The 72,089-nt window shown below is 37.1% G+C and overlaps 4 protein-coding genes and 2 long non-coding RNA genes across 7 annotated transcripts; 4 read left to right on the top strand and 2 right to left on the bottom strand.

Moving 5' to 3' along the window:
- The first annotated feature begins 14,310 nt into the window (after window positions 1-14,310).
- LOC113836342 (olfactory receptor 5D13-like) lies at window positions 14,311-15,255 on the top strand. Its single transcript, XM_027420923.1, has one exon. It carries the CDS (start codon window positions 14,311-14,313, stop codon window positions 15,253-15,255), a length of 945 nt encoding a protein of 314 aa, XP_027276724.1.
- Window positions 15,256-18,457: 3,202 nt separating this feature from the next.
- Window positions 18,458-24,171, bottom strand: LOC113836359 (olfactory receptor 5D13-like). Its single transcript, XM_027421125.1, has 2 exons — window positions 24,132-24,171; window positions 18,458-19,362 (listed from the first exon to the last, which is right to left on the bottom strand). Exons 1-2 carry the CDS (start codon window positions 24,169-24,171, stop codon window positions 18,458-18,460), a joined length of 945 nt encoding a protein of 314 aa, XP_027276926.1.
- A 10,393-nt stretch (window positions 24,172-34,564) lies between these two features.
- On the top strand, window positions 34,565-40,783 carry LOC113836428. The gene is made up of 2 exons (XR_003486622.2): window positions 34,565-38,342; window positions 39,219-40,783. It is a non-coding gene; the product is annotated as an uncharacterized LOC113836428 (long non-coding RNA).
- Window positions 40,784-44,455: 3,672 nt separating this feature from the next.
- LOC113836429 lies at window positions 44,456-46,876 on the top strand. Its single transcript, XR_003486623.2, has 2 exons — window positions 44,456-46,095; window positions 46,498-46,876. It is a non-coding gene; the product is annotated as an uncharacterized LOC113836429 (long non-coding RNA).
- Window positions 46,877-48,033: 1,157 nt separating this feature from the next.
- LOC100761756 (olfactory receptor 4P4) lies at window positions 48,034-55,629 on the top strand. 2 transcript variants are annotated; one of them, XM_027422619.2, is made up of 2 exons: window positions 48,034-49,576; window positions 53,492-55,629. In XM_027422619.2, exon 2 carries the CDS (start codon window positions 53,515-53,517, stop codon window positions 54,484-54,486), a length of 972 nt encoding a protein of 323 aa, XP_027278420.1. In that variant the 5' UTR covers window positions 48,034-49,576; window positions 53,492-53,514; the 3' UTR covers window positions 54,487-55,629. The 2 variants fall into 2 exon arrangements, with proteins under 2 accessions (XP_027278420.1, XP_027278419.1); XM_027422618.2 differs by having other exon boundaries at window positions 48,036-49,440.
- A 12,077-nt stretch (window positions 55,630-67,706) lies between these two features.
- LOC100761468 (olfactory receptor 4P4) lies at window positions 67,707-68,612 on the bottom strand. The gene has a single exon (XM_027421124.2). The coding sequence runs from the start codon at window positions 68,610-68,612 to the stop codon at window positions 67,707-67,709; it is 906 nt and encodes a 301-aa protein (XP_027276925.1).
- Between the last annotated feature and the right edge of the window lie 3,477 nt (window positions 68,613-72,089).

The following is a 72,089-nucleotide window of genomic DNA, read 5'->3' as shown; positions in this document are numbered from 1 at the left end:
ACCTCAGTCCCTGATCCCAACTCCGGTCTTAGAGTTTCTATTGCTATGAAGAGACACCATGACCAACACACAATAATAAAGGAAAACATTTAATTGAGGTCTTAACTTACAGTTTCAGAGGTTTAGTCTGTTATCTTCATGGAAAGAAAACTGGAGTATGGTGGTGTATAGGCAGACATGGTGCTGGAAAATTTTACATCTTGATCTTGAAGCAACAGGAAATGAATTGTCTCCCTGGGAATGGCTTGAGTATACAGAAGACCTACCTCAAAGCCCACGTCCATAGTGACATACTTCCTCCAACAAGGCCACACCTACTCTAGCAAGGCCACACCTCCTAAGAGTGCCACTCCATATGGAGGACATTTTCTTTCAAATCTCCATACACCTTATTTCCATTTTAAAAACAAAAGTAAAAGTTTGAGATTTATTGGGAAATGGGTACTCTATTGTGCAGACTCACTATCCATTTACAAAAATCGAATAAGGCCATATGTAAAGAGATTCCACAAATATATTGAATTTCTCTCATTTCAGTGAGTAAGTCAGTTAGACCACAAAAACACAAACTGTGTAATTTTAACATCAATTTACTAAAACAGAGTTTCCCCTGGTCAGCTGTAAAAGTTTCAAACTCTCCTCATTTACTCTAAAATGGATTCAACTGGGAAACCTGAATTTGACAGAAACAACCTCAATGAAAAAAAGACAACAGTGGTATTTCCTTTCTCCTTAGGGAACTGAGTCATTGTGTAGTGCATGAGATACAGCAGTGGCCACCTAATACAGGGAGTTCAAAACAGAAGATAGAAATCATTAAAAAAATTCAAGTCACTCCACAGATTTAAGATGAGGATGAGAATATTATTTATAAAATAAACCAAACAGACAAACTCCAATCATATATTTTAAAAAGCCACACGATTTGTTGCATTTATTTAAAATCATTATGCTCTAAGCAAGGAAAACAAAATGTTAATAACACCTGGATGGTTTTTCTTGACAAAGTTTATTTTCCTAAGGCCAGATTATCAGTGGGTTGAATTTCCTCATATGACTTAATATTTTACAAGTAATTATTATCTAAATTAGGATGATGAGACTTGGTTTAATTTTCTTCTTTTCAGTTCACATGTAAACCTCAAATACCCAGAAGTTTCATTCCCTCTTGATAAGGCAGTTAGTTGTAAAAGACACAACATAGCACGCAAATATGTCCTCTGAGTCTGGCTTCCCTTCAGAGACACTTTGTACAGCCCAAGGCTTTCTTTTATCATGGGAAGCAATCAAATTTCCTAGCTTCCTTAGAGAATACCAATTTGCAAGAAGCTTTCACTAGCAAGTTAAAAAAGCTATCAGTAAGTAATCCTTTGAGTTTAAGTTTGCCTAGTTCTTGATTAATTGTTAGTAAAAGGTTATATATTACTGAATTTTTATTTTATGTGGAAGTTGAAAATATTACATTTTTTTCATGGAAATATTGTTATGAGAGTAGTATCTGCTATATATATCTAACCAAATAGGAAATAAAGCAAGGTATTAAAAATTATTTCTTACTAGCATAAAATATTTGACTGAGTTTTTACTCTAATCTGATTTATTACTTTTATAGTATCTAATAGTTACATAGGAAAGTAATAAATTTTCAATTCTGAATTTTTTAATATATTTAGGAAATACTTTGTTAATGTCTCCAGCAATAAAGAAATTTAATGGGGTTTTTGTAATTGGATTTTTCAAACATATATTAGAAGCAACTGATTGCAGTTTATTATTCACATCTACCTTAATCCCAGATGTTTCCAAGAATATTGCTCTGGGATTGGATATAAACCTGACCGTGTTCATATTTGATAGAAAACAAACACATTACTACAGGTGTGAGAGACAGAGAGTTGACAGGCAATGCTTGTTGCCTGGGAGACTACTGTGTCACTTGAGACAGATGGACAGTGGAGTGGATGCACACACACAGTAACTAGAGTGATCAGGCAGAAAGCCTTAAAGTACAGGTGTTTTATTTAAAAAGTCATAGGAGGATTTGAAGGGAGAAAGAGACAAATGTTGTAATTAAATTATACTCTCAATTATTCTTAAAGTAATGTTATAATGGGCATATGTTTGCACTGTGCCAAGATACCGTTAAAGGCAGTTGATGAATCTTGAGGAAGTGCACAAAACAAGCACATTTGGTATCTACTGTTCCTGGCTGAGAAGTGTTGTAAAGCAGGAAAAAAGGGAGGGGTGCATTTTGAAATCTTTTATTTGACTCTAATCTGTGTTTCTTGGAGTCAGAATTGTGTGTGTGTGTGTGTGTGTGTGTGTGTGTGTGTGTGTGTGTGTGTGTGTTTATGTACACTAATACATAAACACAACTTACTCAGTCTCATTTTTGTGTGTCTGCATGTTTTCAGGGCTGACCACTCTGCAATGGACAGCCAATAATGAAATAATAGTCATAATGTCAGTTTGAAAAACAACAAATAAGGCACATAGAAGAAATCAAAACAAAATAAAATAAATTCAAGGGTCATAGTCTATCTGTTCAACTGCTGGAGATATGCTACATTCTACTATATCCTCAATTTTAATGAAAGTCAAGGTGAACTTATCTGTTGTGACAGATTGTTTCAGCTGTCTGTGTTTTATAAATCATAATCTAGGACACTTCCCAATTGAATCCTTTTTAAATTTTGCTGTTTATCTCTGGGATGGCGGCAGATATTTGCACATGAGTTCCAACCATTGACTTTGCCATTAGTCTGAAACAATTCCCCGGGAAGATCCTCAGAAATGTGCTCTGTTACATAATTTTTTTACATATAGAGAATTTCTACAGTGTTAATTACCCCTCTGCTCTACACAACTTCCATGTCTCCTTAAACTCTGCTTTCCTGGTAAGTGGAAGTTATGTATGGGGTGGACTTTGTTCCTCCAGGCTCACACATTTTCTTTCACAACACTCTTACTATGTGCCTAACATTCTAAATCACTTCTGCTGTGAGCACTCTGCCATTCTCTCTATATCCTGTTCCAATACCACAATTAGCCAGTTGGCATGCCTAATCAATGCATATTCAATGAGGCTTTTAGCCTCCTGATCATCATTGTCTCCTATGTCATCATCCTTCTCACTATCATCAAGAATCCTACTAAAGGAGCACTCCAAATAACCTTGTCCACCTGTGCCCCCCACTTGATTGCTATCTCGTTCTGCCATAGTGTCATTCTCCTTCTGTACTGTTTGCTCAAGTCTAAAAGATCCCTGCTCCTGGTTAAGACAGCTCACTGTGTTTTTCAGCATGGTCATCCCCATGCTCAATCCTCTTATTTACAGCCTAAGAAATTAAGGACACCATCAAGGAATTGATTCACATGAAACTGGTATCTGATTTAGTCTAGACACATATGTGCATGCACACACACACAAAAACACACACACATTTTCTAATTATATCTATAAATACATCTATCGCATTGAAACAGCAGCACAGATTTTTAATTTTCATTCTAAATATCTTATGAAATATTCAGACAACTGAGAATGATTTTGATAATATCTACACATTGACATTTATTAAGCAGCAATTTTTCTTCAAAGTGTTTGATGATGCATAAATGTTTTGAGACTTTTTTTGATGTCCATGGCAATGTATAATCTTAATACTTAAATGTATCAGAAAAGATTGAAGTGTTATTTTGGACATAAATTTAACGTTTGGTAGATAAATAAATTGATTATTTTAGTATTTTTTAAATATATTGTAATCATCAATTCCCTCCCCCAACTCCTCTCAGGTCCTCCTTACCTCTACCCTTTCAACTTTAATGCCTCCAATTTTACTATGGCTATGACTAAAGTATCGTGCCTATACTCACTTTGAGATATTTTTATCAGTTTGGTGCAACAATGTCGTTCAAGGCCATGTCATTACTTAAGTATTTTGTTTTGTTTAAGATATTCTAGAGGAAGTTTGGCTACAATTTTTTTTTTAAACCAAGACATTGGAATGACTCTTCACATGCTATTTGATATTTTGTTATTCTGTATTGATTAGCACTGTTACAGGATATTTGCCCACTTCTCTGCTGGATTTTACTTGGTATTATACATTTAGAAATTTGCCTTTAGTTATCAATAAATTGTTTATCTGATGTGTTTTGTAAGTATCTTTTCCTTTGGTATCATTTCCTTTATACTTGATTGAACAATGTCTTTGATGAAAAAATTAACACTAGCTGTCTAAATTATAATTTATTTACATAATCTTTCTGAAAAATAAAGAAAACCCACATACAAGCCACACAGCAAGCCAATTGCTTTTCAGTGATATTGTAATGGTTCAGATAAGCACAACAATACTCTGCAGAGACACTCCTGACCCTTCCTCTATTAGAATATTAAAAGAAAGCACCCCAATGAATAGGAATCTCCTCCATAGTCTCATGCAGGCAGGAGCTAAAGGCTGAGACTTTAGCTTGCAGGTTTGGGGGAGAATTTATCTTCTAGAAAGAGATTTAGCACTTGTTACACCTGCTCCCTGGGGATTCTGGAGACAAGAAAATGGCTAGTCAATGATGGGTGGGACCACACCTAAACATGTCTTTTAATTTGGTATACTATTGAAATCTACACCTCATGATAGTACTCTGAAGGTGGACTTGGGGCTGAGTCATTCGACCTCTTCTCACTCTTCCAATATAACCATATTTAATAAATCTCCTTTTAATGTCACCAGTTAATGTGTTTTCTTGGCTCATTATGGTAGGATGTTTGAAACTTATTTATTGGGGCTTTCATGACCAAGTTCTGACCCTTAGAAAACTCAGTCACAGTGTTGACATTTGTCTAAGGAATATATGCATATAACAGTTTAAAAAATACTTTCCCATATGTTTTACACTTGCTCTCTGAATGTTTTGTACTTCCCCTTGTCTCTTTGCTCTCCTCTCCTTTCCTCCTTCTCCTCTGCCACTTCCTCCTCTCAATTTTTCTTTCACCAACCAGGAAAACTTAAACATTATTATATTTTCAAATTTCTCACTTTTACACAGCACAACAGCCCTTTTAGAGAGAATGTGTCTGCACATAATGAACTCCAAGGCAAAAATATCTCTTCACGGATAGAAGAGCCTGACCATTAATGTTCAAGAAGCTAATTCAACTCTTAAGACTTAGGCATCCTGTTGTGATCTTGCTTAAATTAAAGATTCATGCTATGGAACATGAACCAGGAGATACATTAACCATGGAGTTTATTAAAGGTGGGGGGAGACTGAGAGAGAGCAAGCAAAGAGAGTAAGAGAAGAAAGAGATGGCAAGAGATCAAGAGAGAGCAAAGAGAAGAGAGCATAAGTGTCCAAGGGTCTGTCCTTTAAAGGGGTCCTTTACAACTGCATGCAGACTTAGTTCCAATGGAACTCTGGGCTGACCAAGGTAATACCTGAGTGGATTCTGCCAGGTAACAGGGGCAGGCCAGCATAATGCCTGAACCTTTCATTCCAACCTTTATTTATTATTAAAAAGTTAGGGTGTTAGATGAGGCAGATTTGGGAATAAGGATGTCAAGTTCTTAAGACTGCTTCCTGCTGACCTGGGGGGTGTTGACCATCTTTGGGGGACCTGAGAAAGCTGGGGTGTTGCCATGTCCTGGGATGGCTGATTATTTCATCTCAGTTCAGGCTGTTTGGAACTCTGGCACCATTTTAGACCTGGCAAGATGTTGGCAGAGCAGAGGACAGAGTTACGTTTAGAAAAAATATGTTTTCTTAGGTCCTGGTATTTGGGGAAAAGATTGTAAGATGAGGGAGGGGTTCTAGAGGGGTCCAATGATGTGGGAAGGAAGTTCTGGGACCAGGAAAAGATTAAATAATATTTATTTGGAGTGAATCTGACCTGTTTGGATAGGTCCAATTTGGCTCCCTGGAACTTACAAGAATCCTTTCAGTTTGTGAAAACATAAATTTTAGACACATTAGCAGCATATTTATGATAGAAGTGACTTGGCTGAAAGCATTAACATTTTAAAATTGAGACAGATATTTTTAGGACAATGAAAAGCACTTTAATCTTGACCTTGTAGTTATGATCATATAGTGGTATTGAAGAACTTTATTGACTATGAACAGTGGCATAATTAAAGACAGAAATCTGGAACATATTTCATTCTTTTTTTAGGGGGGATGTTCAAGACACGGTTTCTCTGTGTAGCTTTAGAGCCTATCCTGGCACTTACTCTCTCGAGACCAGGCTGGCCTTGAACTCACAGAGATCCACCTGCCTCTGCCTCCCCAGTGCTAGGATTAAAGGTGTGAGCCAACAACACCCAGCCCATATTTCATTCTTTTAATGTCTCAACTCACTTTATTTGTCATCACTTAAGTCTTTTTATCCTCAGACCTTCATAACTTTAATTATGTAACATTTAATGTAACATATATGTTACATTGCCATCTTTATATAGATAAACCTTAAAATACCTGTTCCTGAAATTTGTTTTGCTTTAAGCTGGCAAGACTACCAGTCATCAAAAACATAAAGAGTTCTTGAGAGGGATAAAATTTTACCTGAGTCAATGATTAAAGAATAACAGAGACTTGCCAGCAGGCTTCATGGACAGCCACCCGTAAGGTCCTCCATGGTTGTGGGAAGTAGGACACCTGTCTTCTTGCTGATAGCATGGGACCTGTGGATTAGGGACTGTAGGAAGGCTTGCCTACCATGATCCAAGCAACGTGGGGATAGTCAATTCATTTTCCTGTTGTCCACAGTCTGAAGAATCCTTTACAGCAGTTGAGGTGAAGGGCAGGGTTGCTCAGTGACTAGAGTTGCCATTTTTGTGGCTGGAGTTTCTTCCGTGCCCACCAGTCTTCTTGGACGAAATGGGGTGGGACCAGCAGCTGGCTTGTCTCTCTGATATAAAAAGCTTTTTAATAAAACACTTTAAATGCCATGTTCTCTAGATCTCTGAGCATTTGAGGGCTGTCGGTCTATCAAAGAAGTAGAGGAAAGTCCCCTTTGTAATAAAAAGCTTTACCTTTGTAAACAGCTTACAGGATGGACTGAGTGGTATAAATATTTTGTTAATTTGAAATAGACCTTTATAATTTTAAATGTTCATCATCATTTAAATATACATTAGTTATATTTAAGATGTATAGAGTTATCTTATATTTTAAATATAAGGTTAAATTTAACCTTTATTACTAAATGTTACCATCATTTAAAGATATGTAACAATTTAGATATATGAGACTTGGAACAGTTGAATTTAAGTTGCATATAGAGTTAGCTAAGTATAAAGTTAAATTTAAATCGCAAGTACAGAGACAAGCAGATATATGGAACAGGACTAGATAAGAGTAAAAGAGGGAACCAGAGTGTAATCTCTGATCTGTACATTGTAGCAAACAGACAGCAGATTTAAAAGGATAGAGAAGACTTAAACAGGGGACCCTGGAAAGGCATAGTATTCCATAAATGAGCCATGCACAACACGGCCAGTGAAAGAAGAAATCAGAGACAAAAAATAAATAAAAAAAACAAGAAGTAAATATCTGGCAGCAGGAGTGGGCATGCCTAGAGCTAGGTCACATGGACAAGATAGCGGCTGCCATAAGTACATTCCTGTCTGCTGACAGAAGTGGCCTTTTATTTCCCCCAAGAGTGAGAAAGAAAGATGTAACAAATAGGAGAGTGAGAGACATCTGAGTCACTACACCAAATGTTTTGATCTTGCAGTTAAAGACACCTGCTATGGAACATGAACCAGGAGATACATTAACCATGGAGTTTATTAAAGGGGGAGAGTGAGAGAGCAAGGAAAGAGACTAAAAGAAGAGAAAGAGGGCAAGGGAGAAAGAGAGAACAAAGAGAAGAGAGCATAAGTGGGCAGGGGTCTGTCCTTTAAAGGGGTCCTTTACACCTACATGCAGACTTATTTCCCATGGAACCCTGGCTGACCAGGGTACTGCCAGAGTGGTTTCTACCAGGTAACAGGGACAAGCCAGCATAATGTCTGAATCTTTCATATCCCACTTAGAAGGACACTGAGGAAGACAATGGAACCTAAGAGGCTTAATCATGTCAGGAAGTTTGATGAGCTCCTTTCCAAGGTTGTATAACTAATAGAAAGTCCTGGAAGAGAAAAGACTCTTCAAGGGTAGCTGTGTAGAAGTTCATCAGGTAGCACCAAGGAAGGAGCTTTGTGAACTATAATCAGTTTTCATGTGAGGCTTCTGTTCATGATTTCAACCTAATAATTCCCCATAACCTCTTTCCTTTAAGCCAGGACAGTAAATTCTTTGGCCCTCCAACCTATACATGAATGGAATTGTTTCTTTATAATTTCTATTGTCAAGGACAAATAAACACTATTGGTCTCTTCCCAGGAAATTTTACTTATCATCTACATATTTTAAAAAATCCTTAATGCCACAAATAATATCATATATTAGAAATAAATCACAATACTAAAATCTTTCATAAACATATGTCATAAAGACCTTAGGAACTTGAAAATTATAGATGAGTACTGTATTCTATTGTTGAAGAATTCAGTTCAAACAATTAAATACAAAGCTATTGAATGTGATGTTTTGTTTGTATATAATCATTGCAAAACCCTAAAGAATTTTGTTAGTATCCTTATTGAATCTTGAAAATGAATATATCATGTTTTCAAAAATATGTAATATATAGATATTCAATAGGAAAATCAATTTTTAGACAAGAAATAATGTCCAATGGACTTCCAGTTTGGTTAGATATATTGAGTGCATCTGAAAAACTTTCATTTCATTTCTCTGAATAACATAGATATTGTAGAGAATAATTAAATGGGGAAAAATAAAATGCAAAGAGTCAATGAAAATTGTTTTTAATCATGAACATGGTTGACAAATCCTTAACAAAACTAGTTAAAAGAAAGAAAGAGGCCAACAAAATTATTAAAATTAGAGAAGAAAATTGAAATATTATAACATGTAAATGAAATTCAGAGGTAGGAAATAATTGGAAGCTTATGGTTAAATAAAATGAATATAATTGATACATTTCTTAATGCTTATAATCTTCCAAATGTAAAACAAGATGAATCCAACCTCAATATGAGAGCTGTTTTGCCCTATCTTATTTATCTCATTTTGTACTATTTGGCTGTTGTTCTCATGGAGTCCTTCTGTTTTCTGAAGAAGAAAGGAGATGGAGTGGATCTTGGAGAGAAAGAATGTTGGAGGTAACTGGGAGGGGTGGAGGGATTAGAAAATGTCATCATAATGTATTATATGAGAGAAGAAACTATTTCCAATAAAAGTAAAATAATTCAACTGCTAGCAGATAGAGGGTGAGGTAGCTATAAATACACACACAGAGAGATGGAAAAAATAAGAAATCAAATATCTCTATTTGCAAATTATATGATCCTATATAAGAGACTAATAAGACTCATCAGAAATTTTTTCCACTTCCTCTTCCCCTGGAGATTCAAGTGTCTCCCTGTGACCCTCCTTGTTACCTAGCCTCTCTAAGTCTGTGGAGTACAACATGAATGTTCTTTACTTTAGTGCCAATGTCTACTTATAAGTAAGTGTATATCAATGACTATCCTTCACCTTAGAGCTAATATCCACTTGTAAGTGAGTACATACCGATGAATACCATACATGTTAGAGCTAGAGCTACTGTCCATTTATAAGTAAGTATACACCATATTTGTTTTTCTAGGTCTATGTTACCTCCCTCAGGATAATTTTTTCTCTTTCTATCCATTTGCCTTTAAATTTCATGATGTCATTTTTAACAGCTGAGTAATACTCCATTGTGTAAACATACCATATTTTCTTTATCCATTCCTTGTAGAGAGAAATTTAGGTTGCTTTTAAGTTCTGGCTATTACCAATAAAGCTGCTATGAACATAAATGAGTAAGTGTTCTTGTGGAATGATTGAGCATCCTTTAGGAATATGCCATGTTTCATGTGTATTAGGCCCTCTGCATATATATGACTATTATAGATTTTGGTTTTTCTGTTGGGCTCCTAACAATAGGAGCAGAGGCTGTCTCTAATTTATTTACTAGCTTTTGGAACACAATTCCTCATACTGGGTTGCCTTTCACAGCCTTAATACATAGAGAAGTGCTTAGTCTTACTACAAATTGATATGCCATGTTTTGGGTATAGCTGGGTCTTGAGGTAGATATATTCAAAATTTTCTGAGAAATTGCCATATTGATTACCAAAGTGACAGGAAAAGTTTGCACTCCCACCAGCAATAGAGGAGTGTTGCCTTTGCTCTACATCTTATGTAGCATGAGTTGTCAATTGTGTTTCTGATCTTATCCCATTCTGTCATGTGTAAGGTAGAATCCAAGAGTCATTTTGATTTGCATTTCCATGATGGTTTTCATGGGTAGACAGGGTGTGGATTTGGATAGAAACATGAGGGATTGGGTGGAGGAGACGTGGTAGAGTACTGAAAGTACTAACTGGAAAGGGGTCATTGAGGGTTACGTTGAAACCTGGTACAAAAGAAACTCCCAGGAATCAATAAAATGACCCTAGCTAAGACTCCTAGCAATTGCAGATATGTAGCCTGAACTGGCCATCTCCTGTGACCTGACAAGAGTTCAAGTGGAAGGCCTGGAACACCAACCCAGCCACATAACTTTTGTTTTATAGTCTGTGCTGCCTATGGGATGTGCTGGTATGAGGGTGCCACAGTGATTGTGGGAGTGGCCAATCAATGACTAGTCCAGCTTGAGACCCATGCCAAACAACCTAGTATAAATCCAAAAATAATTGGAGGGAAAAATATCAATGTAATGATGCCTAACAGTATTCTGCTACATTCATAGATTGATGTCTAGGCCAATAATCATCACAGAACCTTTATCTAGCAACTAGTGGAAACAGATGCAGAGACCCTCTCTCAAACATTAGACTGATGTTGGGGAATCTTGCTGAAGAGATGGAAAAAGGATTGTAGGAACCAGAGGGATCAAGGACACCACAAGAAAACCCATAGCATCAACTAACTTGGGCTCATTGAGGCTCATGGAGACTGACAGACAACCAGGGAGTTTGCACTGGACTAACCTAGGTCCTCTGATTATATATAACCATTATGGAAATTGATATTCTTGTGGGACTCCTAACAGCAGGAGCAGGGGCTCTCTCTTTAGTCCCTTTACTAGCTTTTGGGACACTGCCCTTGCTTATCCTTAGTATATGGGGAGGTGTTTAGTCTTACTACAACCCAATATTCCATGTTTTGCTGATACCCAAGGGAGACCCACCCTTTTCTGAACAGAAATGGAGCAGAAATAAATGTGGAGCGAGGCAAAGGAGAGGTGGGAAGAACTGGTAGGAGAAGAGGGAGGGGAAAATGTGGTCAAGATGTTAAATAAATTAATAAATAAATAAGAAAATAGAAAAAAGAAAGACTCCAGCAGAAATCTCATATAACTAAATGCCATATTAAAGGGAGTCAATGATAATTCGACACAATTGTCTCTCTTTTGGCAAAATTAGTAGGTAGGTGGCAAAACTTTACTTTCAGACTGCTGAAATGCATTAACTTCAAGTTATAAGTCTGGTAAGAGTGCAATACAAAACACACAGTATGGCAATATTTTAATAAAATAAGATTTGGGATATTATGCACAAAATATAAATAAGAACAAACTTTAAGGATATACCCTTAATTTTTCTTCTAGTGATTCTGTAACCTAACTCAGAATAACCTACAAATATTATTTTTTATCAATTGTCAATATATATGTATATTCATAATCAGCTTTCTTATAAGATGAACAATTAACTTAAAATGACAAACTAAAAGACAAATACTACTACAAATAAAAGCTTTCTACTAATGTATTTAAGAAAATAAAACAAGCTGATAGACAAGATATAATTTTTAGGTGATGTCATATTTTCGACAATAAATTTATATTATTTTGAACTACACATTGGTTGCTGTAAGTTGCTTGTATTTTCCTGCTAACGATTATCAACCTATTTAAGTGTCCCATATGATTTGGTGATTTGGATTAATTGTACTTGTAATTGGGAAGCAGTTTTCTTAATCATCCTGTTTCTACTTCATGCTAAATATTTGCTTAAGATTGTGGCTTGATTCCCTGGTGTCATGCTTTATGACTTAAAGACACTCTTTGATCTCCATATTTGGCTTCTGAGTCTTACTCACATTGTGAGAGTTTTTATGCTGAACATTACCCTCTTAATAATCAATAAAATTTTCTTGGTTCTTCTAGTGACTTATTTTGAAAATTAAAGTCTTATGGCTTAATTGCAAGCTAGATTAGCGTCTATCATCAAATTTTGTAATGTTTTAAATTTATTGATCAAAGAAACCTTTGGTAAATGATCTTACAGAGGGTACCTGTTTGGGGGTGGCTGGTTAATCAACATGTCATATAATTCAGACGTGAATGACTCTAAGTTGAAAGTATTTTTATTAGGGAAGGAGCTCTGTGACAACATATGATTGACCCAAGATTCATAATACAAGGTACTGAATTACTTGTTACATTAGTAAAAATCTTGTCTTGATTTTGTCTTTGAGGTTCACTGGAATATCAAATGTATAATAGACCTGGTACGATTAAAATAATACTATTAAATACTTTCAATTTTAAAAATAATTTGACAGCATGTACATATAAAGGTTTCTCACTTAGTGTTTATTTGATACGTTTAAATGCTGTGAAGTCAGAATCCATACACAATTGTATTTTGAGTAATTCTTGTATTTCACCTTAACTGGAACAAAAAGAGAAGATGCAAATACTGTGTAATAGTTTGAGATACTGCAATAACCTATAGCTGAAATCGTAGGAGTAATCATAATAAGAGCAAGGAAGAAGCTTGCATCTAGTGTATCTCTGCCAGAGTGTTTCCATTTATGGTTTCTTCTTTATACCAGACATAATTTATAAAATAATACATGCTGATAAATCTCTATTTGTTTCTTGTGTATTATAAATTCTAAGTAAATTCAAGAATCTGTGAAATAGAAGAAAAAAACAGCTCAGTCTTGTGGACATTCACTGAAATGTGTAAAATAGTATTAGCTTATTTAAGATATATGATAACATAATAACTCTGACACCAATACTATTAGTTAATAATTACTCATTATATTTATGTGCAAGGAAATGGGAAACAGATCTTATACAACTTGTTGGAGCCACATATGAATATTTTACTTAAGCAGAATTTCAACCTATGTTGATTCATTCCAGTCAACATTCTTTCCAAAGTCTCATCTGTACATTCAAAAAGACACAGTAAGTAGCCTATTATTAATTCTTGAGTAGTAAGACATGCTGTGTACAGACTGGGACAAGTTAATTGGATGGGAGGACGTTAAATCTGGATCAAGTCAATTAAATGTCAAATTAAGGCAAAGAGAAAGGAGAGATTGTTCAGAAATTTGTCAATTCAAAAATGTATTATATAGCCATGGTGTAGTAGCACATGCCTATAATCCCAGCACTCGGGAGGCAGAGGCAGGCAGATCTCTGTGAGTTCAAGACCAGCCTGGTCTATGAGAGCTAGTTCCAGGACAGCCTCCAAAGCCACAAATAAACTCTCGAAAAACCAAAAATAAATAAATACTGCATTATATCTCAAATAGGAATGAGGGTAAAGCACAAATTGAAAGAGTATATTGTACACTATTGAAAATATAGTGTTCATCTACCAAATTTCAATTACATTGATATTTTTTCCTCCAGTTATTTTTGGATCTATACTAGGTACAGAGACAAGAAAACAAAAGCATAGAAATAGACATTAAACTTAATCACTATACAACCTAATAAGAGCACATTTAAATTTTTTTGTTAAAACTACCAAACATTTTTTATAAGAGTTATTTGGGTCTCTAAAGTCATTACACCTATCTATAACAGCCTTGTTTAAAGCTCTATCCTGTACCAGCATTATCAGAAAAGGTGGCTTGAAGACTTAGATGATTAAATGGTATTTCTATCCAGTTTGGAGTGTTCCCTATGCCTGAACAATAACATTAATGTATTTGCACAGGGTTGTTTATGACTTCTCAGTGTATAAGTGACAGGATATTTTCCCCAACTGATCTAAGAAACATATGTGTAGAAACGATCTGTGATTGAAATCCACCCTATGCTCTTTTGAAATACCTGTTGGTATATGCCATACCATGAATTAAGATATATTTTTCTGTTTCCCTTCATACTATGCACATCCTCCACTGCATTCTGCTGCCTGGGATGGATTCTATCATTTTCTCCAACAAGATCAAATGCAGCATCCTGGGAATCAGAGTACTGGAGTCTTATTTGTCTTCTTGGGATTCTCAGAGTATCCAAACTTACAGGTGCCTTTGTTCCTAATTTTTTTGATTATTTACACAATCAGTGTTCTGGAAAATCTAGGTATGATTTTGGTCATCAGGATCAACACCAAACTCCACACTCCAATGTACTTTTTCCTCAGCCATTTATCATTCATTGACCTTTGTTACACAACTGTGATTGCACCAAAACTGTTGGACCTTCTGATAAGGGAAGACAGATCTATGTCTGTAAAAGGATGCATAATCCAGTTCTACTTTGGCTGTGCTTGTGTGGTTGCCCAAACCTTCATGTTAGCTGTGATGGCTTATGATCGCTTTGTAGCAATTTGTAACCCTCTGCTCTATACTGTGGCTATGTCTCCTCGGCTCTGTGCTCTCCTAGTAACTGTAACTTATCTATGGGGTGGGCTCTGTGCCACCATACTCACCTATTTTCTTTTGGCACTGTCCTACTGTAGATCTACCATCATTAACCACTTTTGCTGTGAGTACTCTGCCATCATCTCTGCAGCCTGTTCTGATTCTTCCTTCAGCCAGTTGGCATGCTTGTTTGTTTGTATGTTCAATGAGATTTGCAGTCTCATGATCATCATTGTCTCCTATGTTGTCATCTTTGTGACTGTCATCAGGATTCCTACTAAAGGAGCACTCCAAAAAGCCTTGTCCACCTGTGCCCCCCACCTTACTGCTATCTCTTTCTGTCATGGAATCATTCTCCTTCTGTACTGTGTGTTCAAGTCAAAGAGCTCACTGCTCCTTGTTAAGATAGTCACTGTGTTTTACAGCATGGTCATCCCTATGCTCAATCCTCTTATTTACAGCCTAAGAAATAAGGATGTAAAGGAGACCATGAGGAAGCTAATCCACATAAAAGTCCTTTCTCCCTCATAGCCACACACACACAAACACATACATACACCTATGAGTGCATACGCACCCCCACCCCACTCCCATACATACCCTTAAAGTGTTTTTTATTAATCCTTTTACTCGTTTAATTACTTATATTCAAATTGTGAAACAAAATAAAATATTCTGAGAAACTGTGATGATAGTTACAATGTGTGTAATAGTTACATAAATAACTTTACAGAGTCAATTTTCTTGCCTTCCCTCTTATAATGTTTATAACTTACTTTCCAGCCATAATATCTAACTTCTTGCCTACACATCTGAAACTTATACATGTGAAATTTTAATGATTAGAACCTACAAAGTGTAGATAAAATTGTAAAAATTTTGTTCAGAACAGTATTTATATTATTATTTGAAATATCGATAACTTTTTTTTTTTTGGTTTTTTGAGACAGGGTTTCTCTGTGTAGCTTTGGAGCCCATCCTGGCACTCTCTCTGGAGACCAGGCTGGCCTCGAACTCACAGAAATCTGCCTGCTTCTGCCTCCCAAGTGCTGGGATTAAAGGCATAAGCCACGAAAACCCGGCCTATCTCTAACTTTTATATGGCCTTTTAATATCTGCTTATCTGCCTATGGAAGGCCTCACCCTCCCTAGGGAGCAGAAAGGCTATGTGACAGGTAGGGTGTTAGTTGGGCGGGGTGGTAGGGGAGGAGTGGAGTGAGAGGGAACTGGGATTGACATGTAAAACAATCTTGTTTCTAATTCAAATAATAAAAAAATCTGGTTATCTGAACTACCCATGGCTTCTTGCTCTATTTCCTTCTACCAGTCCCACAACAGCATGCAACAGTCCTCTCCTCATTAATTTCCTCTGCTGTTTTAATTCACAAACTGTAAGGAAATGAACTTTGAGGAGAGAGCCATTCCCTTCACAGGATGCTTCAGCATTTGTTCTTTGAAGAAACTTGTCTTTAATTAATATGTGAATATTGGAGTGTGGTGCTAGCATGGTGCTCAGGAAAGCCACAAAAGGGTCTTGGGTCCACTGGAACTGGAGTTACAGTCAGTTGTGGGCTGCCCAATGTGGGTGGTGGGACATGAATTCACATCCCAAGTATACCCTGCTATTAGGTGCACCAATGTTGGCAGGAGTTAGACTATGGGTATTTTGTTTTCTATAATTATGTTTTCTAAAAAGCTATAATCCTCAGGAGGCTTCATCCTTGTCAGTGTCTATGTCACACTTGACATTGATTGATTGTCCTTAATTGATTCCTTAATATCAATATGCTATTTGCTGACATAAGTTTTCACAGGACTAAGTTCACAAACAAACTACCTGTGAGCTTGTTGGTACTGTTGCAGTTCTGAATGAGGCATCAGCTAGAAGACTTTCTTTTGTCCCTCTCTGTTTTTGGATTAAATACATAGCCTGAATTTTTCTCACTTTTTATGTTTTCATTTTAATCACCATCATCATGATTTCAAAGGTGGGATGATACACTGTTGCCCATATGTAGCTTCCCATGTGTCTTCCATCTAACTGTCACTGAGCTTTTCATGGTATCCGTGTTCTTTGTCCTGTTTTTCCTCTAAAATATCAAGGCTTGCAGTAGGTATCCTTTGTTTTTATTTGACAGATCATCATGATCCTCACTGACTACAGCCTAAGCAATAAAGATATGTTGGAGATAGATAATAAATAACAACTGATGTATTATAGCATATAATTTTAGAAATTTTATTCGCTTTTGAAAGTAACTGTGCTATTGCTCAGTGTCAAATCAGCTCATGAATATAAGATTACTCACTGATAAACATTATCATTATCACATTATTTTACATTATAGAAATTATCAAGACTAAAATCCCAGATGACTTAAATAGAATGACTGAATTAGGTATTCTAGCATGAAGACTTGAGTAGACTCTTCCACCTCTCCCCAGGTCAATATTCATTTCAACTTATGTCTCAGGAAATGCAATTATTTTGAGTTATTCTCAAGGGCTGAGTACTCAACCATCTCTTATTTCAGCACTTTGTATACCTGTGAGATGACCTTCACTGAAGTTGGCTAGAGGAATTTTCTGATTAAGAGTGATAGTGATAAATACAAATATAAAAATTTAGATGGTGGTTTCATGATAAAGCATGAAAACTAAGTCTGCGCCTAGGTCCAATATCCTACATTGTCATAGGCTTTGGAATAGATTTACACATCCAGGTATTGATTCCTTTCTTATACCTGATAGAGGACCCCAGTTCTAATTCTAGAGTGATTACCCCTAATAGAGTTATTTTATATTTTTTCTTCTACAAATCAGGAAAGTCAATTACATTGTCAAAATTATAATTTAATATACATCTGTCATCTATGGTTTCTAAAATAATTGGTATTCAAAGTACAAGTTCTTATATGACAATTGATTTTTATCGTGATTTTATTCAGCCAATACATTACTTCTTGTTTGCAATATTATTTCTAAGTGTATACAGTACTTGGCCAAGTATTGGCCTAAATGCAAATCATATCTTATTTAAAGACTACCAGATATTAAGTAAATGAAGTATCCCTATAGCTAAACTACATGACTTAGGAATATGTAATTTAACTAAGAAAATTGGTTGCATAGAATTGTTAAAAACCATTATTTATAAAATAAACTACAATATTTCTTTGAGAAATGAGAAGCAAAAGTTGAAAAAAGACTGTAGTTTGCAATTAATATTACAATTGGCATTGCACTTCATTGAATTTAACCAAGATTTTGATATTCAAAAAGATATCAAACATGGTTAGCAAGTGAGAGTAGCAAAGATATAATCATTTAATTAAAGCAATTAAGCAGCCTACTAATTACAAAGTTTTTTTCAATCAATTCCATGTATCTAAATTTCCATTCTCCAATGACTGCAAAAGGAAAAATTGTTTCATCATGAATGTGTGCTAACTTAAAAATTGTGCACATTGAATTTCAAGTATGAAATTCATTTAAATTCTATTTAAATAAATCTTCATTTAAATAGAAAAGTCATTGCTGCTTTCCTTATTATTTCATAGCTGAATACTCAACCTCAAGTTAAACAGATTTTGAATAACCAGCTAATGTAGAGTTAAACTCACTGGTATTTTTTGTTCATTTGTTTGTTTGGTTGGTTGGTTTTAGTTTTCTCAATAATAACAGAAATCTTGGGAAATTCTGCACAATATTTCTGAAATGAATGAATATGTTATTATAGATTTTTAGTGATCAACTTCCTGACTGTCTCTTTGACATCTTTGTTCCTGAGACTATAGATCAGGGGATTTAACATGGGGATGAAGACTGTGTAGAACACTGAGGCCACCTTTACCATGAGCCATGAGCTCTTGGTATTTGGTACACAGTAAAGAAAAAGAATTGTTGCATGGAAAATAATAATGGCAGTCAGGTGGGAGGCACATGTAGAAAAGGCTTTCCTACGTCCCCCTATGGATGTCATCTTCATGACAGTGATGAAGATGAAAACATAGGAAGTGAGAATGATGACCAGGCTGCTAACTTCATTAAATGTAGCAGAAACAAAAATAATTTCCTGGCTAATGTAAGGGTCAGAGCAGGATACAGCCACAATAGCAGCATGTTCACATACAAAGTTATTTATAATATTAACTCCTTGAAAGGATAATCTTAGCAAAAAGTAAGTAAGTGTCAGAGAACACATTATACCCCAGGAGTATGATGCACCCACTAAAAAGGAACATAGCTTTGGGGACATGGCAAGTGTGTAGTGCAAAGGATTACACACTGCAACAAAACGGTCATAAGCCATCACTGCCAACATGTAGGTTTCTGTCACCACAAATGTGCATGCAAAGAAAAACTGCATGATGCAGCCTGAGAAGGAAATGGTTCTGTCTTCCACAATCAAGTTTTCTAACAGTTTGGGAGTCACAACACTGGAGTAACAGAAATCCACAAAGGACAGGTGACTAAGAAAAAAGTACATGGGGGTATTGCAGAGCTTTGTGTTGAGCCTGATTATGGCAACCATGCCCAGGTTTCCAAGCACAGTGATTGTGTATATGGTCAGGAACATGAGGAACAGGGGCACCTGGAGGTCCGGGTATTCGGAGAAGCCTAAGAGGATGAAGGTCACTGGTCTGGTTTTCTTGGTGCCTAAGATAAAATAGAAAAAATAAAACATATAAGTCATTAAATAAGACAGGATGAAAAATGTTTGGAGGTTTAAGGATTACTCATAAAGAGCTACATAGGATTTTATTTCAGTAGTTACATTAATTTAAATTCAAAACACAAGTTGTCATAATATATGCTTTTATCCTTTCTAGTATATTATTGTATACTCCACAATAAAATACAATTCACAATATTAAAGATAGATCATACAGACATAGAATAAAATTTCTTCATAAATTATACAAGTTTTTATTGACTGTTGCAGCAGGCATACTGTAAACTCATGGTGTAGTGGCATGTCTTATTTATACAAAACAGTCACTACAATGAAGTCTCAGATCATCTAATTTCCCAATTATTCAAAGCAACCATAATCATGCAAAAATTGGAAAGAGTTTATTCCTAAATGTACTATGTTCTTCCAAAAATGTCTAAACTATTCCTTTCTACTATTTAATTTTTCTTAGAACAACATGATAATCACTTACTGACCCTAACAGATCTCAGCACAAAATTATTGCTATTGCTCATAAGATAAGAAAGACATGTTTCTGTGCCAAAATTAAATATTAAGGCTTTCACTATATTCTTATTTAATTGTTTAAAATAATATTAGACTTGTGTCCTCCATATAAAAATACCATTGGCATATACATACAGTTTTTCTTCAACTATTATTTTGGGATTTATTTATTCAATATAAGCCACTTCTGATATCCTGAATACATTTACAAATTTACAGAAATTATATTCAGCCAAAATTCTATAACTAGACTTTTTAGAACTTTACACAAATCTCTGTTCTTTTGGTGATCCTATTCTAATAAAATGTGAGCAACTTAGGGTTGAAAGAAAATCTTTCCCACCAGTAAGAAGTTCTGATACATGTTATCAACATGTGTAGCTTTTGGGTCCACTTCCTATATTCTCTATTTATCTTAATGCACTTGTTGCTAAATTTCAAAATGACCCATGTTACCCCAGGAAGTGACGTCTATATTCAGTAGTTTGATGATTCAGTGTGCTGTGCACATATTGTTCATAGGTGCCTGTAAAGGGCAAGTTCTTCCCTTCCTGTCTGTGAGAACCATCTTGGGTTTCTCATTACATTTCTTCTATGTACTGAGTATCAAACGTAGTGTTTTAGAAACTATAGAATTATCAAATATAATATGTATCCTCAGTTTCTTTTGAGAATTACTATAAAATGATATATGTATTTAAAAATAAGTATATCATGCACATCTTATATTGATTAAAACTAAAACATTTGTATATATGAACAAAACATTTGTGAAAATATAACGTACAAGTAAAATACTTCAGAAATATTGGCCACACAATAACAATACAGTAGCACACAACATGATCAAATCACCTTATTAGCAGGACTATGCGGTTATCATAAAAGGTAGATTTACACTTAGATTTTTAAAGCCTCAGAAGATTAGGATCATACATCACTTTCCTTTTAAAATAAAATAAAACGAGAGTTGAATAAACTCACCACAAAGCAGAAAAATTTGATGTATTCATTTATTTAAGACTCTTAACAAAAATGAATAGTCCACATTCAGGGCTATCTCTGCTAGAATTTTACTTAATCTATCTTATTAATTAATTTATTTAATGGAATACAGTATAAAACCTGAAAAATACAAGTTTTACTCTTTATGTCAAAGAATGTTTTAGAAAAACAACTTCTATCACATATCCTTTACAAAAAAATATCTCAGTGATAACTTAGAGAAAGGGAACGGAAAAAAAAAAAAACGAAACTCATCACCCAATTGTGTCCTGCATATATGTCACAGAAACCCTGGGGATGTAAACCCTCGATAACAGAACTGAAGAATTTCCTTGGAGGCACAATTCAAACAATTAGATGAAACAAAGCCCCATGTGATATTTTGTTTGTAATTTTATCTAAAATTAGTAGTATTTTCATAGACTGTTTTAATGATTTGACTATGTTATAAAACATTTTATAAGATGCTAATATTCTTTCAACTTAAATACCTACAAATAACTATAAAACCCCTATAAATTATTGCATACGTGAAGAACTAGCTTTCATAGTATCAGAAGGCACATGCAAGTTTCCAAAGGAGGCAAGAAACCAACAGTCCTGCCTAGCAGTGGCCCCTTGAACCACAACAATAACTGGTATAACATGAAAACCCTAAGGGTATAATTATAGTATATATACATTGGTGGTAACCAACAGTTCTCTAATCATACTAAAGATACACTCATCAGGAAGGAAATCATGCCTAGTATTGGAAACCTAGATAATTTCTCAAATTCTAGTACGGTCAAGGATCTTTTAGTACATCATAGCACTCTCACTTTACTAAATCAGCATAATCTGTAACTACATTCTAAACATTTGTCCTTGTTCACACAAATAAATACAATCCTCACCCTTCATCAAGAGAACTCTTTGCCATAGTCAGAGAGTATTAAAGAAAATCACCACCAATCAATATGCAGAGTTATGGAGAGCAGTTCCAGTGTATAGATCTACAAAACAACTCCTATAACTATAGCTCAGGGAATATTGCATAAGAGGGGGCAATAAATATCTAAATCCACAGTATCATAAAATTTGTTGTAATGTACAACCATAAAGTCTTACTTACAAGACTGCCTAAACATAAGCCTAATATAAACAATAGTGACAGCAAAATGGACACTGGGAAGATCATGAGTCCTCAGCCTTATACAAAGAACAACAAGCAACTAAGGAGCTCTGAGAGTGGTGGAAACAAATTTTCCAGGGCAATTGATTATTGATTAGCAAATGGTCAACCCTAAAAATATTCATACAGATAACATTATACAGGCTGAGAAATTTATATTTAGGAATATATATGTATGCATATATGTATATAATTGCAAGTAATGGCCATTAATGCAAAAAGAGTTGGGTATTTGAAAGAGAGTAATGAGAGATATATGGAACAAGGAAGGAGGAAATGAAGTAATTATATTATAATCTCAAAACTAAAAGAAATTTTTAAAAAGCAAGCCTGTTCCAGTTCCAGAAGATCTGGAACTCTCCTCTGGCTTGTTTGGGCACTGAATGCCTGCAGACAAAATACTCACTTGCTTAAAAAAAAAGTATTTTGTTGTTTTGTTTTTCAAAACAAGGTCTCTCTGTATCTTTGGAGCCTGTCCTGGAACTTGCTCTGTAGACCAGTCTGGTCTTGAACACACAGAGATTCAAATGCCTTTAATCCTAGCTCTTATGAAGCAGGGGGAGGCAAATCTCCATGAGTTCAAGTCCAGCCTGGTCTACAGAGTTAAGTTCCAGGACAGACAGGACTGTTTCACAGAAAAACCTGTCTTGAAAAATAAAAAAAGAAAAAGAAAAATATAAAATTGGTAAAAACATTTTTGAATTTTAATTACAACCTAATATAAATTCACACATCAATTTACAGCGTGAGTAGATTAGGGTCATGCATTACTTTCCTTCTAAAATAGAGAAGTATATTATTTATTCATTTATAAAGATCCTTTATAAAATTAGTGCTCTAGTATTATTCTTGTTAGAAAGCCATAAAAATAATAAAATATAAACCAACTCAACACAACATTTTTCACAGAACCACAGTAGTCACATATCCAGAAAAGATAGACAAATGCCAGTAATCAGGAGTACAACAGCTCACTGTCACTAATTGCTAGGGAAATGATGAAACTGCAGCAGGAACAACTCATTGATTTTGAATAAGAGACAGATTTCTTTCTTTGTCATTTCTTCTTTTTTCTTTTATTTGTTTTATTTTGTTTAGGGATTTTTGAAACAGTGTTTCTCTGTGAAGCCCTGGCTCTCCTGGAACTTCTGAAGAACAGGCTGGCCTCCCATTCAAAGACCATCCTCTCTTAGCATCCTGAGTGATGGAAGTGTGGGCTGTCATTACCCTTTTTAGCCAGATGTGGTGGTAAATGCCTTTAACAGCAGCACTTGGGAGGTAGAGCCAGACAGATCTCTGTGTATTCAAGGGCCTCCTGGTCTACAAAGTGGTGTCCAGGGGAGCCAAGGCTATTAGGCTATTACACAGAGAAACTCTGTCTCGGTTTTTTCTTTTTTGAAAAATAGAGTTTTATATGCTATTGGTGTTGTCGTAATTTAACATAAAATTGCTGAATATACAAGAAAGGGAAAGCTCATGTGTTTGTATTTAAGACAACAATAAAATAAACTAACCAACTACCTCCAGAAAGTGATTAATATATGATACACTAGCACATTCTTGTTGTGAGGGCTAGAGAAGAAAAAAAGGGAGAATGATGGAAGAACAGGGAGAAAGCAGAGGAAGTGGGTAAAAAAAAATATGGAGATCGGGGTCCTTTGAGTCTTATTGGAGAATATGTAAAGTTGTGATATGCCTATGGAAGAATGCATAGTGCTTCATCAAGTAATTAGTGTGTGAATTCCACATGACCCAGCAGTTCTATGTCTACAGTATACCACACTAATTAATTAATACCAGACTCACAAGTTTGTTTCCAGATCATCTTTACTCACAGTAGCAAATGATAGAACCAAATCAGATAGCCATCAACAGATATGCATCCATCAACGTGGATGATCTATGTGGACACTAAAATAAATGAAATCAGCAACACAGAGAACACATATTGTATAATTCCAGCCATGTGTGGTACTTATCAGGTACAAGTTCTTGGATACAAAAAGTATCAGTACAGTTTACCACATACTGAATCTGGGGAGGATTCATTCAGAATGTGCACCATTCCAGTTAGGGATGGTGAAAATATTCTGGAGACAGAGGATACAGAAGCGCACACTGACAATGCATCTGATGGCATGAAAGTGTACACTCTCAAGTGTTCATGTGGTAAATCCATGTTCAGTACATTTTAAATTAAGATATTACAAAGTAATAAAACAGTTATGAAGAAATTAACAGGCAACATATGTACATAGCTAACTAAAATATAAATATATTAGTTTCCATGTGATGAATTTAAAGTCCTATTAAGACAAACTTAAAGTATCCATTAGTGAGACTAATCTATCAATGGGTTTGTATTTTTGTTTGTAATTTTAGCCTTGAATAGCTGAGCCACCTCTCCATCTCAACACAGGTTTAAATAATTGTCCTAACTATTGCAAACTTCAGACTGGGTGATAAATTAGTACATATTTTAATCTCAAGGTTTGAAACTCATGGTGAGTTTGGTATTAAAGGAGTTAATTGGAAATCCCATATCATTTAAGGGAACGAGAGCTGAGTGTGTGAGGTTGCTACTAATGTGTTCTGTTTAGATAAATGAAATTGGAGTCATAGTGTCTAAGTTGAAATTGATGACATCCCTCATTTTGAATGATGTTTCAAAAAGGAGTGTTAAAATTAACATTAACACATGATTGACAGATGGTGGTAGAAGGTTTTATATTTGGATAAATACAGTCTGGGACTGAGATATATCTGTTTGCATTACATACATGTGTGTATTTAAATGGATTTTAAGTCTTCCAAGTTTTTTGTTATACTTGCATCCTAAAATTGTATACTTATAAATCAATGAAAACATAAAAAATTACCATAGTGAATGCTGTTACTCTGTAACTGATGGAATTTCTTTTCATACAATCTAATCATACTGCACACCACTTCAGAACAATAGCTCTGAGAATTTTAGTTTTGCTTACAAATTCCACTAGGTGGCAGGATGACACCATAATTCTAATCAATAGGTCACACATTCTAAAGGACAGAAACATTGACTAGAACATAATTTATATCTTTTAATAGAGTTTGATTATCTATTCCACTGATTTCTCAATTAATAGATGATAAACAAATCTTCAGAGACAATAAAAGACATGGCTGTATTAAAACATCCTTTTGCATTCATTTTCCTCTCTTTGTTAATTTTGACTAGAAATAATATTTTGGCTCCTTATCACTTAAATTATCACTAATTTTGAAAAGAAAAGGCATAGATGCTTATAAAATAGCCATTAATGTATATTTAAAATATTAAGTTGAAACTACACTATTTACTTGGTTTAATGTCAATTTTAAACACATCAGTGTACTATACACATGAATACTCACTCAAAAACAACAACACTGGGTTCTTAATGTATTTTACTGCTATCATAAAATATTCTTAATTATTACAGTTCTTTTGTATATATGATAGAATGAACAAGAGAGGAATCACTACATATCTTTAAATACTTCTAATTATGAATGGCCTTTAAAATCACAGAACATGTCCACCAGCCTGACCCTTACCAAGATGAGTGTACCCTCTGCTCCTGTCCTAATCCTAGAAAACATCCCATTCAACCCATCACTCTGGCCCTGTGCCTGCTTAGAGTGGACCTAGCCAGGAGGGAGGAGCTCCCTGAGTCTGGAAACACCTCACTGTTTCTTACCCCTCCTCTGCTGACCTGACCCCTACCAAGGTGAGTGTAACCTCTGCTCCTTTCCTATTCCTACCCAATTTCCCATTCACCCCAGATCTTCTGAGCCTGTGCCTGCTTAGAGTGGACATGCCAAGGCAGGGAGGAGCTCCCTGAGTCTGAAAACACCTGCTCTCCCGTCCTCTTTCAACTGCCCAACCCTTACCAAGTGAGGAGACTACCAGGAGAGGCAAGATTATCCAGAGCTTCAGACATTGAAGTCTTGGCCCACACACACCACTGGGTGACAAGAGGAGATAGAGAGACCCCACCTGCACCCAATGGAAGAAGACATGGGAAGAAGACTGAATAAGAACACACTCAACAACAGAAAGACCAATATGACACCACCAGAATCTAGGGAATCCACACCAGCAAGAACTAAAAAGCACAACACAGAGGATGAAGAAGAGATGGACCTCAAAAATTATCTTAGGAAGATGATAGAGACCTTTAAAGAGGAAACAAAAAAATCCCTTAAAGAAATAGAAGAAAAAACAAGCAAAAAAGTACATGAAGTGGAGGAAAAGAAAAACGAAAATTTTCAAGAAATAAACAAATCTCTTAGGATCTAAAGAAAGCCAAGAAAAAACAACCAAACAATCAAAGGAAGCACTTGAAACAGTTCAAGGCATGAAAGCTGAATTAGAAACAATAAAGAAAACACAGAATGAGGTGACACTGGAAATAGAAAGGCTGGATAAATGATCAGGAACTAAAGATGTGAATATAACCAATAGAATTCAAGAGAAGGAAGAGAGAATGTCAGTTGTTGAAGACTCGCTAGAGGATATGCATTCATCAACCAAAGAAAATCTCAAGTCCAATGAATCCCTAACACAAAATATCCAGAAAATATGGGACACCATAAAAAGGCCAAACCTAAGAATAATAGGTATAGAAGAAGGTGAAGAAATACGGCTCAAAGGTACAGAAAACATATTCAACAAAATCATAGGAGAAAAATCCCCCAACCTACAGAAGGATATGCCTATGAAAGTACAAAAAGCTTACAGAACACCAAATAGACTGGACCAAAAAAAAAATAAGTCCCTTGGACACATAATAATCAAAACACCAAACCTACAGAATAAAGAGAAAATATTAAGAGCAGCAAAGGAAAAATGCCAAGTAACATATAAAGGCAGACCTATCAGAATCACACCCGCATTCTCAATGGAAACTTTGAAATCCAGAAGGTCCTGGATAGATATCCTACCAACACAAAGGGAACATGGATGCCAACCCCGACTACAGTACCCAGCAAAACTTTCAATCACTATAGATGGAGAAATCACGATATTCCATGACAAAACCAGACTTAAGCAATACATATCCACAAATCCAGCCTTACCAAAAGTTCTGGGAGGAAAACTCCAACCCAATAAAGATAACTACACTCACAAAAACATAGGCAATAGATAATACAATTTTACAAAACATGAAAAGAAACGGGAGGCCAAAATCCATACACAATGACACCAACAACAATAAATCCAAAACAAACAAGAACAATCAATGGACATTAATTTCCCTCAATGTCAATGTTTTTAACCTGCCTATAAGAGATAACAGGCTAAACGAAAGGATACAAAGACAGAATCCATCCTTCTGCTGCATACAAGAAACACGCCTCAACTTCAAAGACAAGCATTACCTCAGAGTAAATGGTTGGGAAAAGATTATCCAATCAAATGGGCCCAAGAAACAAGCTGGTGTAGCAATACTAATACCTAACAAATTAAACTTTAAACTAAAATCAGTCAAAAGATATGAAGAAGGACATTTCATACTCATCACAGGAAAAGTCCATCAAGATGAAGTCTGAATCCTAAACATCTATGCCCCAATATGAAGGCACCCACATTTGAAAAAGAAACATTATGAAAACTCAAACCAAACATAAAAAATCACACACTTATAATAGGAGACTTCAACACCCTGCTTTCACCACTAGACAGGACCACCAGACAGAAACTAGGGAAAGGTCTGGATATCTACAAAGATGACACCAACTAACAATCTAAGCAACAGAGGAGAGGCTACCTGAAATGCCCTCCCCAGATAATGAGATTGATGACTGTTTTATATGCCATCCTATAGCCTTCATCCAGCAGTTGGTGAAAGTAGAAGTAGACACCCACAACTAATCACTGAACTGAACTGGAACCCAGATGCAGAGAAAGACGAATGAAGAGCAAGGGGCTTAGACCAGGCTGGTTTAACCCACAGAAACAGCTGACCTGAACATCCGGGAACCCTTGCTCCCCAGCATGGGACTGATCCAGACCCCAGACCCCAGGAACATGGGTTTCTGTGAGGAATCCTCGGAAATCTACAGGATATCCTGTAGAATTTCAGTACTTATCCCTAGAATAGGTGTGGAATTTGGGAACCCATTTCATATAGAAGAATACTCCCTGAGCCAAGACACACTGGGGTGGGCCTAGGCCCTATCCCAAAGGATACAATAGACTCTGATGGCACCCTATGGAAGGCCTCACCATCCATGGGGAGCAAAAAGGATATGTGATAAATAGGGTTTTATTGGGGGGGTAGGGGAGGAGGGGAGGGAGAAGGAAACTATGATTATCATGTAAAACAATCCTGTTTCTAATTCAAATAAAAAAAAAAGTCTCCCAACCAAAAAAAGCCCAGGGCCAGATGGCTTCACTGCAGAATTCTACCAGAAATTCAGACAAGAGCTAATACCAGTACTCCTCAAATAGAAGCAGAAGGGACATTGCCAAACTCTTTTTAAAAGGCTACAATCACTTTGATACCCAAGCCACACAAAGATACAACTAAAAAAGAGAACTACAGACCAATATCCCTCATGAACATCGAGGCAAAAATACTCAACAAAATATTGGCATATCGAATCCAAGAACACATCAAAAAAAATCATCCACTATGATCAAGTAGGTTTCATCCTAGGGATGCAAGGATGGTTCAACATATGAAAATCCATCAATGAAATCCACCATATAAACAAATCTCACTAGATGCTGAAAAACCCTTTGACAAAGTCCAACATCCCTTCATGATAAAGATTTTGGAGAGAACAGGAATAACAGGAACATATCTAAACATGATAAAAGCAATATACACCAAACCAACAGCAAACGTCAAACAAAATAGAGAGAGACTCAAATCGATTCCTCTAAAATCAGAAACAATACAAGGCTGTCCACTCTCTCCATATCTCTTCAATATTGTACTTGAAGTTCTAGCTAGAGCAATAAGACAAGAAAAGGAGATCAAAGGGATACAAATTGGAAAGGAAGAAGTCAAACTTTCACTATTTGCATATGATATGATAGTCTACATAAGTGACCCGAAAATCTCTACCAGGGAGCTCCTACAGTTGATAAACACCTTCAGCAAGGTAGCAGGATACAAAATCAACTCAAAAAAATCAGTAGCCCTACTATATACAGATGATAAATCCAATGCGAAAGAAATCAGGGAAACATCACATTTCACAATATCCACAAGCAACATAAAATATCTTGGGGTGACTCTGAGCAAAAAAGTGAAAGACCTGAACAGTAAGAACTTTGAGTCTTTAAAGAAAGAAGTTAAAAAATATACCAGAAAATGGAAAGATCTCCCATGCTCTTGGATAGATAGAATCAACATAGTAAAAATGGCAATCTTGCCAAAAAGTAATCTACAGATTCAATGCAATCCCCAACAAAATCTCAACACAGTTCTTAACAGACCTTGAAAAAACAATATTCAACTTTATAAGAAAAAAAAATAAACCCAGGATAGCCAAAACAACTCTGTACAATAAAGGGTCTTCTGGCATCCCCATCCCTGACTTCAAGCTCTATTATAGAGCTATAGTTCTGAAAACAGCTTGGTAAAAGCACAAAAAATAGACAGATAGACCAAAGGAATCTAATTGAAAACCCTGATATTGTAAGACCCCCCAGGATCTCAGACCAGGACCGAGGCCACCCCAATCACCATGCGAAGGCAGAAACTTGATGCAAACAGCAAGAGGCTTTAATGAAAGGTGAACATTTGTACAAATGGGCCTCCTCAGCACGCAGGCTAGAGGGCAGCTCAGTCCCCCAGGCACAGGTGTTTTTAAAGGCAAAACCCACAAGCTTAGGGAGGGGCTGCGAATCTCTGTCTGTTGAGTACGTAACCAGAGTCATGGGTTCCTAAGAGGCCCTTTGTCTTGAGGAGAGGGCTGGAAATCAGATGGCCTCCTGACCCACCAGTTGTAAAACCCGCAGACCTCAGGATGTGTTAACTAATTTTGCCTGAGCAAATGGTAGCTATCTCTTTGTTTCATAGGGACCCTTAATTGTTAATTGTTGACACATTGGCCAGTGGGGCAATCTGTTTCCTTCTTGAGCCCCTCGGGGGAGGGTGGCCATCTGGGAATTCTTGGTACCCAGTTATCTTATGGCCTTGTAAGGGAGTAATTGCTGGTGGCTGGTAAAGTCCAGGCAGTAAGTCATAGAAGTGGCCTTAGTCTGTTTCTGGGCTAAATTTCTTTGCTAATTTTTATGTCTTTCAATATAAACCCACACACATACGAACACCTTATTTTTGACAAAGATGCTAAATCTATACAATGGAAAAAAGATATCATCTTCAACAAATGGTGCTGGCACAACTGGATTAAGACATGCAGAAAGAAGATTGCAGATAGATCCATATCTGTCACCATGCACAAAACTTAAGTGCAAATGGATCAAAGAGCTCAACATAAATCCAGCCACACTGAATCTTCTAGAAGAGAAAGTGGGAGATACCTTTGAATGAATTGGCACAGGAGACTGCTTCCTAACAGTACACCAATAGCACAGACATTGAGATCTGCAATTAATAAATGGGACCTTCTGAAACTGAGAAACTTCTGTAAGGCAAAGGACACAGTCAACAAGACAAAAAGGCAGCCCACAGAATGGGGAAAGATCTTAACCAACCCTACATCTGACAGAGGGCTGATTTCCAAAATAATACAATGAACTCAAGAAGCTAGCCACCAAAATAAAAAACAATGAAATTAAAAATTGGGGTGAAGAACTAAAAAGAGAATTCTCAACAGAGGAATCTGAAATGGCTGAAAGACACTTCAGAAAGTGCTCAAAATCATTGGCCATCAGAGAAATGCAACTCAAAACAACTCTTAAATACAATCTTACACCAGCCAGAATGGCTAAAATCAAAAGCACCAATGACAATCTATGCTGGAGAGGATGTAGAGAAAAAGGAACACTCCTCCATTGCTGATGGGAATGCAAACTTGTAAGACCACTTTGGAAATCAGTATGGTGGTTGCTCAGAAAAATGGGAATCAGTCTACCTCAAGATCCAGCAATTCCTCTCTTAGGCATATACTCAAATAATGCATGTTCATACAGCAAGGACATATGTTCACTCATGTTCATAGCAGCATTGTTTGTAATATCCAGAACCTAGAAACAACCTAGATGCCCCTCAACTGAAGAATGGATAGAGAAAGTGTGGAACATTTATACAATGGAGTACTACTCAGCAGAAAAAAGCAATAGAATCTTGAAATTCATAGGTAAATGGATGGAAATAGAAGAAACCATCCTGAATGAGGTAACCCAATCACAAAAAGACAAACATGGAATGTACTCGCTCATATATGTTTCTTAGACATAGAGCAAAGGATTACCAGTCTACAATCCACTTCACCAAAGAAACTAGGAAGCAAGCAGTACTCTCAGTACTCTATGGGAAAATTGCATGGACCCCTAAGAATGGGAAGGGGCAGGATCTCCTGAGATAATTGGTAGCATGAGGGTAGGGGAGAGGGAACTGCCAAAATGAGAGGAGAAGAGGAGATAGGAGGAAATGGAGGACCAGAAATGTTGAGTTGGGGGAAGAATAGAGGAAAGCAGGATGACAGATACCATATCAGAGGGAGCCATTATAGGTCCAAGGAGAGATCTGGCACTAGGGAGATTTCCAGAGATCTACAAGGATGACACAAACTGACAATCTAGGAAATGTTGGAGAGGATTGCCTAAATGCCTTTCCCCTATGGTGAGACTGATGCCTACTTTTATGCCATCCTAGAGCCCTCATTCAGTGGCTGATCGAAGCAGAGGCAGACACCCACAGATATATACTGAACTGAACTCTGGAACTGAGTTGCAGAAAGGGAGGAAGGAAGATCAAAGGGGTTGGTACCAGGCTTGTGTAACCCACAAAAAAACAGCTTGCCTGAACAATGGGGAGCACATCTACCCCAAACTGCTATCTAGGAGGCTAGCAAGGGACTGATCCAGACCCCTGAACATGGATGTCAATGAGGAGGCCTCTGCACTCTAGGGGCACCCTGGTAGTGGATTAGTATTTTTCCCTGGTGTAAGAAGGGACTTTGTGAGCCCATCCCATGTCTCAGCTGGACACATAGGGGATGGCCTAGGCCCAGCTGAGGATGATGTGTTGGACATTGGGGAGCCCCCGCCGAGGGCCCTACCCAGCCTGGGGAATGGAGGGTGTATGGGGTGGGGGGCAGGTGGGAGGTTGGGGGGAGAATTAGGGGGAGGGGAGGGAGTGGGAGGAGGGATTGACATATGAAGCAAGCTTGTACCTAATTTGAACTGATAAAAAAAAATACAAAAAAAAACACAGAACACAAGAATTTACATGACTTTTTTTTGTACAATGCCCATGATCATCATCCTATAATTGTCCCAGCCAAAGTTTACATGCTGCTGAAGTGAGCACTACAAGTGTTCTTGACACTTCCATTTTTATTTTTATAAAATCAGACTAATTTAATGGACTTAAAAAACAACACTTTACTAACTGCTAGAAACTCAGTGGCAAAACATAAGACTGAAAGTGAAAGTCTAGACTATAACCTAGGCAAGTAGAATATGAAAGCAAGTGTAAGTTGCTACACTGGCATCTGTGTAAGCAAATTTTTTAGACAAGATTTGTGAGAGGAGATAATGAAAGTCACTATATTCCAATGAAGGGAATATTCTATAATATTGAGATTATATTATAAACAAATATTTATCTGAATGTTTGTCTACCCAATTTCAGAAAAGAGGTCCTACTGGACACAAAAAATCAGAATGTAATGACAAGGTATGGATTGATTACTATTCTTGCTTCTATGATTAAACACCTGACAAGAAGTGAGTAACAGCATGGAAGTGTTATTTAACTTATAGTTCATGAAATACTGTCTATCACCGTGGGAAAGGAAAGGTGGCAGGATCATACCCACTTAGCCAATCAGAAAGGAAAGTAACTAAAATTTTGTCTTTGACTGTGCAATTCTCTCTCTCTCTCTCTCTCTCTCTCTCTCTCTCTCTCTCTCTCTTTCTGTCTTATTGAATTTAATCTTGAAGACCATAAGATGGTACTGACCACAATTAAAGTGCATCTTTCCCTCGGTTCATCTTCTCTGAAACATTATTATTATACCAAATAAATATCATGGTTGTTACTGAGTATAATTCAATAACATTCTTTGTAAAAGGCTTGGCCAGTGTTTAGTAATAACTTGTTGATGGATATAACAAATACTTCTGTTCTTTAGACAGTGACAAAGACTGCACACACTGAGGAGAAAATCCCATTTTACTATATGTGGTGGTTTGAAAAAGAACAGCCTCCATAAGCTCATGTATTTGGATGCTTGGTTCTTAGGGAGTGACGTTAGTGGGAGATGTGTTTTTGTTGGCAAAGTGTGTCACTGGGGTAAGGTTTGAGATTTAAAATGCTCAAGCTGGTACCTCTTCCTCTCTTCCTGTTGCCTCATGATGCAGATGTAGAATTCTCAGCTATTTCTCTAGTACCATGTCTGGCTGTTAACTAACATGCATCACTCCTTAATGATAATGAATGCCATCTTCAATTAAATGTATATGAGAATGAATGGAAGAAGAGAATGTGGTACTTACTTGCAATGAACTATTACTTGGCTATTATAAGAAATAATTAAATCAGACTGTTTGCTAGAAATTGGATGGAAATAGACATTATCCTGCTAAGTAAGCAAAACTCAAAAGAAATATTGTCATACACACACACACACACACACACACACACACACACACACATATATATATATATATATATATATATATATTTAAGATTTCAGTAAAAGACATGAAAACACAAGGACCATTTATCCAAAACTAATGAAAAGGAAGAGACAAAAGACAGGAATATAGAAGAAAAACTATGTCAAAGAAGATTATGCTATATTAATATAAAATGATAAGAAGAAACTTGGCCTGTTGGATATTGTGATTTACTAGTAAAATATATGAGGGAAATAATTTAGAAATATTTAATGATGAAAACCTATAATGTATTATGAAACTTAAGCATATATGATGGGTAATGTACTACTATGTATGTTTATCTTATTGATTATTGAATAAAATACTGTTTGGCCAATGAGACAGCAAGTTAGACGGAACTAAGAGTCAAAGAGGATTCTGGGAAATGTAGTAGAGAAGTGCTAATCCAGACAGGAAGTGACATAGCAAGGAGACTCATATTTAAGTGAAAGAGAAACAGGAAGGGCCCTCTTTTCCCCTCGGTTCCTGCTCCAGCAGCATGATGTGATTCACCAGGAAGGAGGGACGCCAATAAGGCGTCGGATAAGATAAGTCCCATAAAATATATAGATGTATGGTAATTGAGACTGAGCTAACAAATGAGAATCCTAGTCATTGGCCAAGCAGCTTTGTAACTAATACAAGTCTCTCTGTGTATTCATTTGGGTCTAACTCAGTCGGGCGGCTGGCGTAAAGCTCGCACGTGGTGGTGGGGCTCAGGCGGCTTTTGGCAAAAAGATTTATCGTAGCACATATATGTGGAATATTATTTGAGACAAAAACACATAGCTTAATAAATATGGAGAGAAAGAGCAACATTCTAAACTGAAACCAAAGTGAGACAACAAACATTTAACAATTTATAACACAATTAATCAGGCAGACTATAATGGGAAAATTGAAACACCTGTAGAAATAGTCTAACAAAACACATCTTATATGACTAATGATGTATATTAATAAAAATAGAATAAACAAAGGGAAAGATCACAATATCAACAAATTAAAAATCTTGTGACCTTTATCAATGACATATTTATAATATATCCTGATGCAATAGTGTCAATAATGTTGTGGGAGGAATTAACCACTTACTGATGTATTTTGTCTTCACTCCATGAGGTAGAACCCATACTTACACTGCTCCAGTGGCTTGAGGGGTGGCTTGAAGCTGAGAAATGTTCAAAGTATGCCTAAAACACACATAAGGGAATACTTACTATATTTATTCTTCTGTGTTTGTGTTACCTTACTCAGGATGAATTTTTGCTAGTTTCCTCCGTGTGCCTGAAAGTATACACATATTTATATGTATATAAATGTCTCAGCAAATGTCTGGTCCTATATACCTGTAGTCTTTATTAGAAATGAAGACTCAATGGTTTAATATTAACTATGAACTGTTGGGCCTATTGCTCAGGCTTATTACTAACTAGATTTTACAACTTAAATTAACCAGTTTCATCTATATTTTGCCAAGTCGTTTCATGACATTGCCTGCTCTCTATTACATCTTGTTGCTCTGGCAGCTTGCTCGCATCTGTGTGTGTCTCTACCCTTCTTCTGCCTGTATCTCTGCCTGGATTTCCTGCTGGTATTATCCTGCCTTACTATAGGCAAAACCATTTTCTTTATTAACTAATGGTGATAACATAGATTCACAGCTTACAGAAGGGTTATCCCACAGCAATACCCCATTGTGCAAATGTACCGCATTTCTTTATTGTTGAGGACCATCTAAGTCATTTCCAGTTTCTGGCTCTTATGAATAGAGCAGGAACAAACATGATTGTGCAGTTGCAGTGTGAAGGAAATGCTCACTCTGGTATGGCCTTATAAACAATGCTGAGAGGATAGTTGAAAATGAGAAAACTAATATAGAAAGTCATCAAAACAGAAGATAGATCTATAGTCTTTGCTAACCTGTGCCTGCCTGGATCAGGTTGTCATGTCTCTCTTATTACAGTAACTTGCTGTGTTTGCAAAAGAAAGGCCAGCAATTCCCAATGCATTTCTATCACCTTATCTTTTAAAAACTAAGGCACGGTTTGAAGACAAACTGATTTCTTTGGAGTAAAAAAGAATAACTTTGATTGTATTTGTTTGTAATGGGATTTTTCTTTGGGCCCTCAGCTCACAAATAATTACATAGAGACTTATTATTAATCATGAAAGATCAGTGTTAGCTTCAGCTGTTTTATTTTCAACAGGCTTTTTTAGTTTAAATTTACCCATATTATTTTTAATCTATGTTCTTTCATGAGGTTCATTATCTTATCTCAGCAAAACCCATCCTGCATCCTTCACATCTGGCTGGTGACTCTGCCTTTCTTCTTCACAGAGTTCTCCCTGCCCATTCAACTTTTTATTATACTAATCACAGTGATACATCTTCACACACTGTACAAATATCCCTCAACAATTGTAGTTATACATTATTATAAGGCCACTTTAATTGTCGTGTTTCCTCTTCCCCATCTGAAAGTCTGAGAATGTTCAGGACCAGAGAACTCATTTCTGGAGTTGCAAAAGAGAACATATCCCCCTCGTATGATTTAATCACCACACTTACTTAATGATTGTCATCTGCCTATTTTTTCTTAGATTGTCTTTTATTTTGTTTTTAAAACAACCTTCAAAATAAGCTGTTAATCAAAGAAAAAAGGAGAAAGAAAGAGAGAGAGAGAAAGAAAAATGAATCCATGATGGTAGGCTAGAGACAAAACAGGAAGAGGAAGTGTGTTGACAGGACAAGGAAGCAGGCAGACCATATCTTTAACCACAGTTACTTGGTCAGAGTGAACTGGCAGTAAGGTGAAGCTTTAACAACACAAGGCCCACCCATGCTGATCTACTTCTTAAAGTAAGGCTGAAACTCCCTATAGCCTCTCCAAACAGCATGGTCAACTGAAGATCAGATGTTCAAATGCTTGAGCCTTGTGGGACATTTCTTATTCAAATCAACCTCAACCTCCTACCAAATTCATTCTACCTCCCTACCTACATAACCACCCAGCTTATGTCTCAGTCTCTATCTCTCTGTCTGTCTCTGTCTCTGTGTCCCTGTCTGTCTCTATCTCCCTGCCTTTCTCTGTTTTTGTATTTCTGTTTACGTCTCTCTTTCTCTGCTTCTTGTGTCTCTGTCTCTGTTGCTGTGTCTGTCTCACACATACATACACCTATATTCACACGCAGCATTGTATGCATCAAGCCTAGATTTATTGCCCACATATTATTGCATTTCTGCCTACTTTGGAGCATGGGTAATGTACTATTAGTAAAAGCCTTAAGGAAAATCGACTCTTTCTCCCTTGCAATATCTCCTCTGCTAGGGGAGAGACTATATGACTATTTGTATTTCACATCTGTATCCCTGCTCCTTGTTGGGATTTTTATTATTCAGACTTGAGCTTCTGCTCTTGTGTACTCTGTCACATCTTCTGTGAGATTTTATGTCCAGTTGCTCTGGTGGTTCATAAAACAGTTTCCTTGTAGTCATCCATTTCCTCTGGCTCTTGCAATCTTTCTTCCCTTTGAACTTTGTGGGGAGGGAGGTGTTATAATGTTTCATTTAGGGATGAGCACTTCACCATCTCTTCTTCACTGAAACTTGACCAATTTTGAGTCTCTGTAATTAGTGCCCAAAGGAAACCACAGTGAAGAAGCTTGGAGGGTGCACTATTCTAAGAGTATAATGACAAATCATGAGGGGTAATTTTAATGTTGTATCAATTTAACAGAACTGCAGTAGCAGTCTCTCCTCTTGGTTTTATGTGATGGTTTTGATAAAAATGGCCCCTACAGACTAATATGTTTGAGTGCTTTTTTCCCAGTTGGTAGGCTTATTTGGGAAGTATGGAGAAGTATATCACTGTGCATGGGCTTCGACATTTCAAAAATCCATGCTATGCTCAGTGCTTATCCTTATTGATTAAGATGTAGGATCTGAGTTGTTTCTCTAATGCCTGCTGCCAAGCTCCCGTACAACAATGGTTATGGACTAAAACTAAACATCTGAAATTGTCAGTCCCAATAAAGTCTTTCATTTAAGTTTTCTTGGTCATGGTATCTCCTCACAAAAATGTATGACTAAGTAAAATATCTATTAACAATCTAGCCACAGATTTTTGGCTGTGGGATAGTGATGCCAGGTAAGGGTTACATCTCATTAAATGGTCTTGAAATAACATCAGAGTGGTTGTTTCATTCCAATGAATTCATGATACTATTGCACTAATTGGCATGTCTTGACAGGTCATGAATTGTTGTTCTCATGGCATGTAGCTGAAAGTAAGAGCCAGAGGGGATAAAGGACACCAAGGAAGCATGGTCTTCTCAATACAGAAGAACAACATACCTAAAAACTCACAGAGACTGTAGCATCATACCCATGGCATGCACGGGTCAGCATCATATTGTATCCCAGCATTCAGAAGGAAAGAGTCCACAAGCTCTGATTCTTAACCCAGAACCTATCTTCTATTGTTAACTGCTCACAAAAGAAAATGTTTCCTCAAAGCGGTCACACTGGGGAAACAAACCACTCTTATGGGTACGCCCTCTGCCCAGTACTAGATGGCCAACATAAAATGAACACATAAAATGAAATCTTTAGGATTTCTTTCTCTCTTACAGTTGTGTAGGGCATTTTTTTAACCTTGCAGATTGTATTAATTTGGGGTTTGTATGGCTGTGAAGACCATGACCACAACAACTCTTACAAAGAAAAACATCTAAGTGGGGTGACTGGCTTACAGTTTCAGAAGTTCTGGCCATTATCATCATGACAGGGAGCATAGTAATGTGCAGGAAGACTGGGACCTGGAGGCAAGACTCCTTATATCCTGATAAGCAGGCAACAGGAAGTCGACTGAGTATCTGGGATGTATCCTGAGCATAAGAATTCTCCAAGTCTGCCCCTACAGTGGTATACATCCTCCAACAAGGCTGTACCCTTTCCAACAAAGCCACAGCTCCTAATGGAGCAACTCCCTGTGAGATTATGTTGGTCAATTGCATTCAAACTGCCCCACAGGTCCTTTGCATGTGCATGGTGTTTGTGTGTGTGTGTGTGTGTGTGTGTGTGTGTGTGTTTGTATGTTGTATTGATTTACTGTTTTATGTTTTCTTATGGGATTACTGTGTATGTGACCTTCTTTGCCTCTGCATATGTGTTTCTCATGCTTTTTCTTTCATTATTTTTCTTCTGTTTGTTTTCTCTTAATCTGATTTGTTTGCATCTTTAAATTACTTTACTTTATTTTATTATTATTTTCTAGATGCCTTGCTTGATTTGTAAGAAGAGACAGAAGAGATGTGGATCTGGGTGGGAAGAAGAGGGGAAGGAGTTGGGAGGATTTTGGAGATTGGAAACCATAATCAGAATATATTATATTAAAGTCTATTTGTAAGAAAAATAAACGTAGAAGTGATATTGAGGTTTACTTTGATATAAACATAGAGACCAATGGACTACAGAGTGCAATACTAAAACCAAGGAGGTACATAATAGATAGTAGATAATATGACAACAAATAGACCAATAGATGATAGATGTGTAGACAGGTGATAGATATAGTAACAGTTATACACATTTATATTTGGAAAAGGTGAGAAATTTATCAATGAACAATGTATTATTTTCATTAAAAATTATGACCATTGGATTTATAAATAAAATGGTTTGATGTTGGATATTGTAAGATATCCACACCACATAAAAAAGAACTAATACCTTATTGATTATAACAATGATGGAGGAAGTAACAGATTAACCTGTATGATATTAAAATTTGCCAATAAATTATAATATATAATGATTAAAGCATGATTACATATGGACACATACACAGACATCAGCAATAACTCTATAAATTTTGAATTAGATGATAAATGAAAGATTTTCAGAAGGAGGGAAATGAGAGACATGGGGAGACCTTCAATAAATACAAATTTTCCAATTAGAATGAATAAAATATGTCTTAAAGACATATAGATGAAGGTGATATGATACTGTGAATATAATTAATACATAAGCTATCACTTATGTAACTGGGAAGAGTAGAAGAAATGTGGTATATAAATTTTAAACAAAATGCTTTCTGCTACAATAAATCATTTATTAAAAGAACATAAAACAGAACAATCACAAATGAATTGGATTCTGCCTCAATGAGACTGAAATGAGGTGACTGTCTACAGCATGGAGGAAAGTGAGCCTCTATGCTAACTGAAATAAGCCAAAAACAGAAAGACAAGTGTGGTGTTTTCCCACTGACATGTGCAACCTAAAAGCTGATGTCGTAGATACCGAAAGCAAATTGGTAATGATCAGAGGCACAGATGGGGGACAAGTATAAGGCAGATTGATTAATAGGTACAAATCTATCGATGGGAGTAAGGAATCCTGACATAGATAGTGAGCTGATTATAGATAGTAAGAATGTGCCTCATATTTCAAAAAGGCAGATAAATTTTGAATCCTTTCACTATATTGCATAACTCTGGTGTTATTAAGTAAACTATTTCATTTACCTGATTTCAAAATTACACACTATAAACAGGCATCAGATCACTATATTAGCTTATTATTGTGTAAAATATTTATAATTTTTATTACATTTATTATCTACTATATTATTATCTATTTTGTGTGCATATGTGTGGGTGCATGTGTGCCATATTACACCTGTCTGAGACCAACTTTAGGCAGTCATTTTCCTCCCTCTAGTTTGTGGATCCTCTGGATTATTCAGATTAAGCTGCAAGTACTCCCACCAAGTAAGCCATTTTAGTGGCCTAATATTTATATTTTTACATATCAGTTAAGTATTTTTATTTACAACTGAAGCAGAATAAAAGGAATTTGGATTATATTTAATCACAGGGAAGTTTATAATAGATTTCTCACGTAACATGTTGTCAGAGAAATATGCAGCCAAATGCATTAAAAAAGCAAGGTCAGGGAATTGGCAGATGGGTCAGTGAATATAGTATATGCCATACATGCATGAGGACTAATGTTCATATCCTCAGGACAAATATAAATGATAGGAGTGATGATATTCTTGTAAGCTCAGTACTGGGGAGATGGAGACATATGAATCCCAGATATTCCACCCGTTTATCAAAAATAGATTATATTCTCATAAAATCTATCCCAATTAGAGTTTCACCTCCCACTACTACTCTCAGTTCCCTCCCACACATTTCCAGATCTACTTGCTTTCTTTTCCTCAATAGAAAAGAATATGTTTCTAAGAGATATTATTAAGCTGAGTGTTGGTGGCGCCCAACTTTAATCCCAGCACTCGGGAGGCAGAGCCAGGTGGATCTCTATGATTTCAAGGCCAGACTGGTCTACAGACAGAGTTTCAGGACAGGCTTCAAAACAATACAGAGAAACCCTGTCTGGAAAAAAAACACACACAGAAAGAGAAACAGTAAAACATAACAAAATAAAATATAGTCAGTTAAAACAAAACAAAAATCATCACATCAAAGTTGGACAAAGCAAACCACCAGATGGAAATGAGCCCAAGAGAAGGAAGAAGAATCAGAGACCCATTTGTTCACACAGCAAGGACTACAATAAAACTACTAATTTGAAAGGTATAATATATATATATATATTATATATATATATATATATTATATATATATGGAGGGCCTGATACAGATGCCCTGTGCTTGCTGCTTCAGCAACATTAAGTTAATATGAACTTTACTAAGTTACTTTAGAGGGCCTTCTTCTCCTAGTGTCCTCCATCCTCTCCAGCTCTTACACTCTGTACATCTCTTCTCATGTGGCATTCCTAAACACCAAAGAAAAGTGTTTGACAGAGACAACCCACTTAGAGCCATATGTTCCAAGGTGTGTGTGTGTGTGTGTGTGTGTGTGTGTGTGTGTGTGCGTGTGCGTGTGCGTGTGTGTGTGTGTATGTGTAGTATGTTTGTAGGTCTCTGTATTTCTTACTATCTGCTATAGGAGAAGGCGTCTCTGAGGATGACCGAATAAGCATTGACCTGTGAGTATAGCAGAGTATCATTATGAGTCACTTTATTGTTACTTTCTATTTTTAATAGTTCAAATGAGGAACAACCTTGCTTCACATGTCAATCCCTTCTCCTTCTCCCTCCCCTCACCCCCAGCTCCACACCAGTCCCCCAGACCATCCCTCCTACACTCCCCAAGGAGGGTAGGGCTCTCCATTGGGGCTCCCCAAAGTCCACAACATCATCCTGGTCCTGGGCTAGGTCCTCTCTCCCATGTGTCCTTGCCAAGAGAGTATACCTTCATGTGGGATGGGCTCTCAATGTCCCTTCTTACACTAGGGAAAAATACTGATCCAATATCAGGGCCCCCATATAATGCCTAGGCCTCATCATTTACATCCACATTCAGGGTTCTGGATCAGTCCAGTGTTGGCCTTCCAGACAGCCATATGCTCCCCCTTGTTCAAGCCAGATGTTTCTGTGGGTTTCTGTAGCCTGGTCCTGACCCCTTTGATCTTCATTCATCCCTCTCTGAAACTGGGTTCCAGAGTTCAGTTCAGGGTCTAGCTGTGGGTGTCTGCCTCTGCTTCCATCAGCCACTGGATGAGGGCTCTAGGATGACATATAAAGTAGTCATTAGTCTCATTATAGGGGAAGGGCATTTAGTGTAGCCTCTCCACCATTACCTAGATTGTCAGTTGGTGTCATCTTTGTAGGTCTCCAGAAATCTCCCTAGTGCCAGATCTCTCCTCTGACCCATAATGGCTCCCTCTATTATGATATCTCTCATTCTGCTCTCCTCTATTCTTGCTCCAACTCAACCTTTCTTCGCCTCCATTTCCTCCTCTGCCCTCCCTCCTTTTCTCTTCCTCTCATTCTGCCTGCTCCCTCACCCCTACCATCCCATTCTCCAGGGTAAATGCATTTTTCTTTTAGAGTCCTTCTGGTTTCCTAGTTCCTTTGGTGACGAGGATTGTAGGATAGTAATCCTTTGCTCTGTGTCTAAAAATTGCTTTTTTCTGCTGAGTACTACATTTTCTCTATCCATTCTTCATTTGAAGGCAATCTATGTTGCTTCCAAGTTCTGGCTATTACAAACAATGCTGCTATGATCATGGTTGAACATATGTCCTTGTATGAATGTACATTATTTGGGTATATGCCCAAGAGAGGAATTGCTGAATCTTTGAAGTTGAGGTGTGTTTCTTGTATACAGCAGAAGGATGGATTCTGTCTTCGTATCCATTCTGTTAGCCTGTATCTTTTTATAGGCAGATTAAGACCATTGATATTGAGGGATATTAATGTCCATTGATTGTTGTTGGTTCTTGTTTGTTTTGGATTTATTGTTGGTGGTGTCATTGTGTGTGGATTTCGCCCTCCTGTTTCTTTTCCTGTTTGATAAAGTTGAGTTATCTATTGCCTATGTATTTGTGAGTGTAGTCATCTTCATTGGGTTTGAGTTTTCCTTCCAGAACTTTCTGTAGGGCTGGATTTTTGGATATGTATTATTTAAATCTGGTTTAGTCATGGAATGTCTTATTTTCTCTATCTATAGTGATTGAAAGCTTTGCTGGGTACAGTTGTCTGGGTTGGCATCCATGTTCCCTTAGTGTTTGTAGGATATCTGTCCAGGACCTTTTGGATTTCAAAGTTTCCATTGAGAAGTCAGGAGTGATTCTGATAGATCTGCCTTTATATGATACTTGGCCTTTATCCTTTGCTGCTCTTAATATTTTCTCTTTATTCTGTAAGTTTGTTGTTTTGATTATTATGCATTGAAGGGACTTCTTTTTGTGGTCCAGTCTATTTAGGGTTCTGTAAGCTTCTTGTACTTTCATAAGCATATCCTTCTGTAGGTTGGAGAAGTTTTCTTCTATGATTTTGTTGGGTATGTTTTCTGTACCTTTGAGCTGTATTTCTTCACCTTCTTCTATACCTATTATTCTTATTCGGCCTTTTCATGGTGTCCCATATTTGCTGGATATTTTGTGTTAGGAATTTTTGGACTTAATATTTTCTTTGGTTGATGACTGTATATCCTCTGGCAAGTCTTCAACAACTGAGATTCTCTCTTCCAACTCCTGTATTCTATTGGTTATGCTCACATCCTTAGTTACTGATCGTTTATCCGGCTTTTTTCCAGCATGCCCTCATTCTGTGTTTTCTTTATTGTTTCTATATCAGCTTTCATGCCTTGAACTGTTTTGAGAGCTTCCTTCACTTGTTTGGTTGATTTTTCCTGGCTTTCTTTAGATTCTTTAAAAGAATTTCTTGATTTTTTTTGTTTGTCTCTTCTTCTATTTCTTTAAGAGATTTTCTTATTTCCTCTTTAAGGAACATCTTCATAAAGTAGATTTTTATTTCTTTCTCTACTTCATCCTCTGTGTTGTGCTTTTCAGATCTTGCTATTGTGGAGTCCCTAGATTCTGGGGGTGCCATATTGGTCTTTCTGTTGTTGAGTGTGTTTTTATTCTGTCTTCTTCCCATCTCTTCACCCTGTGGGTGCAGGTGGGGTCTGTCTATTTCCTCTTGTCATTAGGTGGTGTGTGGGGGCCAAGACTTCAATGTCTGCAGCTCTGGATGGTCTTGCCCCTCCTGATAATCTCCTCACTCAGCAGAGGTCATGGAGGAGGGGGAATTGAGAGTGAGGAACTGAGAGTGAGGTGTTTCTGGGCTTAGTGACTTCCTTTTTGTCTGGGCAGGTCCACTCAATGCCAGTAGCTGGCCCAGAGAGATCCGGGGGGGATGGCACGAGTTTGACAGAAATTGGACAGGAACAGGAGGGTACCCTCACCTCTTTAGAAGTCAGGGCAGTGGAGGAGAAAGGAAGAATGAGGTGTTTCTGGATTCATGGAGGTCCTCTCTGCTAGGCAGGTCCACTCTATGCAAGGCGCAGGTCTAGAGAGATCTGGAGGGGGTGATGGCGGGAGTCGGACAGGAGTAGAGCAGGAGGAGCAGGTACACTCATCTCAGGAGAGGTCAGGGCAGCAGAGGACTTTCTAATTTTTTATTGACTAGTAGTATTTGGTTTTACTCTAAGATTCTGGGATATTTAGACTCTGGCTCTTGGTTACCCAAGAAGTTTTGGGTATGTGTTCCCTCTTGTGTAGTGGGCCTTAAATCAAGTCAGAAATCAGTTAGTTCATCCTAAAAGTTTTGTGCCACCATTAGCCTAGCATATTTTAGGGCAGGAGAGCCTTGTAGATCAAAGGTTTTGTGGATGGGTTAGTATTTACATTTCTCTTTTGGTAGCCTATAGAGTACCTTTCTGTACCAAAGACACTAGAATATATGAGTGAATGTTCTATGTAGGAATGAGGTTGACCTTCCTGTGTTCAATAAGTTGTGCAGATATTATTTTTAGCAATGGGGCCTTGTTGTCTATTTGTAGAGAACAACCTATTATATTGGCAACATCCTAGGTTGTTTCAAGATTTCCATTTTGCCAGTCAACCAATTGGATGTAACCAAGTCCTGGTACTAGAAATTTCCTGTAGTGACAAGAGATAGAATGAAGGGAATATGTCTACCTCATTATTTGGCAATTTCATTAAGATCACCTTCATATATTTTCATACATTTCCACTGCATTAGGGTTTACATATCACATCTTAAATGCCTCTCAATTCTAGATCTCTCTCCCCATATTCCCTACCTTAGTACCATCTACCATTACCCTCCTCACCTGAACCTCCTTTTCCCATGCTCTACGACCCCATCCACAAAAATTATTCTATTTCTCGTTTCCAGAGAGATCCATATGTTCCCCTCAGTCCCTTCCTCTATACTTAATCCCTCAGTGTTTATGGATTGGCTGCTTCTATACTATTTTAATGGTTAATATCCACATAAAAATGAATACATACCATATTTTCTTTTGGGGTCTAAATTTCCTCACTCAGGGTGATTTTTTATAGTTCCACTCATTTGCCTACAAATTCCATAATGTTACTTTTTAAACAGTTGAATAATAATATTCCATTATGTAAATGTACCACATTTTCTTTATCTATTTGTCAGTTGATAGACATCTAGGCTCTTTCTGGTTCCTGCTATTATGAATAGAGCAGCAATAAACATGTTTAAGCAAGTGTTCTTGTGGTGAAGGATGAAGCATACTTTGTGTATATGCCAAGAGTGTTATAGCTGGATCTTGAGGTAAATGAATTCCCAACTTTCTGAGGAACTGTCATACTGATTTCCACAATTGCTGTACAATTTTGCACTCCTATTAGCAATGAATGAGTGTTTTCCTTATTCCACATCCTTGTCAGTATGAGATGCTGCTTGTGTTATTGATCTTATCTATTGTGACAGGTATAAGATGTAATTTTGCAGTAGTTTTTTATTTGTATTTGCCTGATGGCTGAATGTATTAAACATTTGTTTGTTTCACAAACATTCTCATTTCATCTATAGATAAGGCTCTGGTTACATCTGCAACTTGTTTTTAACTGGGTTGTTTGTTTTAATGATACCTAGTATCTTGATTTCTTTATATATTTTGGATATGAGATGTATCAGAGGTAAAGTTTATAAAAATCTTTCTCTAATCTGTAGGCTGCAACCCTATTCCAATGATGGTGTCCTTTGCCATTTATCGAAAGCCAGTAGTCAACATCATCTTAAATGGAGAGAAACACAAAACAATTACACTAAATTCAGAAACAATAGAAGCTTGTCCTCTCTTCCCATACCTATCCAATATAGCTGGAGAAATGACACAACTGACAGAGATAAATGGAATACAAATTGGAAATGAAGAAGCCAAAGTTCTTTGTTAGCAGATGACATGTTAGTAGGAATAAATGACCCTAACAATTCCACTATGAAACTTCCACAGCTGAGAAGCACTTTCAGCAAAGTAACTGGATACAAAATTAACAAATAAAATCAGTAGTCCTTGTGTATACAAATCATAAATGGACTGAGAAAGAAATCAGGCAAAGAAAACCTTATACATGTGGTAATTTACACAATGGAGAATTACTCAGCAGAAAACAAAACAATGAGATCTTGAAATTCACAGGCAAATGGATGGGACTGGAAGAAAACCTCCTGAGTGAGGTAACCCAGTTTCAGAAAGACAAGCAATGTATGTACTCACTCATGTGTATATTAGACATAGATCAAAGGATTACCAGCCTACAACCCACTAGGAAACAACAGGACCCCAAGAGAAGATCACATGGTCCCATGAAGAAGAGGATGGAGACAAGAACCCCTAAATAAATTGGGAGCAAGGGGGCAATGAGGAGGGAGATGGGAATGGGAGAGGGAAAGAAGGGAAGGGGGAGGAAAACAGGAGAGAACAGGAGGACTGAGACAGATGAGGAATAGAGGAGGGCAAGAAATGAGATGCTTTGATAGAGGGAGCCACTATAGGTTTGGAGAGATTTGGCACAGGGGAAAAGTTAGGGAACCCATAGGGATGACCCCAACTAAGAAGCTAGGCAATGGTGAAGAATCTGCCTTTGATGCCCTTCCCCTATAATGATATTGATGACTACCTTGGTTGCCATTCCTAGAGCTTTCATCCAATAGCTGATCAAAGCAGAAAAAGGCACTCACAGCAAAAAACTGAACCATACCCCTGGGATCCAGTTGCAGAGAGGGAGGAGGGATGAGCTAAGGATAGAAGACTATGCTGGACAAACCCTCAGAAACAGTAGTTGACCTGACCCAGTGAGAGCACGGAGACCCTAGTTGTAAAGCTGGGGAACCAGCATTGAACTGAACCAAGCCCTCTGAATGTGGGTTCCAGCTAGTAGGCCAGGACAGTTTATGGGACCTCTAACAGTGGAGCCAGTGTTTATTCCTAGTGCACAAATGGACTTTGGGAGCCCATTCCCTATGGGGGAATACTATTGCAGCCCAGATACAAGAAAGAGACCCTAGGCCCTCCCCCAAAGGATGTGATGGACTTTGATGATCCCCTGTATAAGGCCTTACTCTCCTTGTGGAGTGGGTAGTGGTGGGTTGGGGGACTCAGTAGGGAGCATGGGAGGATTGATATGTAAATAACAGTGCTTCTAAAAGGAAAACTTACACAATAGCCTCAAATAATGAAATATTTTGGCATAACACTAATCAAGCAAGTGAAAGACTTGTATGAAAAAAAAAACCTTTAAGTCGTTGAGGAAAGAAATGGAAGAGATATCAGAAGATGGAAAGTCCTGCATGCTCATGGATCAGTAGGATTATTGTAGTAAAAATGGACATCATGCAAAAATCAATCTGCAAATTCAATGCAATCCCCATCAAAATTCCAACATAATCCTTCACAGATCTTGATAGCCCAATTTTAATTTTCTATGGAAAAACAACAACAAAAGCAGGATACCTAAAGAAATCCTGAAAAATCAAAGAGCTGCTAGAGCTCTCACCATTCTTGATTTCAAGTTGTACTACAAAGCTATAGTAATAAAAACAGCATGGCATCAGCATAAAATAGATATGATTATCAATGAAATCAAATTGAAGACCCTGACATAAATCTACACACCAACAGATATATAATATTTTAATAAAGATGCCAGAAATACACACTGGAAACAAAATGGAATCTTTCAGCACAGATACTAAGGTCAACACTTAATAAATGGGACCTCACAAACATGAAAAGCTTCTGTAAGGATTTCTGATATTTATGGATGTTCAGCCAAGCTAAATCATGAGCTCCAGGTTCACTGAGATACCCTCTCCCAAACAAGGTGGAGAAGACACAGGCAATCAACCTTTCATATCTATATCTATATTCATGCATATAAATTTGATCTCTGCAATGTGCATACATCCACATGAATATATGCACACACATACAGAGGGAGATGGCAAGATGAAGACAATCAATTGTGCTAACTTTTCAAAGGTTTCATTAAATAATAAAATATGCTTGGTAGAATATGTGGTAATCTTCAAAAATTATAAAGTTAGTCATTACATATCTCATAAATTTACCACATAGACTCTCAAACTCTATTATTATTATTATTATTATTATTATTATTATTATTATTATTATTATTATTGAATATTAAAGGTTTATAACTTTTCTTTACAAACCATCAGCTTCCTCATGACTACAACCACACCACAATGACTGGTGATTTTATTGCAGCTTTCTGGTATACACAAATGATGGCTTCATTGGTGCAAGACTTTTACAGACTTTTGAACAAAGTTATAAATAAAAATCCTGTTTCACCTTGGTCAACTGATCTCAGTGAGCTACTCTAGACCCACAGTGATACTGTGCTGCATTTCTATAAGCAATATATTTGCCAGAAAACTAGTTTGTAAGTGAACAGACACTGTAGATTATCTGTGTTTTCACTTCCTCCTGGGACTCAGGTAAATGTGATATTGGAAGAGGGCTGTGAATATTTGCCAGCACACATGATGATGACATCAGTCTCCTTACCACGATAATTATATTAACTAAAGCTAGAAAGAGTCAAGTTTGCTTTGGAAACAAACCATAAGCTTTTTCCTTCAAAAGAAGTAAGTTTCACCTTCAAGTTATAAAAAATTACTTGTAAAGTAAAACGTATTAACACATACTCATTACATTTATTGGCTGATTCCAAATTAATAATAGTTATGGATCAAGGAATATAGAATTTAAATCAAGTGGCTGGTAAGTTGAACACTGAATTAGTTTCACATATCAGCTCTCAATAAAAATTGTGCTTGGAATAATATGAATCATGTTTTTATAATATATTTCAGATATAAAGTAATGCTTACTTGTGATTTTCCTACTATTTGTTTAAAATTTTAGAGGCAATTTGCATATAGTTGGATGACAGAAAAATTTTATTCAGTTTTTTGACAATTTCATGTGCATAATTTTATTATGTTAGTTCTTTGGTAATTTCATACATATTTTGATTACTTTCTCTTCCCACCTTCTCTTACCTTTTTCTCATCCCTATCTGACCCCTTCCCTGATCAGTCCTTTCTCATAATTCAAGACTTTTCATTTTGTTTGGTAACCAGTTTAATTTAACCAGAGCCATTTATGTATTACATTGTAACTATTCATTGGAGCCAAGTGAGATCAAGAGTGAGTAATTGATTATATTTTAGTATTGTATCTAATATATAAAATCCTGCAAACTTCTGATTTATTCATTTACAGTCTTGCTAACAAACAAGGCAGGTATCTACCTTAATAAATAGCAATCTTAGTTCACCATCAGTTATTTGGGGATTTGGCTACTTTGCATAATACCTACCACACAGTAGTCAGTGATTGAATGATTACTTTTATGCAAAATAACAGGAGGTGAGTTTTATTTTCCTTTCATGAAAGACAAAAATATCAAATTCAGAAACTTTGTATAATTAATCCCAAAGCCAGATAATCAAGATTCAAATTAAAATTGATCCATATAGTCTAGTTTTTTTTATTCTGTTTTGCTTTCAATTATGTTGGGGTAAAAGAAAATTAATATGATGGCTCTAAAACTCATAAAGATAAATTTCCCTTAGAGAATCAAGCTACAGAATTCAACATTCAACAAATAAATCAGCAATATAAAGTAATTTGTAGTAGTGCCAGAGAGCACAGCTAGTGATTTTGAGTATATTTAATATTGTGATAAGTTAATTACAAACCATTTTGGAAACTATTAGAATTCTGGTAAAATTGAACAAGTTTAGACAGGAAATGGCATAATGTCAAACTCCATTCCAGCACACTTGAAAGATAAAACACTGAAGGCTATGGAATTTAGACTCTCTTTGATCTGGTGATCTCTAACTCTGTTGCTTGAAGACAGTGTCTGTGGAGTAGGAGTCAGCATGCTAGGACAGATGCTAGTCGGGCAACCTTACCCTTTGGGAGAAAGGTAATGTCATAATTTTAGGATTAGAAAAGGTAAGCATCAGGGATAAGGAGGAAAACTGGCAGAGACTCTCTTTGCAAACTTACTCTGATCTGTTTACAGAAAGGCAATCAACCATTAGTTTCAGCTTCAGATCCCTCTTTAAAAGTGTAAGAAATATAGATAAAGGTGAGTTCAGAATTGATCTCTGAAAATCTCGGTTTACACCTGCTTTGACTTACACTTAAGCCGAAATGCAAAATTACAGGAAAGGATGTTGCCTTTTTAAATTCAATGAATTATCAAATAGTACAGGCAGATGAAAAAGATGAACTTCAGTAATTTTGCCTAGGTAATGATATAATGGTTTATATCTGTTATATAGTTTTTAATATGTTTATAGATATTTGCAAAATATTGCGATCATATTTACCCCATGTTACTCTCTCTTAATCCCTACCACTCCTGAAGAAACTCCCTTCAAATAATCTTTCTCCTCCTTTCATGCCTTTTTTGTTACTTGTTTAATTTACAAATTCACATACACACACAACACACATTATTCTAAAGGATAAATGAAATGGGGTGCATTTTAAAAGAATTAAGTTCTTTGGATTTTTGCTTATTTGCCTGTTTATTTTCCATTATTATTCTGATAAAACATGCTTTAGATGATACACTATGCTTTTAAATTCTGAATCAGTATGATGTTTAAGCAATGTAAAAGAGCTGCAGTGGGTCAGAACAGACAGAGGATTACCTACACAAAAGGGGAAAATTCCAAAAGTACTGTGATCCAGCTCATGCAGAGCATTAAGCATAAAGTATAGTCTATCCATGTAGTCAGAAGAAGGTGAGTTTTAGAATAGATTAAAATAGAGCATTGCACTATTTTAAATCATTGGCAATAATGTGGAAGTCTAAAGAGCAGCTGCTAATTTGAAATTAATATTTTATCTGACAACTAAGAGAGGTTTCTCCTCTATGTCCAGTGTAATGGATTCCAGGAAGGTTGTCTTGGCACTTAACATAAGGTCTCTAGCAGTCTGCAGAGATGGGCACTTGTGTTTATACTTTACATAAATTTAAATGACAACTTAACTGAAAAGGCAATGAATTGTAAACTTACTGACACTGGCATTATGTGCAACTAATAAAAAATTTTTAAATGTTCTCCTTTGCTTAAAAATAGTGAATTTTTGTGTTATCTAGCAGCTACATCAAAAGTGTGCCTCTAGATTATTCTTTATTGAATTAATGATATTTAAAAGTCTACAAGTCAAAGGTATTTTTGCATCTTAAAGTGTGATTGTATGGGTAAATAGTTGCACAGTGTATACAAAGCGTGGGTTCTGTCTTTAGCATTATCAAAAGAAAATAATGCTAGCAAAAAGTTAGCACAGAAATACTCATAGGTCTAGGATACATTTTTTCAAGACAATAAAAGGTAGGAAGTGTAGGTAAAAATAACTGGGTGAAACTGAGCAATGCAGCTTGAGATATTGAAACTGGTACTGAAGGAAACTGAGCTTTTAGGATGGTGTGATGACTAAATTTCATTGTCAAATTGACACATCTGGAAAAAAGGAACCTGAGATGAAAAATCACCTCTATATAATTGATGTGTGAGGCTGTCTATGTGACATTCTCTCGATTTCTTATTGATTTAGGAAGTCCCAGTTTAAGGTGAGCCATTTTAACCCTAGGAAGTTGGGTCTGTATAAGAAGCCTGGCTGTATGCAAGCCTGGAAACCAGCAGCTTAGCAGCATTCCTTTATGGTCTCTACTTCAGTTCCTACCTCCAGTTTCTAGCCTTGGCTTGCCTTCTCACCAAAAATTGTTTTCTATAAGTCAAATACACTCTTTCCTTCACAAATTGGTTTGGTCAGTGTTTTATCATAGCAACAAAACCAAAGTACAACAGATGGTCAATTAGAAAAGTTGTGTGACTTGTATTTATTAATTAAAAGGTAGCTGATTTAAGACATGGGTAGGATGCTTAAATACAACCAAATGTACTATTACTCCCCTAAACATGTAGGATGTAAGTACATAGTTGATTCTTTTTAAATATAGAATGCTTTTTTCATGAATTGATATTTTTCTGAGAGCTGAAAAAACAGTCCTTTATGTATACACATATACATTCCAAAATATAGCAGTTTACTAAAAGTGGTGAGACAAGAAACAGATTTTTCAATTATGTGGAAAAGAAACCCTAAATAACTAGCCACTGATTGTAAATATGCAAGCCTATTTTTCATGTATATTTGCACACAGGATGTGTGACTCAACATATCTTATATGAGGCAATGCTCAAGTATTACACTTTATGTATTTACATGTATGTTCAATGTTAGTTGTTCATTTCTGCATCTGTGCTCAAAAATAAATAGTAAACTGGGCTCTGTTGTAGAAGTATCTATCCTATAGATCTTTGGTGGTATCATATCCATTTTTGTTTGACAAATGCATGGTTATAGAATAGTAACACATATATAACTTATTCTACATCATTAATGTTTATCTCAAAAATGCAAGATATTTAGCAGTAATTTATCTTTTCAGGATGTTACAAAAACTGTTGGAAGTCTGTCTTAAATAAACATGAATTTCAACAGTCTTCAACCTGTGAACATTTTCAGTCTACTTGACTCCCTGAAAGCAAATAAGCAGCATTGTGCTAAGTGTATTTCACGCTTGTTTTTTTTATTTAATTTCAGACAGATACAGACAACTTTGGATCATGGACTATAGGACTAACATCACAGAATTTGTTCTCCTGGGATTTTCTCAGACAAAAGAGATAGAAGTTATCTGCTTTGTATTATTTTTACTTTGTTACATTGCAATTTTACTTGGCAATGTACTTATTATGATTTCTGTCACATGTAGTCATCTAGTTAATCAGCCTATGTATTTCTTTCTAAGTTACCTCTCACTTTCAGACCTGTGTTACACTTCCACTGTGACCCCCAAGCTGATCATAAACTTAGTAGCAACAAAAAAGTCAATTTCCTACAATGGTTGCATGACACAGCTCTTCACCATGCACTTCTTTGGAGGCATTGAAGTCTTCATCCTCACAGGAATGGCCTATGACCGATATGTGGCCATCTGCAAGCCTCTACACTACACTATCATCATGAGCAGACAGAAGTGTGATGCCATGATTGCTGCTTCCTGTGCTGGGGGATTTCTGCATTCCTTTGGTCAATTTCTCCTGGCAGTCTTCTTACCTTACTGTGGCCCCAATGAAATAGATCACTACTTCTGTGATGTATACCCTCTGCTCAAATTGGCCTGTACTGACACCAGAAAGATTGGTTTCTTGGTTATTGCAAACTCTGGTTTGATGGGCTTAGTGACTTTTGTGGTCTTGTTGATATCATATGCTGTGATCATATATACTGTCAGGTCTTACTCTGCAGAGAATCGTCGAAAAGCACTTTCCACTTGCAGTTCCCATGTCACTGTGGTAGTCCTTTTCTTTGCTCCCCTACTGTTTATTTACATTCGGCCAGCAACTACATTACCAGAAGACAAAGTATTTGCTCTGTTTTATACTATCATTGCCCCCATGCTGAACCCCCTTATTTACACTCTCAGAAACAAGGAGATGAAGAATGCCATCAAGAGACTGTGTTACCGTATCACAGGGAATGAAGGAAACAAGTTGAAAGGCATCACTGCTTTCCACCATCACACAGTTTCTTGAAGGTGTTTCTAACTTAATTCATCAAAAGGCAAATAACCTTTCAAAGTGTCTTGTACCTAGTGATATGTATAGTGCTGTCTGTAAGCAAGTATTTGCTGTTCTGGATATTAAACCAGGCATCCTAAATGTAGTCCTGGTACCCTGATTTGCTGCTATTGTTGATGATCACATTGCATGTACTGCAATGCTTGTTTAGTTCTACAACAAATTATTTTTGACCTGAGGTCATCCTTAGCAATGTTCTACTGAAGTGAACACAGAAAAAAATATAATACATTATACAATGTGACTCTATACATTAAACTAAATGACATCCAGCTTTCAACCTATTAAAAAACTCTTATCTGTACCCTCATCAGAGAATATTCTAAAAGACCTACTTTATTTCTCAAATGTTTCATATTCTATTTTAATCTTTTTAAAAATCAAGCATTTTATTATTATTATTATTATTATTATTATTATTATTATTATTATTATTTAAGCTTTTACCATTTCTAAAGCCAATATATTTTTTCCAAGCCCAAAATTATCTTTTTACATAATTCTCCCCATCCTCTGGCTTTTACAGAATTTCCACCAACCCCTCTTCTGCACTGTGTGGCAGAACCATGTTCTAGATGTGTCATTTAGAGAAGAACATACCATACATACTCTTTGAGATTTGACATGCCCTGTGGTTCTGTAATAATCATTTTCATTATAAAAGGGAAGATTCTCTAATAAGGATTGAAATAGTTTTATTCCTTATTTAATACTGTAAAAATCAAAGAAAAATTTAGTGATAATTGAATGTCACCCTTGAACAAACAAAAGAATCAAATATACATGCAAACCCAGGCCAAAAAAATATCTAAGAGGCTGATGTATACTTAATTCTGATTGGAGAGGAGATCAAAGGCCTTAGGAAAACTGAATTAAGATGAAATGGATTGGAAAATAGTTTATTTTCAGTCCAATTCAAGCACCATAAAACATTGTAGTGAATAGAGCAAGGATGTCTGAGAGCTGTCAGGATGATTGAGGCTATAAAGGAGAAACATGGCAAGCTCTGTGTAAACAGAAAAATATGTGAGAACTTAAAATTTCACTTAAAGGATGCCCACAAATGAAAATAAAATGAAAGCACGATCTCCTAAAATATTTTATCTTGTTTTCTTCTTTTATTTTTTCACTTTTATCCTGGAACTTCTGACCAAGGATTAAGCAGAAAGCATGTAAGAAAAATCAAAGCAGCCCATTCAGAAATGTTTTATACATTAGGCAGAGTCTCAGTATGAAAATATGCACATGCACACACACACACACACACACACACACACACACACACACAGAGAGAGAGAGAGAGAGAGAGAGAGAGAGAAACAGACAGACAGACAGACAGACAGACAGAAAGACTTATAGAAAAATTTTTCATTTAGTCCTTGAATATTACAAATAAAATTTTAAACTGGAACACATGAAACAAAATATTTGATGTAGAGATCTAAACAGGGACATTCCAAAGAGGAAACTTAAATGATCAAGAAGCAATTAAAGAAATGTTCAAGATGTTTAGTCATGAGGAAAATGCAACCAAAACTGCTCTGAGATTTAATCTTCTACCAGTTAGAATGGCCAAATCCTTTGCATATATATTGTGGCTTCTGGCTTTCTGTTTTATGGTGTGTGTGTGTGTGTGTGTGTGTGTGTGTGTGTGTGTGTGTGTGTGTGTGTGTGTGTGCGCGCGCGCGCGCGCGCGCGCACACACATGCGGGAGCATGTGTGGTGTGTCTCTAAGTCTTTATGTGTTTCTTGAGCTTTTCTTTGACTCTTTTTCATCTGATTTTCTTATTCTTATTTGTTTGCTTGGGAATTATTTTATTTTATTATTATTTTTTAGATGTGTGTTTTCTAAGTAGAGACAGAAAGATATGGATTTGGATTGGAGAGGGGAATAGATGAGCTGGGATAGGGCACAAATTATCAGAATAATTGCTTAGAGATCTATTTTACATAATAGAAAAATAAATAATTCAATAAGAAAATGAAAAGAGAACACTGTGACATTGCTATGAACCAATAGAATATCACAGAAAACTGCCATAAAATTAAGTACAATTTTGACTTCCTAACAAACATTCATTGTTTCTTTTCTTCCTCCCTTCCTTAATTACTGTGTCTTTGATCTGGGGGCATCCTGTATCTGGCAGCTTACATGTATACTCCAAGAGCCGAGAAGCCTATAAGCTCCAATAATAATCAGTGCCATGGTTCTCTTCAGTCATCCAATCCAAACTCATATATTTGTTTCCTTGGCACTGTCTTCCTTTACACCTGATTATTGATTTTGAAGGCCAAAAGTCTTTTGACCCTTGAGAATACCTCAGGTCACACCCATTGCCTTTGGAGGGCAGTTAAAAGTTGTACACTAAAGTTGTATTGTTGTCTATATCTTCATTCATATTCAGTTTATGGTCAAAGGTATATTGGGAAGGTTAGGGCCTCAGTGGCTAGGAAGGACTAACAGTACATATTATATTAAGGCAGTGGTTCTCAAGCTGCCTGGTGCTGTGACCATTTAATAGATTGGTCAAAAGCACATTACTAGGGTAAGCAGTTGAGCGATTGTCAAAGCAAAATAAGGCCCCAAGTCCACAGGAGTAAGTCCACAACCAGAAAGGAAGAGCCTAACTTTGAGATACATGTCTATTGATTATAGACTGGCAAGTGAAGAATTGACATGCTTTTCTAAGAAACCTTGTTTGGACTCTTACCTTTAGCATGGTTTTAAAGTTTTAGAATATTGTGGAGAGCCATAGCACTAAGATGGCGCCTGGCTGGATGCCAGGTAGTCTGAGCTTAGCTGTAAACAAGCCTTATTTGGAAGTGCTTGAGGCATCTGGTGCTTCCTCCTTCTGTGGCCTATCCTGGATTGCCAGAAGGCATGAGCTGATTGGGCACTGAGCATCTACTTAAGGGCCTGTGGGAGCTGGGAGAAGAGAGAAGATGATGCACAAGATTCCTGAATAAACTGCTTGAAGAAGATTCATGGTCATGTTTCTCTTGCTGGTCGAGATAGACTCGACAGAATATGATCTATTTACAAAAAGCATTTAGTGTAGTTTGAACTTTCTCTGAGGTAAAACTTAACTAATTGTGTGGTATTAGTCTACACATAACAACAAAGCAGGCTTTTAAGAGTCTGCAGACTCTTAAAATGGATCCAGCTATGAAGAATGTCCCAATATATTTTCTATATATCAAGATTATACAATAAATAAAAAGTCATCATCTTGATCATTGTCAGATATGTGTGCCCTGTAGATGGAATATTTTAATGAGATATACACACAAGCAGCAGGAAAACAACATAAGCTATTTTTAGGGAAAAAATGAAGTTCTTAGGGAATAAATGAAATGACTCATGACGGAAATTATAGATAAGAGCAACTAGTTTCCATACACAGTGACTCCATGGCCTTACTACATAGGACTTCCTAACAGAGAATCACTCATCTGATACGTTGGCCTGTTGAACACTAGTTATCACCTGCTGTATCTCTCATGGCCCTTGACAGAAACAGTTTCAAGGGAACAAGGAAACAAGGATTAACCAAGACACCCAATTTCCTAGTGTGATTTTTACATGTTCTTAAAGGACTCATCAGTGCCAGTACAATCATGTTCAGGCACTGCAATACACACATGCACAAAAACAATCAAAAACATAATTAAGGTCAAAAGAAGTCATACAATTAATTTCTTTTGGAAAGGAACTGGTATAGAACTGGCTGTCTCATAAGCAGACTTTTCATAGGATAACTTACTTTAGAAATTAAACCTTAGCACTGGAAGACTTGGCCACTAGCACTGTTGAAACTCTACAGGGGTTAACAGCCTCTGTGTTATATAGCAAATATTGTCCTAGATAAGTGTTTTTCTTTGACTACTTAAAGCAAAAGAAAAGTAAACATATTAAGAAAAAAAACTATTGCATCTGCATCATTAGTAACTCTGTATGGTAGAAATAAGTAAGGATGCATGTATATTTATGTTGAGCAATAGATGATAGATAGTATATATACGTGTGTGTGTGTGTGTGTGTGTGTGTGTGTGTGTGTGTCTGTGTGTCTGTGTGTCTGTTTATCTGTATCTGTGTGTAACAGCAGTTAATGAATAGAAAATCTATGAATTTTCAAGAAAACAAGGAGGTATAAGTAGGAGGGTTTGGAGGAAATAAAAGGAAGAGAGAAGTGTATTATAGTATTTAATATTAAAAACAATAATTAAAACATCTATGAACATACATCTTGGTTATATGATTACAATGGAGGGACTGATTATAACACCATCTGGTCTACCACAGAGGTAGCTCTACCTTTCACAATTCATTTTTGCCTTTCCTAGGAAGCTTGAGTGAAGAGCTATTGACAGTTGAAGATTTCTGGAGTAGTCAAGTCTATTTTCTTTAAGGCCTTGGCTCTTGGTATGTTGACCAGACTCTAGTAGACAGCCTCCTATACATAAGTATGAAGACAAAACAAGTTGTAATCTATAAATTATTAAATTAAAATAAAGATGAGAACATAATGTTGGGATAGATAGGAAAGTAAGAGTGGACCTGAGAAGAGTTAAGAGGAGAAATTGAATATGAATATGATCAAACTATACCCTATGAATGTTCTTTAATTTGAAAAATAATGTTAGAGTTTTTGCCAGCCCCAAAAAAGCTACAGAAAATGTTTTTGTCTTATAGACAAGAAGGAAAATGTAGAATATTGAAGACATTAAGACTCCTTTGGAAACAGAGGGACAGTAATCTATCATGTTAAAGGGAATGATAGAATTGTTAGCATTGAGTCTGTCAATGGATATATAAACCAAGATACCAAACTGGAGGAAAGGTGGCAATGCAGAAAATGTTGCACAGGCAGGAAATAAAACTGAACTGTGTCACTCACAGGTAGTTTTCACCTCTAGTATTACTTTTATGCCCCCTCAACCCTGCCTGTTTATTACAGTCTAAAGATCTTTGTAAACATAGAAATTGGCCAATAAATTGTGAATGTCTTTAAAGTGTGGAACATATTCCTTTAAAACATTTGTGAAAGATTGGGTTAAGGAAAGCACAGTCTTGGAAATTAATATCAGCAAAAGATTCAACTTATGTGGAAAGCAGAGTACATAGTCTTTATTCTTAGCCCTATTATTCATATTGCTAATGAACAATTGCTGATAATAATAATAATGACAGATGTTAGCTATGGACACAAATTGTGCCCCCACAGACTTTTGGGTCTGGGGGTCCCACAATCAACCAGGAGCTTCTGGGCCCACCAGTGGCTGAGTCTGTGATAGACACAAATGCCACCCCAGACTTATGGGTTTGTGAGGGTAACAATTGAGCATGAGCCTGCCTACCTGGCATTTCTGGCACCTTGTGATCAGATACTATAATACTAAGGACTCCCCAAGGTCTCTAGTCTCAGGTAGAGGAGAGAGGAGAGGTGACTGCTCTGTGCTTCCCTTATGGCTGGGACAGGCAGTATTCAATGAAGTGCCAGCTGTGACCCAATCAAGAACCCTGGTGCTGGGCAGTTGGGCACCATTGTGATGAGAGAGTACAGGATGGGGAGGTAGAAGAGAGGCAGAGGCAAAATGGTCTGGGGAGAGAGGTATGATGGGGAATATACTGTGTATCTTATTGATTGTTAGATAAAATACTGTTTGGCCAATGAGACAGCAAGTTAGAGTGGACTAGGAGTCAAAGAGGATTCTGGGAAATGTAGTAGAGAAGTGGTGATCCAGGCAGGAAGTGACATAGCAAAGAGATTCATATTTAAGTGAAGGAGAAACAGGAAGGGCCCCTTTTTTCCATTCACCTCCTCCATCGGCAGGATGTGATCCACCGGCAAGGGAGGACACCAACAAGGCATCCGATAAGATAAGTTTTATAAAATATATAGGTTTATGATAGTTAAGACTGAGCTAACAGATGAGAATCCTAGTCATTGGCCAAGCAGCATTGTACCTAATACAAGTTTCTGTGTATTCATTTGGGCCTTAACTCAGGTGGGCAGCTGGCGTAAAGCTCACATGTGGCAGTGGGCTCGGCAGCTTTTGGCAGAAAGATTTATCATAACAGAGGTGAAGTGAGAGTGATAAAAAATGAGCTTACGTGAATGGCCAGCTGGCCACTTTAATCTAGGGAGATGTCTGGGTCTGGGCTATAACTGAGGCCAAAGTCTTGATCTAGGGCCCTGGAGCAACTGATGGGGTCTGTGGTTCCTGTTATCACTGGAGGTCATACAGGGGCCTGTGGTCTGGGCCACCAATGGGAGCCATGTTGGTGTCCAAGGGTTGTGCTGCCAATCTGGATGGCCTGCAAAGCTACCTGGGGCTCTGGTGACTGCATGACCCAGGCTGCTATTGAGGATCATGGTCTGTGGTCCTACCATGGCCAGAGTCTCTTTTAATGTCCCTGGCCCATGTTCCTAAAAGATCCAACTCAGACATCCAGACTCTGGACTGAATCATGTGAACATGCTGGTGTTCTGAGAGCGATGCTGCTGCTGGTGCCAGGCATATTTGGGTTCATGACATCCTCAGGACCAAGGCTGCATCCAAGGGCCATGACTGTGTCCATAGCCATGCTACATCCAGGGTCTGTATTGATTCACATGGTTCATGCTGCTTCAAAAAGCCAAATAGATGACCTGATCTGGGCCACAACCTGTGGCCATGAAGGAATATGAGGGACATGCTGTTACCAGGGACATCTTGAATTGAATGAGCTGTCCTGTCACCTGGGGATATGGTGTAGTACAGGCCAGGGTTGCAGCAAAGGCCATGTCTGGGTCTGTGGCCTGGTAGCATCAAGGGTGTGATTTGATGTCTGGGCTCCTGTTGTCACCAAGGGCCATGCCAATAATAAGGGTATGATTGGCCACCTTGGACGATGTCAGTGTCCGAGGACTGTGCAGAACTCTGAGGTGATTAGGGTGGCTGATTCTGCCACTTGGAGCCACGAAGATGTAAGGTTATGGGCTAGGGCCTACGACCATGTCTGGGTCAGTATCCTCAGTATCCCTGTAGAGACCAAGGTCTACGGTGCTGTCCATGACTCCAGTAGCCACTGAGGGCTCTGCAGATGCATGGGGTCTAGCTAGCCACTTTGGACCATGTTGATGCCAGGGTGCCAGTCTGTTGCTAGGTCATGCTGATCTGAGGGGCCTGTGCTGCCACCAGGGTTGTGGTGATGTCTGGCCTAAGATATTACCTAGGGATTTGTCTGGGTCCTTGGTCCTGCTGACTCTGGAGTCTGTGGTGATATCTCTGGCCTGTGTTAGCACAGCGTCACTGGAACCATGTTGTGCTGAGCTGGCTTTGTCCTTCACTCACCCTGGCATAAGCTGGTCCTGCTCTTTGCTGGATACTGCAACAGGCAAGGTGGCCCTACCCCTCCGGGGAGAGTTTGCTCCTGCACTATAGAAAGATGGCCCCACCCCTCACTGTAGGCAGGCACCTCAACTGAGAAGCACACTAGAGCAGACACAGGATATGGAGTAGGTGAGCTGATCCTGAGTGCATGAGGGCAGGAGAGCAGACAGCACACTTCTCATCAGCCATGTGGTGGCATGAGTGAGGGAATGATGCCCTGCTCCCAACACATTGTCACCTGTAGCAGGTAAGATAGGTCACAAGAGTGGGAGAGCTAGCCTTGACCCTCACTGGCTGAGGCACATGAGAAAGCAGCCTCTGCTTCCCAACTGGGCAGCACACTAGAGATGACCCTGTTGTCAGAGACACATGTGAGCCAGCCCTGAGGGCATAAAACCAACAGAACTGACCCTGTCCCTCCTTTGGCCACATGGTAGCATGGATGAGCAAACGATGACTCTTTTCCCAATCCTTGATACCTGTGGCAGGTGGGAGCTGGCACTGGGTCAGGAGGAAGAGAGAACTAGACCTTCTCTACACCAGCTACAGCACACAGGAGAGCAGGTCCTGCACCCAACCTAGGCAGCACCTTGTTGTTGACATTGTTGTTGGGAGCCAGGGAGGCACAGGTGAGCCAGCTCTGAGAGTATGAGACGAGCTCTGATCCCAGCCCCTCTCATATGAGAGAGGCAGTGAACATTGTCTGTGCAAAACAGTAGAGCTGGCCTTGGTGATATGAATGAGTAGGATCCATATCTGAGTGCCCCAAAGCAGTAGATCAGCCCTACTCCTTGCTGTAGGCTTCATTGGGTGAGCTAGTCAAAGCAGTGATGGGGAGCTCATCTGTATAGTGATAATGAGGGAAAGCTAGCAAGTTCACCAACCCAGTTATTACTCAGGCCCAGAACCATAGATATTAGTTGGCCCACCCCAACATCCACAGAACCTATGAACTGTTGGAGCATGTCAAAGGGACAAACCTATAGATCCAAAACAGCAGGATCTCTATGACTCAGAACAACAACCAGATATCCAAGAGGAGCCCCAGTAAGAACGCATTATCATTTGTGATGCTTAAGCCAGAGGCCTTGAGCCAGAGCAATGACTTGTGGCAATGAATAATTGCAAGTAATGATGAACAGACAAGCTACAGGTAAACTGTGTGACTTGACGAGCAGCACTACAGCTTCCATGACAAGACTCCTTTTCCTCCTCCTTCTTTTTTTTTTTCTTCTCTTCTTCTATTTGTAGGTTTTGTTTTGGTTTGGTTTGTTCTTTTATTTATCTTTTAAATTTAGTTTTGTTTGGTAGGGGAGGTTGCAAGGACAATGGGTGGACTGAGAGGTCAGGGAGATGATTGGGATCAGAATGCATGATGTGAAACCCACAAAGAATAAATAAAAGGTAAAAAAAAAAAAAAGTAAGCACTGTACCATGGAGGTACATCTGAAGTGCTGGTCTTTAGCTTCAAGTTTGTGTACCTGCTAGATTGAATCTCATTTTTTCATTCATGCATCTGTTTGCCTGAATATTTGTGTTGGGTGTGGGGGTACATATGGAGGCTCAGAGTTGACATCTGGTGTCTTCTTCAATCACTTTCAACTTGATGTGTATTGAGGCCGCCTCTCACTAAATGAGCACTCCCCAAATCCACCTAGGCATGCTAGCCACTCATATCTGTCTTTGAATTCATTGTCAATTTTTCTATCTACTTATACAGTCTGCACTCTTATTCTTACAGGCACTGTTGTGAAGCATGTGACATAGTCCCAGCACTGAGGAGACAAAGGCAAAACAAGTCTGAGGGTCAGCCTAGGTTAAACAACAAGAAAAAAAATCAGTATGTTTGATACTTTAAGGATTTCTATGACCTCCTAAGCTTTATTTCCTGCTGCAAATAATGCATTCTGCCCAATCCCCTGTAAAAACCAAGCCTTTGATCCTCAGAAGAAATGCAATTGTCCATAGTACCATTCCTTTTATCTTATCCACTTGTATCAAGGACCAGGACAAAAAAAAATTCAGAAAGAGCTGATAGAGATTTGAAAGCAAATATGCAAAATGGAAGTAAAGAGATTACTCTGGAACTCTACTTTTGATTTAAATATTGTTTCACAGAGTCAGAAAGACAAAGGGGAATGAGATTCCAAACATACTTTGGGACATTTAAAGAGAATCTACAGGACCCTGGCAACTCAATGAGAATGGTAGCAAATCTAATAAAATGTGCCAAATTAGGGAAAGACTCTTTGGTGTTCTTTAGGATATCTTTGGGTACTACTGGAACCAGTTTCTTTATCTACACTAGGGTCCCTCATCTTCCTGCATTTTTTCAGCTAATTTGTCCATCTTATCTAATCAATTGGATTACTTAACTTGCTCTTGAAGAGGTGTTCTTAGCCAGGTTCACCAATGCAAAAGGTGCTATGTGGAGGACTGTGAATCCTCTGGAACTTCATGCTTAACATCTGGAATAGATGTGTCGCAAACTGTGAGACATAAGCGTCTCAGGCAGAACTAACAGTTACAATATGTTTGAACTGGCCAAATGACTCCATGGGTAAAACTTCTGCTGTGCAAGCATGAAGACCTGAGTTCGGATCCACAGCACTCATGTCTTGCTCAGTCATTGTAGCACTAGGAAGTCAGGACAGAAGAATTCTGGGAATTTTCTGGCTAGTAAGTCTAGCCAATTGGTATGCCTCAGATTCAGTGAGAGACCTCATCTTAAAAATAATGTGAAGAGTGACAGAAGATTCCCAAAGTGTTTTCTGTTCTCAGGCATGCCAACATGTGCATGCAAGTACACAAATGCACCCATGCACATACACAAATATACAAACACATACAGTTATCCCCAAACACAAATTAAATAAATATGAAGGAATTAAGATTATTTATATAAACATTGAACAAACTATTAACTACAAATTATGAAATATCAAACTACAAGGGCTGGATTTTAGTTTAATTGTCAAGCACTTACTTAGCATGACCCAGGTCCCAGTCTAACTCTCCAGCACCCCCCGCACACATAATAAATGAATAAAAACATTTATAAAAATTCAAATTGTAGCAACATACTTAATAGCTGTCTAATACATGAATGCCCAGAAGTTTCAGAGTGTATGTGTGTATGTCGGGGTCCAAGTTTGTTTGGATGTGCATGTATGCACTCACAAATACACACAAGTGCATTGAAGACAGAGGACAACCTCACATGCTATTCTCCAAACACTGTACAGATTTTCTTTTAAATAGGGCCTCCTCACTGTCCTGAAACTGGTCAAATAGACCAGCTGGCTAGTGACACCCTCTCCCACTGCCAAGTAACCACTTATCTCTATATCCCTATCACCGAGATTATGAACATGCTTCACCACTGTCCAGCTTTGGGGCACTGTCCTAATGTAGTTACTATTGCTGTGATAAAAATCATAATCTAAAGCAAGTTGGGGAGGGAAGGATTATGTCCTGATCACTACAGTCCATTAATGATGGGAGCCAAGGTAGAAACTCAAACAGGCAGAAATTGAAGCAGAAACACTGCTTACTGACCTGCTTTATAACTTGCTCAGCAAGCTTTCTTACACCATCCAGCACTTCCTGCCTGGGGTAGGGGTCACACCCACAGTGGGCTGAGCTCTTCTACATCAACCCTCAATCAAGAAAATGCTACAGCCTGCCTACAAGCTAATGGAGGCAATTCATAACTGAGACTTTCTCTTCCCCAATATCTCCAACTTGTATCAAGTTGACAAAAAAAAAAAAAAAAAAAAGGTATGGATGCTAGGACATATGGATGCTAGGACATAATTCAGGCCCTTGTCCTTGCAAAACAAATAATTTACCAACTGAGCCATTTCCCCAGCCCCAGAGTTATACTGTCTACTTGTAAATTACACCTCTCACACGTAGTAGATACGATTTAGCTTGACTGAAGGGGATGGAGAGATGGCTCAAGGGTTAATAACACTTGCTGTTCTTGCAGAGGACCAACATTTTCTTCCCAGCACCCACCCTAGGCCTCAAACAACCCCCTGTAACTCCAGTTCCATGAGATCTGATGCTGTCTTCAAGTGGTGCAGGTGAACACACATCCACAGGAAATGAAATTTAAACAATCTAAAGTTGGAGCTTTAAGGGGAAGTGTCAATCTGTTTCACCATTGAGTGATGATAGCAGGTGGCAAATGAAGTTTAAACATTCTTTATGAAACAATCATTTCATAACAAAAGGCATTTGATGGGAAGGCATATACACACACCAAGCAGAAAAGAATGAACTTAGCTGTCTAGTAGACAATACAGACTGTATCAGGGTCTGATGAAAGCTAAAAAACAAAAGCAGTGCCACAGACTGGAGGCTCTTATTTGCTATCAATACTTCAAAGTAGTTTTCAAGTATTCATTTAAAAAAAATTCTCCAGGGACTGGGGAGATGGCTCAATAGGTGAGAGAACTTGCTGCAGGAGCATGGGGACCTAAGCTTAGATCTGCAGGACCTATAAAAAAAGCCAGGATCATTCAACAGTACCTGAAACACCAGGAATGGGCAGCAGAGGGTGAAGACATGTTCCCAGGGACTTGTTAGTCAGTCAGCCTAAGTGAAAATCATCAAGCTCCGGATTCAGTGATGTTCCCTAACTCAAGGAAATATGGGACAGAGAGAACACTAGACATCCTCCTCTGGCCATGTGCGTACATGAGTGCACACTTACACAAAGTCACACACACACACAAACACACACACACACACACACACACACACACACAAATTTTACTTTAGTGTGTGGTCTTTTAATTAAAACAAGAGAATTCCAATTTATACTCATCATAAATTAACAAAACACTCAATGCAAGATAATATATTAGTGAGCCCAGTGGTAGCAGTGCAAGTCTTTAGTCCCAGAACTCAGGAGGCAGAAGCACGGGGATCTATATGAGTTCCAGGACAGCCTGGTCTGTAGAGTGAAATCCAGGACAGGCTCCAAACTTACACAAAGAAACCTATCTTGAAAAACAGAACAAAACAAAATTCACTAAGGTGTTTAGTGGAGGAGTGCATCTAAGTAAAACTGTCAGATTAATATTATATCAGTTGTCTATGAAAATTAGCTGAGTGTTGTCCTGCTGAGTTACAATCTGATTTCTATTGTGAAGTGACATCATGACCACAGCAACTCTTATAAAGGAGAATATTTAAATGAGGTGGTGGCTTGCAGCTCAATGGGTCAGTCCATTATCATCTTGATGGGGAGCATGGTGGCATGCAGTTAAACATAGTGCTGGCTACATCTCTCAGGCAACAACAAAACAACTGTGACACTAGGAGTAGTTTGAGCAAAGAAGAACTCAAAGCCCACTCCCAGAGTGACACACTTCCTCCAACAAGATCATACCTACTGTAACAAAGCCATTCCTCCAAATAGTGCCACTCCCTATGGGGGCCATTTCTTTCAAAACACCACAGGCCTCAAGTCCATTAATTCTCTGAAATGTTAAATATATATTCTTGATAAGCACAACATCATTTACTTGCTTTGGTTCAAGTTTTCAGTGCAAGTAACCCTGCTGACCCCTGTTCAGTAGCCTGAAAAATTGATATTTTAATAGTCTTTGATTAATTAATTTAAATGATTTTTATTGTCCACATTAATTCTAATAAAGACAGTGAAATCTATGAAATATATGGAATAGTATCTAACTACTTAATTTACGTCTACAATTTTCTATTACAAAGCCACATATCTAATAAGCACCTTCATATTAGTTATAAACTTCCATTAAAATTAGAGATTAACACCAAACTTTTCTCATTGCATTTTTCATCTCTGCATTTCTCAGTGTGTAAATTAAGGGGTTGAACATAGGAGCAATGATGGTATAAAACAGTGCAAATATTTTATCTTCAGGGAAAGTGGTAGGAGGTCTAAGATAGGAGAAGATTGCAGGTCCAAAGAATAAAACTATCACAGTGACATGAGACCCACATGTAGTCAGGGCCTTTCGTCTTCCTTCTGCTGAATGAGTTCTTAAAGTGAGTAAAATAATGATATAAGAAACAAATAAAACCACAAAGGTCACTAAAGTGACTATACCTGAATTGGCTAGAATAAGGACACCAGTGATGTAGGTGTCAGTACAAGCAACTTTGAGTAGAGGAAAAATATCACAAAAGTAGTGGTCAATTTTATTGGGGCCACAAAAGGGCAACAAGATTGCAATAGAAAACTGAGGAAATGAGTGAGCTGCTCCACCAGCCCATGCTGCTAACATTAGAAGATGGCATTTTGTCCTGTTCATTACGACCATGTAGTGGAGAGGCCTGCAGATGGCCACGTAGCGGTCAAAGGCCATGACTGTTAGGATTAAGACTTCAATCATTCCAAAGAAGTGCACAGCAAAGACCTGCAGCATGCAGTTCTCATAAGAGATGGTCTTTCTAACTACTAGAAGGTCACCAATGAATTTGGGGGTCACACAGGAGGTAAAACATATATCCATAAAAGATAGGTGGCTGAGGAAATAGTACATTGGCTGATGAAAAAGAGGGCTGCATCGAATTGATACAAGGATCACAAAGTTTCCCAGCAAAAGAGACAAGTAACAAACTAAGAAAAGAACAAAGCAAAATATCTGTATGTCATGGTCATAAGAAAGTCCAAGCAGAATGAATTCAGAGACATTCCTCTGGTTCTCCATGTATTTCAATGTTTCAATTCCATACTTGATAAGCAGAAAAATTAAACATCTACAAATGAAATAAACAAAACCTCCATAAAATTGAGCAAGGTAACAATTATGTAATTATGTAATTTTAATCATTTCTGCAGTACAGTTAGAAAGGTTGTAGTTGCTGTGTCTCTTATGTACAAGCCCACACTGTCATGATTGTGCAATGTAAAAGCTATATTCTTCCAACATTTTCAAACATGAAAACGAATTTCCAATAATTCAAAAGTTACTCTGCACACAAACAATAGATATAATTACTATCCAAAATGTTTAATAACAGTTTAAATCTAGGTAAAGCAAAAATATTTTTCATATTGTTAATAATTGTGTCTTGTCTGTTCATTTAATTTTTCTTCATTTGGTTGATTTGGAGGAATTTCCCAAATTATATATTTACAAATAAATATGTTTACTTAAAATTCACCAACACAACAATTTAACAGGTGGGAAAAATTATCTCCATTCTCATGTGAGCCCATGTTATGAAGGGACAGTAAAAAAAAATTTGTGAAAAATATCTGGAAACAAAGAACTATTAAAAATAATGTGTCAAAATATGGAATAAAAGTTGTAAAGATTATTACATTCACTCATTGTCATATTCAAATTTTACATGATAAAAATTATTTTACCAAAATTCAGGTGTAAATTGTTATGGCAAAAATAAAGTTCATAAAATGTCAAAATAAAATCAGGAAACATTCAATGCTTGTGTCACTCTCACTACTTGAGATCATAAATAGTAAGTTGGTATGGATACTAAAAATTCATTTCCAAACAATAAGAGGTCAATTCTAGTCAAGGTTTTCATTCAAATATATTTTCATTGAGGAGGAAAAAGCAAACATTGTGCTCTTACCCTGATATCTTTTTTTCTTTCTTGTAAACTACATAAACTGTACTTGTTTTGTTGGTTCTGTTTAAATACAGAAACAACCAGGACTCACAGAGTTTAGAAAATTAACAGTGTCCAAACAAGAGTTTAATAAGTTATTGTTTTAGTGGCCAAGTTTGTCCTTGTTTAATGAAACTAAAGCTGACCTTTTTTTGGAGATGGCCCTCTGCTTGCTTATGGAGAAATGGCTTATGTATAATAACTTAAAGGCAATTTAATGAGACACATTACATGAATATCACTCAGGATATCCAAATCCCTGGTTTTTCAGGGATGCAAATTGGTCAAAAGCATCTAAGTAAAATTCACAGACTCAGATTAATGACAGAGAATTTGGTACTCACTCTTTCTAGACATCTATCAGTGCTTTTGAGCCAAGCCATATTGGGAATGAATCTTGAGCAGCGTAAAGTGTTTTGAATCCTCATCTCTGTGGAAGAGAACATACAAAGTAACAGCCCAATACCCATTGGATGGTCTGAATATTCATGAACAGTATCTTGTACTTATATAAACATATTGTTATAAAGAAATATATGAATATTATAAACATTATATTTGAAGATCTTTGAATTTGAAATAATGTTTCTTCAGATTTAACACAATGTGCATTTCTTAAGTTAGAATGCCCTAAATCTGGAGTCTGCCTTTCTCTTGATAATCATAAATGTTTAGTTTCCAGTATCTCTCAAATTTATATTCTGTTTTCTAAGATAAACATGCCATGAACAAAATAAGGCAAGAGATAATAAAATTATTGTGTAAACATTGACACACACACACACACACACACACACATATGTGCATGATCCTAATATTCATTCTTTGATACTAAACCAAATATATTATATTTATTTTTCTTCTATTCAATTATAATTTTATATTTATTTTTCTTCTATTCAATTATAATTGTTTAGAATTTCAAATATGAGCACTTTTCCTAATATGTTACACAAATTTATTACCTAAGGCCTGTGTGGTAGCAAACACTTTTAATCCCAGCACTAGGAAATCAGAAAACAGTAGATCTATGTGAGTGGGTGGCCAGCCTCACCTACAAAGTTACTTCCAGACCTGTGTAACTGTGTGACTACACAGTGACTATGGAGTAAGACCGTGTTTCAGATAAATTAAAGTCATTACCTATTATAAACAAAAACACTGTTTGTATGGTAATTTTCAATTTACTGTGTTGGAAATCACTATATACAGTTACCTTTATTTTATTCCTAATTTCTTTAGTTCCACTATTCCATGTATCTAAACTATGTAACCATTTTACATAAATCATTAATACAACTAACTCACGAAAATAAAAGAAACAAATATAGTACTGATACCCACAAATACAATTTTCATTTTAGCTTTATATAATTTGAGAAAATAATTTGTATTATTTCCATAGGCAGCTACACCGGCATGTGTAAACTCAATGAAGACATTTTAAGGGGATGTGGTGAAGTACCCCTAGCATTTTGAAAGTACAGGTAGGGAATCAAGAGCTCAAGGCAAATCTATTGACAAAATGAGTTGAATGATAGCCACTGGGACATACAAGCCTGTCTTATAAAAGGGTAAAATTTTAAAATAGAAGTGTAACGACTTAGCTCTATAGTTAAATGTGTGCCTCACATGTGTGAAGCCACATGTTCCTTCTCAAATACTGCAAATAGACAAAAGTATCCTCACATGATTCTAGTGAGAATAATAAAAAGTAAATTCTATTATCAATCCATTAGTAAAGTAAATGAAATAACCCTGGGAGATTACCCTAGGATAAGCAGTACTACCCTGTCTACTCAGAACTTTTTGATGCCAAGGCCTTGCCTGGGATTTCTTTATACTCACCTGAACTGAATTAGAAGATTACCTTCCAATTCTGGAGGATTTTTTTTTTTTTCAATTCAGGAATTTAATCGCCATAGGAGACTACCAAGCACTCACTGTACCATCTATTCAATAAAAACATAGACGACATGAGGAAGCCCCCAAATGAGGCTGAGTGAAAACCGCTTCAACTGGAAGCTTCTTTTAAATTTAATATGTCTCTTATTCTCAACTTGAATTTAGCTGGTTGGTGGAAAGCATGTAGTTAAAAGTAATGTCTTCCAGTATCCATTTGTAGTAACTGTCTTATTTTATACTTAATAAAATTATAATCTTGAAAATTAAATTAAATTAAATGGTACACAGCCAGTCTGAAGCCTGGCTGTTGTGGAATGACATTTTACCAAACAGCATTATAGGTAATTCAGAACACTATGTATGACGAAGTGTTACTTTTTAGATATTTCTCTCTTATGTCTTCCTATTATATAAATCTGAAATAAAAGTAGAAAATGTGCAATATATTCCACAATTCAAACCCATATAAGTATACTCTACAAATGAATGGAGAATGTAAATTGTTTTAGTACCTATGTCTTGAAGCTTCTTAAGTGTAAAAGGGAAGTAGAGCACAAATATCCTCAATTCTTGAGCACACAGAAAGTGGACAGTTGGCAGTATTACCATGAAATCCAAAGACATTTTAAACCATAAAATTTGCT

The sequence above is a fragment of the Cricetulus griseus genome, chromosome 6 (genome assembly GCF_003668045.3).
Source record: "Cricetulus griseus strain 17A/GY chromosome 6, alternate assembly CriGri-PICRH-1.0, whole genome shotgun sequence".
Classification (NCBI taxonomy): Eukaryota; Metazoa; Chordata; class Mammalia; order Rodentia; family Cricetidae; genus Cricetulus; species Cricetulus griseus.
The sequence above is the reverse complement of the archived record's forward strand: the minus strand, read 5'-3'. Positions and strand labels throughout refer to the sequence as shown.

Excerpts from the sequence above, each read along its gene's own strand:
- LOC100761756 (XM_027422619.2), top strand. The coding sequence starts at position 53,515 with ATGGACTATAGGACTAACATCACAGAATTTGTTCTCCTGGGATTTTCT.
- LOC100761468 (XM_027421124.2), bottom strand. The coding sequence starts at position 68,612 with ATGGAGAACCAGAGGAATGTCTCTGAATTCATTCTGCTTGGACTTTCT.
- LOC113836359 (XM_027421125.1), bottom strand. The coding sequence starts at position 24,171 with ATGGTGCACATTCTGAATGAATCCTCCCCAGATTCAGTAT. Across the intron at positions 19,363-24,131 it reads ATCCTCCCCAGATTCAGTAT|TGACCTTCATCCTCTTAGGC; the intron begins GTGGTAAACTGT and ends AAACCAGACCAG.
- LOC113836342 (XM_027420923.1), top strand. The coding sequence starts at position 14,311 with ATGCAGCATCCTGGGAATCAGAGTACTGGAGTCTTATTTGTCTTCTTG.